This window comes from Muntiacus reevesi, chromosome 6 (assembly GCF_963930625.1).
Source record: "Muntiacus reevesi chromosome 6, mMunRee1.1, whole genome shotgun sequence".
In the NCBI taxonomy this organism is placed as follows: domain Eukaryota; kingdom Metazoa; phylum Chordata; class Mammalia; order Artiodactyla; family Cervidae; genus Muntiacus; species Muntiacus reevesi.
In genome coordinates, this window is record NC_089254.1 from 101,223,298 (window position 1) to 101,295,386 (window position 72,089).

The 72,089-nt window shown below is 42.4% G+C and overlaps 1 protein-coding gene across 6 annotated transcripts; it reads right to left on the reverse strand.

Annotated features, from left to right (window-relative positions):
* Window positions 1-4,735: 4,735 nt before the first annotated feature.
* On the reverse strand, window positions 4,736-51,778 carry TCAF1 (TRPM8 channel associated factor 1). Of its 6 annotated transcripts, XR_010663685.1 has the most exons (11): window positions 38,913-38,975; window positions 38,826-38,859; window positions 27,624-28,257; window positions 16,755-17,749; window positions 16,391-16,488; window positions 14,299-14,512; window positions 13,748-13,987; window positions 11,948-12,285; window positions 9,932-10,182; window positions 5,953-7,438; window positions 4,736-5,918 (listed from the first exon to the last, which is right to left on the reverse strand). XR_010663685.1 is itself a non-coding variant. In XM_065939283.1 (9 exons), the coding sequence occupies exons 2-9, from the start codon at window positions 28,241-28,243 to the stop codon at window positions 7,429-7,431; spliced, it is 2,766 nt and encodes a 921-aa protein (XP_065795355.1). In that variant the 5' UTR covers window positions 28,244-28,257; window positions 36,713-36,839; the 3' UTR covers window positions 4,736-7,428. The 6 variants fall into 6 exon arrangements, 1 of the variants encoding a protein (XP_065795355.1); XR_010663683.1 differs by lacking the exons at window positions 38,826-38,859; window positions 38,913-38,975 and adding an exon at window positions 51,647-51,778; XR_010663684.1 differs by having other exon boundaries at window positions 38,826-39,008.
* Window positions 51,779-72,089: the final 20,311 nt, after the last annotated feature.

Below are 72,089 nucleotides of genomic sequence, written 5' to 3' on the forward strand. Positions count from 1 at the left end.
CACTGCAATGACATTTGTGTCATTTGTGGGTTATAAATAATATAATACTTCATTGTCTAGCATATGCAATAATCATACACAAGTCAGCATTGTCATTATTACTAGTGGCATATAAGTCCATTTCTGTCAAATGGAGGAAAAAATTTCTGCAGTAATTCCAGTTTCCCACATGAACCTGTATGCAGGTGAGGAAGCAACAGTTAGAACTGGACATGGAACAGACTGGTTCCAAATAGGAAAAGGAGTACGTCAAGGCTGTATATTGTCACCCTGCTTATTTAACTTCTTTGCAGAGTACATCATGAGAAATGCTGGACTGGAGGAAGCACAAGCTGGAATCAAGATTGCCAGAAGTTTCAATAACCTCAGATATGCAGATGACACCACCCTTATGGCAGAAAGTGAAGAAGAACTAAAGAGCCTCTTGATGAAAGTGAAAGAGGAGAGTGAAAAAGTTGGCTTAAAGCTCAACATTCAGAAAACTAAGATCATGGCATCTGGTCCCATCACTTCATGGCAAATAGATGGGGAAACAGTGGAAAGAGTGGCTGACTTTATTTTTTGGGCTCCAAAATCACTGCAGATGGTGATTGCAGCAATGAAATTAAAAGACGCTTACCCCTTGGAGGGGAAGTTATAGCCAACCTAGACAGCATATTAAAAAGCAGAGACATTACTTTGTCAACAGAGGTCCATCTAGTCAAGTCTATGGTTTTTCCAGTAGTCATGTATGGATGTGAGAGTTGGATTATAAAGAAAGCTGAGCACCAAAGAATTGATGATTTTGAACTGTGGTGTTGAAGACTCTTGAGAGTCCCTTGAACTACAAGGAGATCCAACCAGTCCATCCTAAAGGAAATCAGTCCTGGGTGTTTATTGGAAGGACTGATGCTGAAGCTGAAACTCCAATACTTTGGCCACCTGATGTGAATAGCTGACTCGTTGGAAAAGACCCTGATGCTGGGAAAGATTGAGGGCAGGAGGAGAAGGGGAAGACAGAGGATGAGATGGTTGGATGGCATCACCAACTCAATGGACATGGGTTTGGGTAAACTCTAGGAGTTGGTGATGGACAGGGAGGCCTGACGTGCTGCGGTTCATGGGGTTGCAGAGTCGGACACGACTGAGTGACTGAACTGAACTGAACACGTACTATCCAACTATGGGCTAGCATTAATAGTCACTGGCCTCTTGCTTCGATTATTTTCGGTTGTGAGTTAAACTTAATGTGGTCCCATGTATTCTTTCCCTAAAGGGCCTCAAGGATTTGGAAAGGATTAGGCATACTCTAATTTAGGAAGAAAGATGGATGAATCCACCTATGTGCATCTACTGGTATGAGTCACTGGGAAGGTTAATTAAGTCAATGAAATGATCCAGAACAGGTGTCTATGGCTGTTTTAAGAACAAGTGCTTTTATGGCCATGAAAACGCATGGCTCAGCTCTCCAACTGCAGGGAGCGGGTATGCAGTTGACAGACGGCCCCAGCTGATGTGTTCCAGAATCCTCGGCGCCAAGGTCACACTGCCCAGGAGCTTCTGCTGGCCAGTGATTTAATTAGGGTGGGGATACTAAGGAGAGGGGCTTCCCAGGTGGCTCAGATAAAAAATCTGCCTGATACAACTTAGCAACTGAGTGTGCACACTAAGGAGACGTGGGATGTATTTGGTGGGTGACTTTTGCTCAAGGACTCTCCAGGGGCCTTGACAAAACTTTCTGAGACCTGCACTGCAATGTAAGTCATTTCTTCTTTCACGCTCTCCTTCACTGAGGTTGCAATGACATCACAGTCTGATGGCCCTTCCAGTCTCCTCTGGCTCCCTATTTTCTCTCACAAGTGTTTCCATGAATAAACCTTAATAAACCTCCAGCATACCTGACCTTATCTGGCTTCTGCCTCTTGGAGGACCCAGGCTAATAGAAGTGGTTGTATCTCCTAACATTAAAATGCTCAAATGTATTTATTAAAATTGTGTTGTATTCTGAGTAAAGGGCAAAGTCATTAGCTTGAGGGTATTTATGAAAGACTCATCCACATTTTTCTTTCTTTAGTTCATGTAGGATAACTTCTATTCAAATTACAGGGCTTCCCTGGTGGCTCAAAGGTAAAGAATCTGCCTGTCAATGCAGGAGACTCACATTCAATCTGTGGGTCGAGAAGATCTCCTAGAGGAGGAAATGGCTACCCACTCTGATATTCTTGCTTGGAAAATCCCATGGACAGAGGAGCTTGGTGGGTTATAGTTCATAGGGTTGCTCAGACTGAGCGACTTAAGTATGCACGCATTTAAATTATAGCATGGTCTATTTCCAAGGGCAAGTTTCTTCCTGCATATTTATTTAAAGCAATGAAACTGGAGTTTGCTGGCCATCTTGACAGGTGGCCAGCCTGACCTCAAGAGTTATAAAGGTTTTCATATCCTCTTTTGGTCTACTTGTGAAATTAATATGGGCTTATATTGGCTTCTGTTTAAATCACAGAGACTTCACAGATAACAGGAGTGGGCATAGGTACAGGCTGCTATATTGTTGATGAGGAGAGGAGGGTCTTCTCCCTATTTCTTTGGGTCCTCTTCTTAACTTGAATGTTTTTATACTGCAACCTTGATCATTTTGCCTTCCTTCCCACCCTGTCAGCACTGTCTCAGTTCTCAAATTATTCTAAATGATTTTGGAAATCTGTGAAAGTGTATCTTATGTCCAAATTTAGGCAGTTCATGCAAGGAAATGTTTAATACCTTTAAGAACAGATTTCTTAAATAATTATATGAGTTCCTATATAGTGCAGATGAATGGACTTAACTTTCTGATGGCCCTCAGGTGTATATTCTTGTATTAACACAATCCTTGACTGCTGACACTGTCATCACTGGTCAATGCATACCTTATTTGTATTTCACTCATTTATTTATTTCTGATATAATGAGACCTATGAAGCCAACCACCTAACATGACATTAGAACACTGGAAATAACTTATACTGCCTAAGCTTTCCTTTCAAAGAAATGCTTCTCTTTATGGCATTTAAATCACAAGAATCCAAATAAGTGACATTTCTATAACTCTCTGGAATTAGAAGTGGAATTGTGTTTGTGTAGCTAGATGTCTGAGAAGTTGAGGATCAGCCCACCCCTTCTCAACAGCACTTGGAAGACCAACTCCAATCATGTGGGTCAGTGAAAGAAATCTGTTTCAAAATGGAAGCTAAGCAGGGGTCCAAAACCTTTGGAGGAGTACAGAACAGAGGCATGAACGAGTCCTGAAGGTGTTACTTTTGTCAGCAAGGTGGCGCTACTGGTAAAGAACCCATCTGTCAAGGCAGGAGATGTAAGATTCGATCCCTGGGTCTAGGAGATTCCCTGGAGGAGGCATGGAAACCCACGCCGGTATTCTTTCCTGGAGAATTCCGTGGACAGAGGAGCCTGGCGGGCTATATAGTCCACAGGGTCGCAAAGAGTCAGACACGGCTGAAGGGACAGCACGCACTCACGGCAGTGTTTGATTACTTACTGTCCTGTTAAGTATGTACATTAGGGAGGTTGTGACCTTGAGTGGGGTTTAGGGACTAGGTAAATCAGAGAGTGATAGTATTAAGAGGAAATATGAAGAAGGATTTCCAATACATGCAGCTGCTGAAGACTGGCAGTAAGGTCAGTACTCTAATTAGAGTGCTCCAGTTGGCCTCGGAAGGTGGACGGTAGAAGAAAGTAAATGATGTAGAAGGAAGAACCACCAGGAGACTAGGCATAGCAGTAGACAGAAACCTGGGAGCCCGAAGATGTCCACTGGATGGTTGACTGTTTCTCTCAATGCAGGGATCCAGTCGTCATGTGTGGATATAATAGTTGGACCATAAAGCAAGCCGAATGCTTTTGAACTGTGGTGTTGGAGAAGACTCTTGAGAGTCCCTTGGACTGCAAGGAGATCTAACCAGTCCATCCTAAAGGAGATCAGTCCTGGGTATTCATTGGAAGGACTAATGCTGATGCTGAAAGCTCCAATACTTTGGCCACCTGATGCAAAGAGCTGACTCATTTGAAAAGACCCTGATGCTGGGAAAGATTGAAGGTGGGAGGACAAGGGGACAAAAGAGGATGAAATGGTTGGATGGTATCACCAACTCAATGGAACTGAGTTTGAGTAAACTCTGGGAGTTGGTGATGGACAGGGAAGCCTGGCGTGCTGCAGTCCATGGGAGCAACTGAACTGAACTGAACAGGGAAAAATCAGCTGAAAGTCAATTGTAATGTTGAGGCAACAAGGCAAAGAACATGCCAAAGAGACTGACAGATGCATAGAAATCCTCTGATATCATCTGGTCTCATATACAACTAAAACTTATCAAAACTATCAAACGATAGCTCAGGAAAGCTTACATCGTGGTCTTGAAACGCTCCTAGATTAAGAGACAAACATCATGTACCTTCTTGGGAAAGAACACTTGTTGGCGATTCTCATGAACACCCTGTTAAACATTCATTCACTTAACAGATACTTAAGCAGCAGACTCTGGTGAGTCAGAGACAAACTTTGTTTTCTGTGGAACACCTGTAGAAACAGGGAAGGGGAAGTGTGTCTGAATAGTTGGAGGGTATTTAGTGTGGTTAGAACTAGAGAGTGATGGGCAGATATGATAAGCCTGGACACCTTGGGTGGATCCAGGTACTTGAGGGCCTTATAAGCCATTTTAAGGGTTTTGATTGGATTCTATCTTAGTTAATATGTAGCCATGGAAGGATTTTTATTTGAGTTTATTACAAATTTCTCAGAGTAATACATGCACAAGGTAAAAAATTAAATAGTACAGAAGGACTTAAAATGAAAAACACAGTTTCCCACTCCACCCTTTTAATACTAGTCCCATACCCTATAGGTGATGCATTTAACAATTTCTATTTTTAGATATTCTGTTAACTAACTTCCTAACATTAAATAATATGTTTGAACAATAATTTCTTGACTTATTAACTTTAGACAATCTTTAATAATTCCCCATTACAAAAGATAAGGATTTAACTTACACTATTCCCACTTTTCATCTGCCTATCCTTTCCCAATTTTTTGATAGATGTCACTTTTAATGCTTCTATTGGTTTAATTTATAATTTTGAACAGTAACTAATCCTTTAGTCCTTGTCCCAGTAACTGTAGACTTCTCACCCCCATTTTGAATAGACAAGTAATTCTACTCTTCTCTCCACCACTCTTCCCTCAATGAATTCTCAACTTCTTTCTGCTTTCTTTTTCCTTTTATAAGATAGGTTACTTTCAGTTTCATTTCTGGATAAAAGATTAGGCCTCTCATGTTTTGTTTATAGGCTGATCAGAGCACTGAATACCAATAAACAGTATTTACATTATTTTGGCTTTGTAAATACTGTTTACTGAGAGTTGGTGGCTCAGCAGTAAAGAATCTGCCTGCCAATGGAGGAGACCTGGGTTTGATCCCAGGGTTGGGAAGATCCCCTGGAGAAGGAAATGGAAACCCTCTCCAATATTCTTGCCTGGGAAATCCCATGGACAGAGGGGCCTGGTGGGCTACAGTCCATGGGGTCACAAAGAGTTGGCCATGACTTATGGACTAAACAACAAAGTAGAAGCTATGATATTTTCTTCCAAACATATTCAATGTCATGATTCCTATGTCACTTGAAATGAAATATACCTACCGCCAATGACAAATCCAGTCTCTTCTTACATTCCGTGAGTAATTTTTGTTATCATTATCTCATAACTGGACTTGAATTAGACATATTTTTGCTTTGTTTTCCTTTGTGTTTATTAAAGACTGCATCTCCTCCATTTCTCAAACATTCCAACTTCTCAAGGATAATGTCTATGGCACAGAATCAGAGTCTGAGACCAGGTACTCTCATCTGAAATGGGTCTCCTGGATAATGGTCACTCTGGAGTGAGCCTTCCTGTTGGATAATGGTCACTCTGGAGTGAGCCTTCCTGTTGGATAATGGTCACTCTGGAGTGAGACATCTTGGGTGAGGTTCACTGTCTTCTGGCTTCCATTTCTTCCTCTTTCCCGATTTTCATCTTCATTTTGCTGCAGAATTTCCTTAGCAGGTGAGAGAGAACTTCCTTTCCAAGTGCAAAGAAGGTAGATGTTCTGAAAACTTGCATGTCAGAAAACTTCGTTTGGCTTGCTGTGGAATTTTGGGTACAGAGATTTTCCATGTGTGAAGACATTCCTCTATTGGTCTATATCATTGTGTTGCTGGTGAAAAATCTCCCAATCTAGTTCTCATCCCTTTTTAGTTGAGCTAATCATGATGACCTAACTTTAACTTTTCTCTTGGCACCTCTAATATCTTTGCTTCATCCTTAATATTCCAAAATTTCAGAAGATTGTGTCCAGATGTAGGTTGTATGGGGGTCTTCTCAATTTGGCGATTTAAGTTATTTCTGTTCAACTGTTTTTCTTTTTCTTCACAACATTTTCTATGTTCTCTCTTCTAGAAACTCCTAACAGATACTGATTGTCTATCTCTCCCCCCTGCCCTTTATATTTCCTATTTCTTTTTGCTCCACATCTGGGAAGATTCCCTCAATCTTGTCTTAGAGTCTGTCTACTAAATATTTTTGGCAGTCTTATCTCAGTTTAAGGGTTCTTATTTTCAAGGTTTTCCCTTTCTTTGTAGCATCCTGTTTTTAATCTTACAGATGCACCTCACATCTCTCCAAAGATACAGATATTTTAAGTCATTTTTCCCATGCTAACTCTGTTTCCCCCAGAATTTGTTATATTTTTCAAATCTCTTGAATCCATGCTGCTTTCCTGGTCCCTTCCCCAACCACTCCCCCTAAGGCTCAATGTCTTGGGAATTCTGAGCCGATCATTTTCACTGAAGAATCAATATGAGTTTTTTATATAGTTGCTTGGGCTCCCTGTGGTCTGTCTGCTTCTGCAGGATGTCTTTCTGTGACTGAAAGCACTTGGTTACTTGAGTAAGGATCTTGGCTGTCAGTAGAGAATTAGCTAATAGGTTAGGGGCTAGTTTATTTCCATAAAAGAGAAATTTACTTTGGAGCACCAATTCCTACCTCTCCTCAAGCAGTTTATCTGATTCCTTTACACAAACACCATCAACAGAACAACCACAATAACAACAGACTTGAAACCAGTGGTAGGTTGCCTGTGTTCTGTGCACAGAGGTTGGGGTAGAATGGGGGGGGAATCAATTTCACAACTGACATAATTCTTTAGTCAATAGACTTTTCAGGTACCCAAGTCTCTTGGGGTTTTGTGTCCAGATCAGCTTATATTCTGCCTGCAAGGAGCTGTACTCTTTCATTATTGTGTCTTCCACTTTCTCTCTTTCAGGAATGTGTTGAGATCTTCTTCACTTACAATCAAATTCCTTCAGTTTTCTTTGCTGAGATGAGTCAATTCTCTTTCATGTTTCTTGACTTCAGTTTCAGTGGGGCCTGGGGAGGGAGGGAAGTAAACTTACATGTTCAGTGCATCATCTTAAATTCAAAGTCCCGCCGGAAGCTTTTAGACGGGGCGGTGACATGGACAACGTGACATTTGTAAAAGGTCCCCAGGGCTATACCGCTGAGACTGGATTAAAGAGGGTAAGAATCAACATAAAAATAATTCTAAATGACTGAGCATCTAATTTTCTTTCTGAGAACATAGCAAGGTCTGGGACACTTGGGAGTCAAGATGCCTTCCCACAATAGCCTGTTGATGAAAATCCAATAAGCTAGCAGAACACTTTCATGGTGCCCTAGGGAGGACCGAAACCCGACGACCCCAGAACCCAGATGACTGGGCTGATACTAAAGGGATCGTGCCAGCACTGTCCACTGGGAAGCACTCCACTGGGAGCCGACCTCAGTCTTCCCTTGGACTGGCATTTGGGGCTTATGGGGGGTAAGTACAGGCACCCAAAGTGCTGGCAAGTGAGGACATAAAGGTCCTTCTATTTGCTGCTTCATTTCTTCATTTACTCATTTCTGTGCTGTTCAAAGCACTGTAGTTACTAACCCTCATTCTGTAATCAGAATGCCTGGGTTCAAATCCCAAATCTATCACTTAACTCGCAATAAAGGCTTAGGCAATTTACTCAATCTCCATGAGGTTCAGTTCACTCATTTGTAAAAGGGGGGTTGTGAGTTTCCATTCCATAAGACTACTGTGAGGATTAAATGAAGCCACCTGTCCTTGGCACATAAACAACAGCCCACTATTTAATAGCAGTTATTTTAACTGCTGAATGAATATTCAGCATCTATGTTTGAAGAACCTACATGATAGATATTTGAGAAGTAAGGGAAAACAATTCTGGCATTGAGAAATGACACAATGAAAGAATCCAAAGAAAAACACTGTCTACATCAAATCCTATTGTCTATGCCTCCACCCAAATCCTAATAAAGCAAATAAAACAGTGTCTTAAAGCAACTAAATCAAAAGACATAGGAAGGAAAACTGGCTGGAAGCACACAGCTTTTATCCTGGAGCCCCAGTTCTACCTGAAACTACAAAGAATTTGGAGGTTCTCCATAAAGATTGGAAGAAAAGTTAAGACAATCTCTGAATGCACTTAACTAAATAAAATCTGGGTCAGCCACATCCAGTTATCTTGTTCCAGAGTAAAGATTTCTATTTGTGCACAGACTTTGTCGAGCAAACAGCGACAGGAATCTGTGTCACTACAGAAACACAAATACCACCACTCAGCCGGCTGCTCCTTGTTTGCTAAGCACAAACATCCTCATGGTCTCGTTCTGGCTTTTCAAGTGATTTCCACGCTTAATCAAAGAAGGGATTGTACCGGAGAGATGGAATGGAAGGAGACCGAACCCTAAGCAGCTTCGAAAAACCCCACCGTGAATACAGAGGCCTGCCTTTAGAGTACAGGGCAGTGTACCAGAATCCTTTTGGAGTCTGCGTAGAGGGCAGGGTGGGACAGGATTAATTCACTGCATTGTAAATATGCCACTGCAAAGTGCAGCCCTGGTCTAAACTGATGGGAGTTAATTCGATACGAACAGTGGCCACTCGCATGGTCTCAGCACCTACTAACTGCCAAGTATTGTCACTTTCAGAGGTACTAAAATTTAATCCTCACAATAGTCCTATGAAATAGATCCCACTTTGTAGAAGAGGACACTGAGTCATAGAGAAGTTGAGGAGCTTGCCCAAAGTCACATAACTGACTGGTCAAAGTCCCAGGACTTGGTGCAGGGGGTCAACTAGGAGAGACGATGACCCTAACTCTTGGGCTGCGGGCAGAGGGCGGGCCAGCACGAAAGAAGAGCGCCCCTCAGGGCATGCCTGGGGTCCACGCCCCTAAGAATTACCAGTCTAGGTCTTCACGCAACCCCGTGAGGCAGGGATCTTTACCCTCACCCCACACACAACGAAACGGGAGTTCAGAGACAAAACGACTTTCCCAAGAGCTAAGCCTTGTTAGATGGGCTCTTCAAATGGCACTAGATGGCTTTTCAAAGCTTTTGGAAAACTACCCAAGACACAAAATATGAGTTCTCAGGGAGCTGTCTGAATATCATGATCAATTAGTGTTTCCATTGAGTTCTATGGTCAGGTTTGGGGGAAAATGATAAAAAAAAAATCAAGCCCCAGGGAGTCCTCAGCGTGAATACCTATAGCCGGTGATAGTGACCCGTAGGAGCAGAGGCCAAATCTCTCAGCACTGGCCAAGCACAGTGTCAGGAGGGACTCTGATAGCCAAGAGCAGAGGAACGAGCTCATAAATGGAAGGCCATGCTCCTGAGGATTTCTGATTCCACTTTATGTTCTTAACCCACCCTGGAGATGCTACTAGGGTCCAGGGGCAATGAGCTGAGAGGGCAAGGCTAGAACTAAGAGACAGAGGTCGAGGAGTGAATCCCCATCTCTGCCTACCTCCCCAAACCTCTCTACCTGCCACCTCGCTGGGCACTCCTTACATCTGTGTGAGGAGGTACAATTTCATTATATTTTCCTTCCATTCAGGCAGATAGGCCAGGCTGGTTGCCACTTCCTTCTGGATCGGCCAGGCCCAGGCCTCAAAGAACGGAGCCAGATTCTTCTGCACTTGGTGGGAGAACATTTTCACCCACAGATTCATCTTGTCGACATTGTCTGTGGGCAAGTTGGTCTGGTTCCTGTACTCGGAGAAGAGACGGATGAACGGCTCCCACCCAAAGGCCTCCTGGAGCTGGAAAGACAAGGAGCAAGCAGGTTGAGACATCTGATGGGCAAAAGACCCATCGAACACTCAATGAATGAATGAATGCATTTAACCCCTTAAATCTCAGCTTCATATCTATCACTGGCCCTCTCCTCTTTTACCTGGTCGCCTCGTGGGCTACTTTCATATTCTGATGATGAGAAGGGCCTCTGAGCCAGTACAGGGCCCAACAACAAAGCAGACCCTCAATGAATGACGGTCCAGTGGTCAAAACTGCACTGATTAATATCAGGGTTTACTACCAATATCATTATTCAGCTGTCTCATTAGACTATGACAGCACTAATAGGATATTACATGAAGATTTAAAATTGGCTGAAGTGCAAAAATCCATTGTCTCTCACGGTTGTAAAGCTAACCCCCCACAACCTGGGAACTGCCACCTCGACCCTGACATAATCTGCACTAGCAGGAGGTCTCTATCAATTTGCAAGGTGACCAAAATGGTCTTTAGGAAAAAAAGGGAGTCCAGAAAAAGCAAGGACAATATATAGTCTGTGTGTGCCCTGTGATCAGTCGTGTCTGACTTTGTGACCCCAGGGACTGTAGCCTGCCACGCTCCTCTGTCCATGGGATTTCCCAGGCAAGAATACTTGGAGTGGGTTTCCATTTCCTCCTCCAGGGGATCTTCCCCACTCAAGGAGCAAACCCACATTTCCTGTGTCTCCTGCCCTGCAGGTGGATCCTTTACCTGCTGGGCCATCTATTGTCTAGGTGGCCAGAGTTAAGAGTAAGGCAGAATTTTAGGAAAAGACAGCCATCTTGGTGCCATTGGAAACAGCCCGCAGTAGGTTGGGTTAAAGAGCTCGGGAACTCAGAGGGACATTAGCAGTTCCAACCTCAACTCGACTTCACCGAGGAGGAAGTTCTGTCCCAACACAGGGTTACAGCAGTCTCTTGGCAGTCTCCCTGTCGTTTTTGTGGTGGAGGGAATCAACAGTGAGAACTCGAGCAGGTGGAGGGACCAGAAGAGGGTGTGGTTGGCCTGAGGCTGAGTTCCAGGTGATAAAACCCTCCACAGTGAGCTGGGAACGGATCCAGGGGCTGGGGGGCTGGAACTGGGTGCTGGGTGATAACCGAAAGGCAGGGGCCGCCCCCACGTCCAGTCCAGTGAGGAATCATGGCTTGCTTATAACATGGAAACTGAGGCACAGACAAGCCATAATGAGAAGACAGTTTACTCACCTAGGGGAAAAAAACAGCTCCTATCCTACACACTGTGTCTGTGTGTGTGTGCGCGCATGGAAGTGTAACTGGCTTTAGGGAGCTGCTTAGACAGCAGTTTGGTTTCGGTCTCAGGTATGCCTGGGTTTAAAGCCATGACAGTAGCTATACTCGTAGTATTACCTTTGCCTCTACCACTTTTAACCTTTCTTACTGCTTTCTGATTTTGTTCAGTCTGACTCTTTGCGACCCCATGGACTGCAGCACGCCAGGCTTCCCTGCCCTTCACTATCTCCCAGAGCTTTCTATCTACTCTCATAAATCTCTTCAAAATCCCAGGGTGAATGGCGGGGCTGATGCAATTACATCTGCTTTCGGGTGCTGCAAAGGGATGCCGAGGGTTATCATCCACTAGGACCTTCACCCCTGGACTTTGTCAGAGCCTCCTGCAGCCCAGGGTGAGATGCAGATTAGTGAGAGGTGACCCCCGGCCACCACGATACTGTCTGCCCAGGGTCCCCCGCAGTGGGGCTCCCGTCGAAACCCCCCCTCCACGCTGGCCCATTACCTGTAAGTACGTCTCCAGGGCCGTCCAGGCATTCCAATTTTTCACATTGGGACCCTTGCTCAGGTAAATGCGGACTCTCTTCTCCCGAACTGGGGGCCACAGAGCAATGTTGGCTCGTCCTCGAGGGATGCCCAGGACCGTCTCGTGCACGTAGACACACCACAGGTTGCAAGTGGCCTCGGTGGTGTGCGGGGGGAACTCCCACTCCTGCCGCTGCTGGTTGCGGCCCAGCTCGTGCACGGGGCCCCAGAGGCCCTTGGTTCTGATGAGTTTCTCACTGATGAGCTCCTGCACCGACTCCAGGTGGCACATGATGGGGTAGCCTGCGTGCATCCAGCCTGGGAAAGGCAGGAGCGGCAGAGAGGGTTAGGGCGCTCCCCACCCGCCTAATTCTTCTCTCTGCTGTATCTCCCCAAACACCCAGAATGTTCAGAAAGGCAAACCCAGGCCCTTCCAGGCTTTTCTCCTTATCTTCTCATTCTGTAAGAATGACTTCATCCTCACTCTGACCGGCTATAGGTACTGAGGCAGGTTTTGCATCACTGTCTACATTACTATTCAATTTTTTTTCTGTTTCTCTGGGAGTGCTCTATCCACGTGGACCCGTCATTATACTCTTTTCCTCAAAATTGAGAACCTGTGGTCCACTCCTCATTATGGAGCTGTCCACGCTGGTACTTCTTTACGGTGATCACCTGAGTACGCCAAGGACAACAGGGTCCAGAGGGGATTTCTATGGTTCTTTAATTTTCACACACTCTTCATTTTTCAGGCTTCCTGACCCACTGGCAACTAGCCCTTTATTCAGTGCTTTCTCCCAACCCCTGTGACCCAGGAAGAGGCCCTCTGCTATCTTTCCCCATTCCCTAAAGTCCCCTGACAAATGTCTGTGAAAGCCAGCCCTTACTGTCTGCACCACTTCCACTACTGGATAATATCTCCTGACATGCTGACTAAAACTGTTACATATTTTAACATGCTGTGTACATATAGTTTTTTGCTGTTCAGTCACTCAGTCATGTCTGACTCTTTGCAATCTCATGGACTGCAGCACACCAGGCTTCCCTGTCCTTCACCATCTCCCGGAGTTTGCTCAAACTCATGTACTTATGGTTCTAGGGCCATATAACGCTTCCCTGGTGGCTTAGATGCTAAAGGATCCGCCTGCAACACGGGAGACCTGGGTTTGATCCCTGGGTTGGGAAGATCCCCTGGAGAATGGAAAGATTACCCACTCCAGTATTCTTGCCTGGAGAATCCCATGGACACAGGAGCCTGGTAGGCTACAGACCACAGAGTCACAAAGAGTTGAATACAACTGAGCAACTTTCACTAATTAATCTCATCATATTTTCCTATGCCATCAAAATATCTCTTTAAATGTCTTCCTAACATCCATTGAAAGTACATTAATTAACCATCCTGTAACTGTTGGACACTTAGGTAGTTTCTGATGTTTTGCTGGGGGAGACAGCCAAGTCTCCTTTTTAACGTAATTTTTCCCTTTCCACTTAAATGGCAAGGATTACATTGCATGTGCTAAGTCACTTCCACTGTGTCCGACTCTGCGACCCCATAGACTGTAGCCCACCAGGCTCTTCCGTCCATGGAGTTTTCCAGGCAAGAATACTGGAGTAGATTGCCTTTTCCTCCTCCAGGGGAATCTTCCCAACACAGGGTTCAAACCCGCGTCTCTTGCGTCTCCAGCATTGGCAGGCTGGTTCTTTCCCACTAGTGCCATCTGATAAAGCAAGGCCCTGAGGGGTGCAACATGCACAGAGGTTTGCCCTGGGCACCCACCGACTGAGATCTGCACGTCGGCAACGATCCTCTGAGGCAGACGCAGCGGGAAGGGCTCGGCCCCCAGCCGGGCCACGGCCTGCATCACCTCGTCCCAGAGGCGAAGCAGCGGCTCGGGGTTCTCCAGGGTGCGGAGGTTCGCGGTCGGCACCGTCAGGATGATGTTGTCCGTGGCCAGCTCTCCCCAGGGACCTGGGTTCTCCTGGATCTGCCGCTTCCACTCCTCCTGGGTTGTCTTCCCTGGAAGACAGGCCACAGGACTTGAAACTCACTTTCCCAAGTCCCTCCCATTAATACATACCACCTGAACCCCCCCAGTAGAACACCAAGACCATCAATAACCACATACCCCTCTAACCTTCTTCTACAAAGGTCCCAGGGATGTGATATGGTTTGGTCTTTATCTCCTTGGCCTCAAATCTAAGGAAGCAGACCTCCCTTCCCTCTGCCGGTCTGAACCTCTCTCTCTTCCTACACCAGGCAGCCCCAGAGGGCCTCCTCACCGCCCGCTCTCCATGTGCCTCGGGGTTTGCTCCAAGGCGTCCACTCACCGAGCTTGTAGTAGGGAGCATGCACAGCTCCCTTAACCGTGACGGGCACGGTGCCCAGCTTGCTGCTCTGAGGCACGATGATGTACAGGAGGCCCCCCCAGAGGCACGTGATGGACTTGGTGGGCTTGTCCAGGCAGCAGCGGTTAATCACCAGGGGGCCTCGGAACAGCTTGCTGGCCCTGGTCAGGTCATCAGTGTGGCAGCCAATCTGTATCTGGAGCAGAGAGATCCCCGAGCAGTGTGACCCTGGGGCACGTGTGAGCAGAAGGGGACAGTGCCCGGGACAGGGGGCAGGAAGGGTCATGGGTCCAGGAACCCCAGGTAAGTCCAGGCATCCCACCACTTGTAAGCCCTGTGTTCGAAACCCATGGAAGTGTACGCTCCCTCAAGGTCGTATGGAACAGACCCTGTAAATCTACTCTCACGGGGTCAAACAGCTCTACGGAGGGTCCTGCTGAGACGCAGGCCGGAGGGCACCAGGTGTGACGCAGACGCTAATTCCGGGCAGAGCCACTTCCACCCAGAGTCCCTGGGTGTCTCTGTAGCAGAGAATCCCAGGCTGCCTGTTCCAGGGTGGTGAATCTGGCTTTGGGAAGTTCCAGACAGAGGGCATCCTGCCTTCTGACCAGAGAGAAGGCCCAGGAGGAAGCAGTGTGACCGGCTGATGCAGGGAAGGACTGACTCAGTCCTTCCTGTTCCCCAAGGCCCCTGTTCCTGGGCCAGTGGAGTGACCCCTGTCCTCAGCGGTGTCCTGGGACTGTTTTCCGGGGTTTATGGCTAAACAAGTTCCAGAACAGATACAGGCACAAAAAAACAAAATAGATGCTAACCATCACAATGACCCTCAAGGGGGAGAGAGCAGGACGGTATCTGAATTTTGCAAACAGGGTGTGTGTGTGTGTGTGTGTGTGTGTGTGTGTGTGTGTGAAAGTGACAGGGTGTGTGTGTGTGTGTGTGTGTGTGTGTGAAAGTGACAGGGTGTGTGTGTGTGTGTGTGTGTGTGTGTGTGAAAGTGACAGGGTGTGTGTGTGTGTGTGTGTGTGTGTGTGTGCAAACAGGGTGTGTGTGTGTGTGTGTGTGTGTGTGTGAAAGTGACAGTGTGTGTGTGTGTGTGTGTGTGTGTGTGAAAGTGACAGGGTGTGTGTGTGTGTGTGTGTGTGTGTGCAAACAGGGTGTGTGTGTGTGTGTGTGTGTGTGTGTGTGTGTGTGTGTGTGAAAGTGACAGGGTGTGTGTGTGTGTGTGTGTGTGTGTGTGTGTGAAAGTGACAGGGTGTGTGTGTGTGTGTGTGTGTGTGTGTGCAAACAGGGTGTGTGTGTGTGTGTGTGTGTGTGTGTGTGTGTGTGAAAGTGACAGGGTGTGTGTGTGTGTGTGTGTGTGTGTGTGTGTGTGAAAGTGACAGGGTGTGTGTGTGTGTGTGTGTGTGTGTGTGTGTGAAAGTGACAGAGCCGGAGTGGACTGGGCAAGTGTGTGACATCATAGGGAAGAAGTGTGTGTGTGTGTGTGTGTGTGTGTGTGTGAAAGTGACAGAGCCAGAGTGGACTGGGCAAGTGTGTGACATCATAGGGAAGAAGCCTGAATGTGTAGCACCTCATGCTTCTGTGTGAGATGTACATGGGATGAAACGTGAACTGAGATTTACTGGATGCCACTGTATTCTAGGGCACCAGCCATCTGGTATCTTTCTGCTCCCCCCCCATGACATTTAAGCTAAAAGCACAACACTTCAGCCAGAAGTTGGTCAGGGTTGAGCCCTGGGGCTCTGAAATGTATCAAATCCACACATTTCAGTCAATCAGTTAGATGTTCTGCCCCTTAGCTGTTTCATCCTAAGCAACTAAAGGGCAGAAATACATGCCCTGTGTTGCCAACTGGAGAGGAAAATGCAACCCACTCCAGTCATCTTTCCTGGAAAATTCCATGGACAGAGGCGCCTGGTGGGCTACAGTCCATGGGGCCGCAAAGAGTCGGACACGACTGAGACTTAACAACAACCTTGCCAGTAGGGTGTGTAGGAGGATTGACTAAGATGCCGACTATGAAAGCAGGAGCATCTGGCTTCTGAGTTATGCAGGGAGATGGGGCATGCCTTACCTTCAGGTCAGCAGAGGCGGCGGCTTCAGGCAGGGAGACCTCAATAATTTGCCTTCCTGGTATGTAGAGCCCGGTACTCATCCAGCAGTACCTGGTGCCTGCCAAGAGTCAGGGAAGAGCAGGCGTTATCCTCCCACACAATTCCATCTGCACCCAGCTTCCAAAGACCCGACAGGAGCTCTGCCTCCCTGCCGCCCTGGCTCTCATCTTCCAAGCATTCCCTACAACCCCAACCTCCACCTCATTGAGATTGCACGGCAGAGGTTGGAGATGGCCCCGGAGGTGACCAGACCTCAGTTGAGCTGCAGAAGTCAACCCCCCACATTCCTACCCGCCGGGCTCCCATCCACCCATCCTTCCTCACCCGGATTGTCGCAGTTGACCTCCACGGTGATGGGCGATTCCGAGGGGCGCAGATAGGGGCTGCTGTACATGTCTTCAATTTCGGGGACCAACAGAGAGAGGTCGCTTCCGGAGTGAGCGAGCCCCGTTGCCAGGGACAGCATGGCACCCCGGCAGCAGTCGTTGATGACGGGGTTCTCACGGGTCGCCACTGGGAGCCGATAGCGACTCAGCAGCTTCCTCAGGAGCCGGTGCACCGACATGTAGGCGGGGATCTCCTCGGCGGGGATTTGCAGAAAAGCCGCGCCGTCGGGGCCCAGCTTGGCCAACCAGCCCTTCTCCACGTTCCCTCTCTTCCTGCCCATGATAACCTGGAACTCAGCCAGGGTGGAACGGAAGTGGTAGGTCCTTATCCCCGCCTTGGGGGTACGAAAGGGCCCCGGGTTGAGGCTTTGGCTGGTGATGCTAATGCCAAAGGGGTTGAGGAGGAGGTTTCCTGGGAACCGCGCCAAAGGGGACACGCCTGGGTTCTTGAAGGCCCACCACCAGGCCTGGGCTCCGACAAACAGGCCCCCGCCCTCGGCGACAAACTCCTGCAGCTCCTTGACTCCGACATCGCTCACGGGCTCAAAGCAATAGACGCTGGCATCGCTGGTCAGATTGGGCTCAACGCTGGTGTCTATGCCCCCCACGGCGAGCAGCCCACTCAGAGTCCTCAGTTCTGTCTGCACCACGATCTTGCCTCTGCGGCCCGCGTCCAGCCAGCGGACGGCATTGAGCAAGAAGGGGCCCAGCTTACTCACGGTGAATAGGGCCCGGTGGCCGGTCACGACCACCCGGCCCCGGCCGTAGCGGGCAGCCGCCGTGACACAGCCGTGGTAGGAGTCCAGCCCCAGGGGGAAGGCTAAGGCCCCGTGCACTAGCAGCTGGGACGGGAAACAGTCCGAATTGGTGATGTCCAGCTCGGAAACCCCGTGCAGGAGCTCATCTCTGTCCTCAGAGAGATCATCCTCACAGCTGCAAAAGACACACGTGTCCTCTGTTACAAAATGCTCAGCACAGCGCCCAGCACGCAGCAAGCGTCCGATTTACGAATCTCAAGTTTAGCTCTTACCAGAGAATTAGGAGGACAGACCTGAGCTCGCTGGGGAGGGGGGGGGAGTACTCGTTGGAGGGAAGACACAGAGTCTCGACATTGATTCTGCTCTATCATTCTCTGTATTAACCCTCCAAAGGAAATCTTGAAAGAAGTCCTGCTGGGCTTACTCAATACTGTATCTTAAACAGGCTGGATTTAAGTGTCTGTTCAGCCTTTTAAGCCCTATATAAAGAATTGAAGGAGAAATCATGGTTTCATTCTGCTAAGGGGGCTTGTTTATAATTTCATGCCACCAACTTTCTGCAAATAAAGCCGACACAGAGCCGAGTGAGTTAGTGGCTCGAGTGAAGAACCACTATTATCTCAAAAAGTGGGGCAGGGAGCTGGGCCTCAACTCTTGTGAGACCCTCCTGTTACTTGAACCCAAGAGGACTGAGTGTCTACACCCAGATTTCCATACATTCACTTTTGGCCCAACAGGAGTGATATATATCCATGCTATAAGGCTTTTCTCATCACAACTATTTCTGTCTCTGTGTGTGTGCATGCGCAGTCGTGTTTGACTCTTCACAACCCTTTGGATGGAGCCCACCAGGCTCCTCTGTCCATGGGATTCTCCAGGCAAGAATACTGAAGTGGGTTGCCGTTTCTTCCTCCAGAGGATGTTTCTGACCCAGGGATCGAACCTGCATCTCCTGCACTGCAGGCAGATTCTTTACCTGCTGAGCTATCGGGGAAACTCAAGTGGTCCTTCTAAGGGTAACAAACTCCTATAAGGCTTCAGGACACCTATAACCCCAAAATGGGGGTTCAGCCCCAGACAGTGGGATTATGAAGGGAATGAGGTAGAGTGATCTCTCTCTCTAAGCTTGAGATCCCAGAGCTGGTTAAGCCCTTCTCATTAACTGTGAGTGACTGTATGGTCAGAGGGAGCTGTAAGGAAACACTGAAAAATGGGGGTCAGGTAGCAGCATGTTTGTAGTATTTGTGTTGCACCCTCTGTGGTTGGCAGAGCTGTAATTAACTGATGGGGAAACTTCAGTCCTCCTAGCAGGCCCAAATCTTTCCTGAAGATAAAGGCATCACCCTATAAGATGGCTCTCCAGCTCCGTGAAGCACTAGCATTAAAACCACTCATCCAGCTGTTTTTGCTCTGATTCCAAAATCACCAGACAACCTTGTGATTACAACATTGCTTCCAGTGATCATTTGCCTAAAGAAAGAAGTCATTCTTTCTTTATAGAGCAGCCAGAGTGTTCTATTTTTTGTGACATTTATATTTCTCCAGCAACATCTTAGTATATCTTTAATTTGCTGATTTTATTATATATATATTAATAATTATATCATTACTGTATATAAATAATTATATTGTATATAATATATATTTGTCTATATAATACAATATACAAAATACAATATATCATATATAATACAATGCATAACTGTATTATATTGTATATAATATTGTATATTAATAAATAAAACTATTATTATATATAATTAATAATAATGTGTGCTTAGTTTCCCAGTTGTGTCTGACTCTTTGTGACCCCATGGACTGTAGCCCACCAGGCTCCTCTGTCCATGCGGATTCTCCAGGCAAGGATACTGGAGTGGGTTGCCATGCCCTCCTCCAGGGGATCTTCCCAACCCAGGGATTGAGTTGAGCCAGGTCTCCCACATTGCAGGCAGATTCTTTACCATCTGAGCCACCAGGGAAGCCCAATCAATATTAATATATATATTAAAAATCAGCAAATTAAACATACACAAAGATTATGTATACAAAATTAAATAAAAAATGTTTTAGTTCTTATAATGAGTTCTGTTCATAAATTTCATGCAATTGTCTTACAAGTGCAGTCAGTAAAGAGGTGATCTACCTTGGCATTAAGGTTTACACACTAGCCTGTTACAACAAATGAGAAACACTGAATGTGTCAAGTCGAGACCCAGCCACTGTGTCAACAGTAGGGCTTCATCAGCAGGACCCTAGGTGAGGTCCTGCTCACCGATGAGGCTGGGACGTCATCAGAGTTTTGTCTGTTATTTCCAACAGCCACAGCTTATGTGCAGGGGAAGACAAATGACTGTTTCATTAAAAAACCTCAAGTGGATTTTTACTTTTCCTGTCCCTCTCTGTTCTGAAATGAAACAAAAAGTTACACAAAAAAGAATAAAACCATGATAGTACTAGATTTCAAGAAGAGTGCAGTCAGCAAACAGGGACAGGAGGAATTAATAGGAAATATAAACCAAATCGATCAGAAAACCATGAGAAAAGAAGAATCTGGAACTGCACATAAGTGAAAGAGAAGATCAAGAAAACAAAAACAACAGGGGTTATCATTTGTCCTGAGAAAATGTACTTCAGTAACCAATAATGACCAATCTAGAAATTCAGTGCCATTTAACCCTTGAACAGAAATCAAAAATAATGAAAATTAATAGCATGAAATATAAGCAACTAAACTAAATATAAGCAACAAACTAAACAAAGGGAAAATCAACTCCCTCCAAAATAAGTGTTACCTGGAGAAAGTCCTAAGTAAATATTGTATATCATTGGAGAGGTTTTAGATATATTATCTCTCTGCAGGAAAAAAAAAAAAAGAGACAGGCTACTATAAAAAGTTAATAATCAGAATAAAAATATAACTGCCAAATAGATAATCCTATTTAATACAAGGGCAGAAAAATAAGTATTGATGTAGCTGAAGACTATGAATAAACCAACAGACAGGTTGAGTGAAGTGATTCATTAAGAGAAAATGAAGGATAGATAAGAAGACTAACGGCTATCAAGAAGTTCTAAAAGCAAAGAACAAAGAAGAAATAAACATTTAATTTGATGAAAATTTCTTTGTGCTGAAAAAAAAGATCTGAGTTTTTAGAATGAAATGACATTACTGACTCGATGGACATGAGTTTGAGAAGGCTCTGAGAGTTGGTGATGGACAGGGAAGCCTGGCGTGCTGCAGTCCATGGGGTTGCAAAGAGTTGGACAAGACTGAGCAACTGAACTGAACTGACTGTCTGAATGCAAACCAGTATAAGTGAAATAGAGAAGGTCTGGTCAATTCATAGCAAGTTTATGAGCTTCAGAGTACAAAGAAAAGCAAAAACCAAATTACTTACAATGAAAAAAGTGAAATCAGTGCCCTAAAAATAGTATTTCAGTGCAATGAAAATATTTCTGTATGACACATAGCTTCAATAAGACTCTTCACTGCATAGAGAATACTGAAAGTGTCAAAAGGACTTATGAAATTCACCACTCAATAAAGTTTTTCAGAGGTTACTTGAGGTTACACTGTAGGTCTAGAAAAACAAAAATAAATACAATATAGGAACAGATTGTCTACATGAAGCAGTGGTGGGCAAAAGTGCCAGTGTGTTGTATAACTAATGCTGAAAAACTGCTGGTAAAGTTCTTGTGACATTTGATGTGATTGGCAAGAAATCATTCTGAATTAATATGAGCCACAGTGTTAAAAACAAAGTGAACAAAGAAACAAAGCTAAGGTAAAACCAAATTACAACCAGAAAACCAGATGATTTCAAAACAACTTGGGCAGTAAGGAGTGAGCACAGAAAACTGCAAGGATGGAAGAAATGGAATTCTTGTTTTGAGTGAAAAGGTAGATTATAAAAACAAGTTAATTCTCAACTCAGATAGAAAAATGTACATTTGTTAAAAAATTAAAGGCAACACGGTGAACATGGGTATTAGTGTATAATAAAAGGTGGCATTTTATGTTACTGGGAAAAAATGAACTGGACCCATACGTCGCACAAATACACAGAAAAATTTTCAACTGAATCAGAGAGATAAATTTTAAAAATGAAACCACACATGCACTGGAAGAAACTAAGAGTGAACTCTTTCATTATTTTTGCTGTTCGTTGTTCAGTCGCTCAGTCGTGTCCAACTCTTTGCAACCCCATGGACTGCAGCACACCGGGCTTCCCTGTCCTTTTACTATCTAGGTGTGATGAAAACATTCTAATTATGATGTTGAATCAGGGGTGATAATAGAAAAGATTGACAACTATTATACAGTGTCTTGATCACTTCAGCTTTCTTGTAAGTTTGGAAATTTCGTTAGTTTCATTTGCATCTAAATTTAGAACCAGTTTGAACTTTGGTTGGGATTGCACTGAATGTAGAGATAATTTGGGGAAAAACTGACATCTTAAAAATATTGAGTGTCCTGATCCATCAACATAGTGTATTTCACTATTTCTTTAGGTTTTATTTAATTTCTCACAGTGATGTTTTGTGGTTTTCAGCATACATGTTGTGTGACACATTTTATTAAATTTATTTGCTAGTATTTCATGATTTGGGGCCCTGTCTTAACAGATATTGTATTTTTAATTTCAATGACCAATTACTAGTATATAAAAATATAATTTATTTTTGTATATTGACTTTGTATCCTGAAATCTTGCTAAACCAATTGTTACAGGAACTTTTTTTGCAGTTTTAAGAATATTTTATATAGATAATTATGTTTTCTGCAAACAAACATAGGTGTGTTTCTTAATTTTAATCTCTATGCCTTCTTACTTGCCTTACTGCACTGGCTAGAAACTTAAGTACAATGTTAAATAAAAATATCCTTCCTGGCCTTGTTCTCAATCTTAAGGTATTTCACCAGAAAATATATTCTTGGCTATTGGATTTTTCAAAGAGAACTCATCACACTGAGAAGTTCCTTTTTATTTCTGGTTTGTGGAAATTTCATTATGATCTGATATTCAATTTTGTCAGTTTTTTTTTCTGTGTGCATCTATTGAACTATATGTTTCTCATTTATTTTGTATTAAGAAAATAATTAAAATGTTACTTAATTTGATATCTGAATGTTAAACCAGCCAAGCATTCCTAGAATAAGCCTTATTTGTCATGATATATTATCCTTTTTACATATCATATTTACAATATTTTATTAAGAATTTTTGCATCTATGTTCATGAGGGACATTGTTTTGAGTTTTCTTATCTTGCAATGTCTTTCTTTGGTTTTAGTATCAGAGAAATACTGGTTTAATAAATCAAGTTACAAAAACTTTCCTATCCTCTTATTTCTGAAAGAATTCATATAGAGTTAGTATCAAAAAAGACACAGTGCAAACTGTAGGTAGTGATTACCTCTGGGCAGAAGAAGAATTCGTAAGAGGCAGAGGTGGGGGACGAAGGTCATTCACTTTTTACTCTGCATCCTTTGGGACTATTTCCCTTTTTCCCAGTAAGCATATATTTTGAAATTGAAGAAGGGAAAATGTTTATAAAAAGGAAAAGAAAACTGAATTGTGATTTAGCAATTTCTCTTCTAAAGTGGCACATCTTCCCGCTTGAATTCACTCTCTAAAAACTTCTAGTTTATTTTGTGAGAACCAGTTAATACAATTTTATTATATATGGCTAGGAATGTAGTAAGAAGCGCAGGGTTTGGTAGGTATGTACGTTCACCCACCTCACTGGGTCACGACCCTGACTTAACATCGGCAGTTGGCATTCTATCCATCCTGGCAATGACTTCCAAGGACTTCTGGATCCTTGTTACAAATAAGTTTATTAATATCTGTTCAGATATTGTATCTGCCTGCAATGCAGGAGACCTGAGTTCAGTTGTTTTCAGAACTACCTGGGAAGTCATATTCATGTTATCTTCAGTAATTTGGCAGGTTTCTTGTTTCATTTGTATTACTTATTTCACATAATCAATTTTCAAAACTCTGAAATCTTCATAATCTAGAATTCAAAAGACTGTTTTATATATAATATCCCCTGACTATCTTTCAAAATGAAGTGGAGATTATCTATTTATATATGACATCAATTTCTAATGTCTGCCAATTCAGGTTTCACAGGAGTGTTTTCAAGCCAAGGAATTTGGAGCATGTGGACATTTCAAAGCATGACTGTTGTTCTACATTCTTTTCTCTGCATCTTTGATGCTTGTGAATACACACAGATCCCTGAAGACTGAAAACCAGCCTCAATGGAGTCATAGCTGAAATGAGGGTAAGGACCTTCTACTATACTCAAGCACTTTCCATTTAAAGGTGGAAAGACAGTGGAAAGCACACGCTGTCACGGTGTGCAGTTGCTAGCCGCAACCTCAGGTTTCTGAGTTCTGCTGAGCCTAGATATCACAGCCCTCTTCCTACAACAGGTACTTCTACTTTTGTATTTCCTTCAAGCCTGGTTATTGGAGATGTTTCTGCACTGCTGATTGTCAGATCTTTGGAAATCATTTCCTTGAAGTAAGAAATAATGCCTGAGATTATAGCAGATGCTCAACAAAAACGCTGCCTTAAATGAATGGATGAATGAACAAACACAGAACAAGAACTCTAACAGAAGCCTGAGATTTGTGTTAGAATGGGACAAGGGCCTTCTTATTAAAAAAAGAGCAAACTACTGTGGTTGAGTCTCCTGAAACCTCCCTTAGACTGATTACCTAACGATATGTTTAATCAGTGTCAAGCCACGTTATTGGTAAAGCCAATCCCGTGTCTAGTCCTTGCTTGGTTAAAAGCATAAAGAGGATAAAACAAGGCAGCTGGTCCTGCTGCTGCTGCCTCAGTTTGATGGAGGAAATAGGAAAAGTATCAGTTAAGATATCAATAGCTTATACAACTGGAGCAGAACACATGACTTGGGGCAAAGCAGCGTAACGATGGATGCCAGGTACATCTCAATGGTTGGAAACGATATTCATGACCTCATATGCTTATATGCCATAACATGAAGGCTGACGTCAAAACAATTAGAGTGTTTTAGGTACTTTGAACATGTTTCTTCATTCACTGAAATCTTACAACCACCCTTAAAGGCAGTCATTATTAATCCTACTTTAAAGACGAGGCTTATCTGTAGTTCTAGGTTTTAGAGCAAGCAACAGACATTATTTAGGAACTTATTAAGGTTGGCCTCCACTAAAATGGTGCTTTTCCCAGTATCCTGAGTCTTGAAATGAGCATGTGTTTATGACAGTGGATCCAGTATTTGTTCGAATGAATACATAATAGAAAGAAGGTGGTTCTGCACACAAATACAACAGCCATTGCCCTCAGAGTGGGAGGTACAGCGGAGGCCAGTGAGGATAAGCCGAAGGAAGAGTAGACATTGTTCGGGGAACAGAGCACGGGTGGTGTGGTCACATAGACAACACGGTGGCTTCAGCTCAGCTCAGTCGCTCAGTCGTGTCCGACTCTTTGCAACCCCACGGACTGCAGCACCCAGGCTTCCCTGTCCATCACCAACTCCCAGAGCTTGCTCAAACTCATGCCCGTCGAGCTGGTGATGCCATCCAGCCATCCCATCCTCTGTCGTCCCCTTCTCTTCCCGCCATGTAGTGGGTAGTGCTCTACAAGAAGACCATGGAGCTTTCCAGGCAGGAAGGAAGGGCGGTGACTCTGAGGCTTGTGCCCTGACATCTGTGGGTGTTCTTACCAGGCTCAAAGTGGATCATCTGGTTTTGTCACTTAGGGTTTTATTTTTATGATCATAAAAGTAGTAATTTCTTCTGATGAAAATTTGATTCATTTTGATAAGACCTGTGGACAGTTTATTCTTAGAAAGTTTATCCCAAGATCTTATTTAGAATGTAATTTAGTAAGAAATGCACAAGTAACAAAGTCAAAGCTATCTTAATTCACACTTGCATGTTCAAATGTGGGTGTAAAAACAAAAACAAGACATTTGGGCAGAGTAACTAAACCCACAGGGACTTTCAATGTGAACTTGAACTTGCCAGTGATGGAAATAACCTCTGTTCTTCAATTCTAATAGAAGCATGTTGGTGTCTAGTGTTGCCTGATACTTCTAAAATGAACTGATGATATGTAATACAGTATTATATAATTACAAGATGGTTGAAGAAAGATTCAAATCTTCAATAGAAAGAAAATGATTAAACAAATGAGGTATGTATTAGCATTCACATAAATGCCAATTTTAAAGATTACACAGAATGTAATAATATATAATTATTTTTATATTTTTAAAGATTACATAAAATGTAATCTTTCTATTTTATAATTTTAATAATTTTAAAGATCACACAGAATGAAAAATGTGTATGAGCAGAATTCAAAACAGCCTGTATATTAAGACGACAAGGGTGTAAAATTATGAATGAATAGGAAAGATAATGTACAGAGATGAAAAGAGTTACATTGCGGGGTTATGATTTAATAATTTTAAAATAAAAATTAGAAAGCAAGGGATCCAGCAATATTGAAAAAGTATTTTAAAAGAGCATGCCATGAAGAATAATCATAATTCAAAAATATAGCTGGCCTTTGAACAACATAGGTTTGAAATGTGCGGATCCACTTCTATGCACACACATGCATGATTTAACCATAAAGAAAAAAAATTCAGATTCAGAGAGATATAGGCATAACCAAAGAAAAAACAGGTATGATTTTGATAGAGAAAAACATCTCTTAAGGAAATGAACTCAACTAAAGGGGATTATGCTGTTAATAGAATTCGGCTCAGGTTTTACCTTGTAGTTCCTTAGAGTGGAGATCTTTCTAAGCAGAAGTTTGATCAACCCTGTGTCTCTGAACAACTCTTTCCTCACTGCACATGTGCGTATGGAGCTGTGGGGTGTTCCAGGAGTGCCATGCCAAGGACAGGCCACAGCTCTTCCCCGAAGTCTCTACACTAACCCTGGTGTGCCCGCCTCACCCAGTCCAACCTCACCTGGCTCTGCTCCCATCGGTCAGAAATACCTACGCTTTTTGCTCCAAGCATGCTGAGAGTCTTCATGTACAATACAGGGCATGGCCTGGTGTGATTTTTCTACTGCTAGGACTATTCCAGCTCCTCATCTCTTTCTTCATCCATCCAACACATGTTTACTGAGCACCTGCTAACCATGTCCAACACTGGATGAGGTGCTGGAGGACAGTGTGAATGGAACAGGTTGGGTGATGCCCTCAAAGAACTTTCCATGGAGCCTGTCCCTGCAGCCATCACCTGCCTCCTTCATTCTCCATCATCATGTCTTTTGCTCCCAGAGATAAAATCGTCTCTGAGATTTAAGATTAGCATATATGACTTGTGCCACCTTTCTGGTATCTCAGCTTTTGAATTCTCTAGCTCTTACTTCCATCCTAATCCCATCTGGCTGGATGTTTCAAAACCTTTCCCACAGCTCTCTAGACTTTGTCTGTTTTCCTTTTCCTTACATTTCATTTGCAAGCAACCTTGACCTATGACGTTCCTGGATCAGTCATGCCAACCCTGAGATTCAGCAATATATACATTTTATTAGGTCTTCCCTGGTGGCTCAAATGGTAAAGAATCTGCCTGCAACGCAGGGGACCCGGGTTCAATCCCAGGGTCAGGAAGATCCTCTGGAGAAGGGAATGGCAATCCACTCCAGTATTCTTGCCTGGAGAATCCCATGGACAGAGGAGCCTGGCGGGCTACAGCCTGTGGGATCGCAGAGAGTCGGACACGACTGAGCGACTAACACTACTCCACTACACTATACATTTTACTAAGCTAGATGCCGGGGGACAGAATGGTTACTAAGAAGTTTCTCCCATCCAAGCGCTAAGTCACCTGGTCTGAAAAGGTAGCAGCAACAAGGGACCCTGCCCTTCCTGTGTCTCAGGGTATTTTAACACTCTGGTTGACTTATGATGAATCTATGCTTGAATGCCAAATTCTCTTGTTAGCCTGGGAGTAGCCTGAAGACAGGAGCCACTGTCTGCTTTCTAACCTGGGACCAGCATCCCACTGGGCTAATGCACTCACCTCACCAAGACTGGGATCTTGGGCATCTTCTTAGAGACTTTAAAGAAACTCGTGTCCCCTTTGTTGTCGGTGAAGTACACACCGGCCACGCTGGTCACGAGGTTCCCCGGGAACGTGAACAGAACCCTCTCATCATCGCCCTGGTTGGCCCAATCCCAGGCCTGGCCTCCAATGAGCAAGCCTCCTCCACGCTTCATGAACTTGACCAGCTTCTCAGTCATGGTTTCATTGTAGGCATCAATGCAGTAAACCCCCAGGGAGTCCTTCACTTCTGGCTCAACCTTTGCCTCCACTCCAGAGCCCTCCAGGATTTTGGCCAGAGGTGCCAGGGAGGGGTGTACACCCACCGGCGCCCCGGGGGAAGAGCAAAGCCAACCCACTGCATTGAGGAGAAAGGGAGTGAGCTGGGCCTCCACCAAGTAGTCCTCGTGGGATGCCACCACCAGGCGGCCTCGGCCATAGGAGGAGGCCGCAATGAGGACCTGGCCCATGTCATTCACCATCACCGGAAAGGAGGCTTCTCCAATGAGGAGCAGTTCACACGGGACGGCGTCTTCGGGGACATCCCAGCTCGTCACTCCATTCATAAGGGCCTCGAAGGCAGCGGACGGAGTCGCCATGGCTGGACCGGCTTCTGCAGAGAGGAAAGCAAAGACAGCCTGCTGAAGAATGGGTGAACAGACAAACAAGCCAAGCGGTTCACTCATCCCTAGCTGGGGCAGCGCTTCCCACTGAGCAGATGAGGCCGATGCTGTGAACAGACTCGAGCACTCACCGGGGCTGTCGGTGTCTCCAACCCAGGAGACCCTCTTGGGCCCGTTAACACTCTTACTGTCAAACTACACGAGCTCCACGCTTTTCCGTCACAGAAGGAAACAAACAGAAGTGAAGAACAAAAGCAGAACTGTGTCTCCAAAGACATACGTTCAAGAACTAACTCCCAGTACCTGAATGACCTTATTTGGAAACAGAGTCTTCGCAGATGTAACCATGTTACGGTGTGGCCATAGTGGGTTGGAGTCTAATCTAATGACTGGGCTTCCCTGATGTCTCAGCAGGCAAAGAATTCACATGCAAAGCAGGAGATAGGAGATGCTGGTTCAATCCCTGAGTCGTGAAAATACCCTGGAGAAGGAAATGGTGACCCACTCTGGTATTTGTGCCTGAAAAGTCTCATGAGAAATCCGTGGTGGGCTACAGTCCAAAGGGTCGCAAAGAGTCAAACACAACTAAGTGACTAGGCACAGAATTTAATGACTGGAGCCTTTAAAAGAAGAGGAAATTGGGACACAGGTGCCCAGGGGAGAGACACACAGGCTATGAGAACATGAAGGCAGGCATCAGGGTCTCTGTGGTGTCTCTATGAGCCAAGGAATGCCAAAGATTGCTGGCGAACGCCAGAGGTAGGCGAGACGCGTGAAACAGACTCTCCTTCAGAACTTCCAGAAAGAACCACACCTGTCAACACTTGGGTGTCAAACATCTAAGCCTCCAGAACTGCTACAGAGTACATTCCTGGTGTTTTAAGCTACTCAGTTTGTGGTACTTTATTGTAGCAAACACACGAAACCCACACAGTGGTGCAGCAGGCTGTCTCCCCACCCTGCTCCATCCCACTCGGCACTCACAGTGATCCTATTAATCTCAGCGTGGGGCCAGAAAACCAAAAGCAGAAAGTAACACATTATGAATTTATAGCAGATTATTACTCACACCGGGACATAGCAGAAAAAGGTGTATATGTCGATGGATGTGCAATCACAAAAACCCTCTGCTTCTTCACCTTGAGCCCCCTGTTTAAAGTCACTCTGCAGTCTGACCTCCTCTATGTGCTCTTTACTGAAGCACTGCCCTCATGGACAGACGTGTTTAACAGTCAGGACAGTCAGCCCTCACCATCCTCACTGACCACTCGGTGGCTCTGGACAATGCCGTTCCCTGGTCCCCGAGGCTCTGACCACCTCTAACCTTACAGCCAACCTCATTGTCTGCAACCTCTCCAGCCGCTTCCTTCCTGGCCTCCCCTTTCCTCCTCTGAAGATGCAGAGATTCCTTAGGTGTTTATCTCTGGCCTTTACACTTTTTCCTTGTGAGAGACTATGCCCACTCAAGGTGTTACGGCAAAGCAATCATTAATGCAGCTTAGGCTCCGAGTTAGGCTGCCTGGGTGTGAATCTCAGCTCTGCTATCTACTGGGATCAGGCGACCTTGCTCAGGCTGGGCTTCCTCATTCATTAAGTGGGAAAAATAGCATCTACCACACAGGATGGTTTTGAAGATGAAAGGAATAGCATTGGTTAAGTGCCCTCCCATTATTTATTTTATACATATATACATTACCTAAAATTACTTGATCTAGAGTACATTTTATATATATATATACACACACACAGATATATGTGTATATATATCTTTGCTTAAAATTACTAGATTAGGAATAATTTTATACACACAGACACACACACCCACACACACTGTGTGGGCTACATTCCATTGGGGTGCAAAACAGTCGGACGTAACTTAGCGAATAAACAACAAACTATATATATATATAAATAAATATATATAAAATGCATACAAATGCATGTGTGTGTGTGTGCTTAGTCACCCAGACTCTTTGCGACCCCATGGATAGTAGCTTCCCCAGCTCCTCTGTCCATGAGATTCTCCAGGCCAGAATACTGGAGTGGGTAGCCATTCCCTTCTCCAGGGGATCTTCCCAACCCAGGGATCAAACCTACATCTCCTGCATTGCAGGCAGATTCTTTACGGTCTGAGCCACCAGGGAAGCCCATACATATGTGTATATATATATATATAAATTATTTATTATACATACATATATGTGTGTGTGTATATATATATACACAAGTACATATATGTATGTACATATATATATTTTTTGCTTAAAATTACTTGAGTAAGCTATTTAAGTATGCATATAATAGGGATTCTTATAAAGTTAAAAATATCTAATCTAATGTCAGATTTTTACCAACACTGGATTAAGTGTTTATCGACTCTTGATTTTTACAGGTTTTATATTTTAGAGCCAATACTAATGATTATATTTAGTGAAGTATTTCAATGGGTTCTTGAAAAAATCCTTGGCATAGCCCTTGTCTGTACCTTCCCCAAGCCACAGATTCAAAGGCCCTGGTCCTGACATAACTAATAAATACAAGACCCCTACTGAAAGCACATTCTGCCATTTGTAACTTCTCTAAAACTACAAAGTCTTAACTTTCTCCCCTCCAAATTAGCTCCTCTTGGGAGCTAATAAGCTCCAGGTCCCTAGTTGTTAAAGAGTAATCTGCACCCCACAGAGAAGATACAATCAGCAGAGGTTAATAAGGGCTTGTCCTGCTCCTGCTCCTCCTGGGGTCCAGAAATAGCTGGGACAGCAAACTGCAAGGAGTCACGGTTGTGTCTCCTCTCCCTCCTGCTCCACATCCAGCTGGCCACAGCGTTGTCCGTCATGGTTTCCAACACACACTGCCGCTAACCTAGTTTAGGTCCTCAGTAATTCATTCCTGGACAAAACGGATCCGGCTTCTACGTCATCAGTATCTGTCCTCACCTTTATCCTTCTACAGTCACGGATTGTATTATTTCCCAGAAAAGAAGACCCAGAGCTTCATCTCTGCCCACAGGGGGGAATCTGAGCTTCCTCCTGGGGTTTAAGGCCTCCAGGGCTGGTTGCTCCTTACTTTCCAGCATGTCTCCAGCAGCTTCCGGGATACTTGGCCTTCCTGGGCCTGCCCTGCTTTAACTTGAGATTCTCTTTCCATTCTCTTTCTTCCTGTTCCTGCTCCCACATCTTTCAAGCCACCGAAATCCTCCCCTTCTAAGAAAAGCTGGTCACAGAAGAGGAATCTTAAATAGCCAAGTAATCTATGGAAATATGTTCAATCTCACAGGAAATTGCTTATATGAAAAGAAGTGGGGTAGGGGGCAAAGAAGAAGGAGGAAGAGGAGGAGGAGAAGATGAAGATAACTGACATCCCATGTCAGAGGCTTTGGAAACACTAGCACTGTGTGAAAGGCCTGAGCATCTGAAAGCAGTCTGACAGGGGCCACTCAGTTTCAAAGGTGAGCCCATCCTGAGACCAGCAAACCTAATAGCCTTTCTTACAAAAATCAGAGCAGCATACTAAAGACATATGCACAAGGCTGCTCACCACTACACAAAACTACAAATGGAGATGGATACATGAAAATCCTAGACAGGGAGATAGACAGATGACAAGGAAGGTTTCCCAGAACCATTTCTGACTCCCAAGGGTGCAGGATCGCTGATCCAACTTCCCCGTATCCCCCAGATAGGCCATGGTGCCCACCGTGAGACCCTGGGGTGTAGCCCCCCACCCACCACCCATTCACACTCTGCAACAGCTGCCATACTGTCGGTAGTGTGGATACTCCGAACTCACCTAGAGCAGGAGACTCATAATTTTCTCTCTCCAGCTGGCTTCCCTTGTGGCTCAGCTGGTAAAGAATCCGCTTGCAATACCGGAGACCCAGGTTCGATCCCTGGGTTGGGAAGATCCCCTGGAGAAGGGAAAGGCTACCCACTCCAGTATTCTGGCCTGGAGAATTCCATGGAATAGTCCGTGGGGTCGCAAAGAGTCAGACACAACTGAACGACTTTCACTTTCACTGAGCTGGCTCATGGGAGAAGAAGTATCTGTGGAGAAGTGACAAAGGGGATGGACAGGTGGCCTGGAGATTTGAAAAGGAGGGAACAAGGGAGAAGAAGGGTGATTTCCTGCTGAGTTGGTTCCTGGGCTAGAGGGGTGGAGGCCTGAGGGGAGTGGGGTTTGGGTAGAAACACCGGAGCACCCCTTCTCCGTCACTTTTCCCCTTCCCTGCACTGTTTGTGAGGCTATCGTATCAGACCTGATCTGACAGCAATGCTGTGAATGTGGCAAGACAAGTTCTGAGAGGGAGAAATGTTCGAGCAAAGTATGACAATCTGTATTACAAAGCTATTACAAAGAATAGAGCTAAATCTAGTTTTCATCTACCTAGAAGAATGTCCTAGATACATCTGAAGTGAAATTTCAAATCACTGCACTATGTAGGACACAAACCCAGTTCTGAATGGATAAAGATACTAATAATAGTAATACTAGTAATTTTAGTAGTAGTAACGACACAGTGCTTACCAGGGTCCAAGCAGCATTATAAATGCTTTATATACATTACTTAATTCTGACAATAAACCACTGAGGTATGTGCTATCACTATTCTAATTTTTAAAATAGCCAAAACCAAACAACAAAGAAAACAAAAAACTTGATGGCCAGAGGATTTGTTACTTGCTTAAGTCACAAAGGTGGTCAGAGATCGATTTTTCATTGAAACCCAGGAAGTCTAGTACTGCAGTCCATGTTCTTAAGTACCAGAAACACACAAGTCTGTTACTAGGATTTTATTGCGGTTGCACAGTTGCTCAGTCATGTCTGACTCTTTGAGAGCCCATGGACTGCAGCTCACCAGGCTTCCCTGTCCTTCACTGTATTCTGAGTTGCTTAAACTTGTGTCCATTGAGTCGATGATGCCATCCAACTTATACAAGTCCGTTGTTGTTCAGTCACTAAGCTGTGCTTGACTCTTTGCGACCCCATGGACTGTAGCACACTAGGCTCCTCTGTCCTCCACTATCTGCTGGAGTTTTTCTTAATTAACTTATTTATTTTAATTGGAAGATAATTACTTTACAATGTTGTGGTGATTTTGGCCATACCTCAACCAATCAGCCATGGGTACACTTGTCCCTCCCCATTCCTGAACCCCTCTCCCACATCCCTCCCTACCCCATCCCTCTGGGTTGTCCCAGAGCACCGGCTTTGTATCTCCTGGAGTTTACTCAGACTCATGTCCATTGAGTCAGTGATGCCATATAACCATTTCATCCTCTGCCGCCCCCTTCTTTTGCCTTCAATCTTTCTCAGCATCAGGGTCTTTTCCAGTGAGTCAGTTCTTTGCATCAGGTGGCCAAAGTATTGGAGCTTCAGCATCAGTCCTTCCAATGAATATTGATTTCCTTTAGAATTGACTGGTTTGATCTCCTTGCTGTGCAAGGGACTATCAAGAGTCCTCTCCAGCCCCACAATTTGAAAGCATCAATTCTTTACCACTCAGCCTTCTTTACGGTCCAGTTCTTACATCCATACTTGATTACTGGAAAAACGATAGCTTTGACTATATGGACCTTTGTCAACAAAGTGATGTCTCTGCTTTTTTAATACACTGTCTACGTTTGTCATAGCTTTTCTTCCAAGAAGCAAGCATCTACCTCCTTTGAATTTTTGTATATATTACTATTATAATTAAAAATAGAATGTACATGCATGCTAAGTCAGTTCAGTCGTGCCCAGCTCTTTGCAACACTATGGACCACAGCCCACCAGGCTCCTCCGTCCATGGCATTCTCCAGGCAAGACTACTGGAGTGGGTTGCCATGTGCTCCTCCAGGGGATCTTCAAACTCAGGGATCAAATCTGAGTCTCGTTATGTTTCCTGCATTGGCAGGCAGGTTCTTTACCACTAGTGCCACCTGGAAAGCCCCCAAATAGCACAGATAATATAAATTCAATCAAGTAAACCCATTAAACAATTGAATATATAAGTGATTAGATTCATCAACTGATTCTATTTCACTCATCCTAAAACATCTTTCTTCATCTCCCAACAAGTTATGCATGTGTCCACCAATAAATCTGATTTCCTCCTCTGTGGAGGTTCCTTGAACTCTGCAGCTGATTCTATCCCCACTTTAACCAGTTAACAGTGACCCCAACACTTGATTTTTAAGCCAAATGTTTCTTCCTTGTGTTTGAATCCCTGTTTGCCCTCCTAGCTTGCTGAGCACAGATGGACACAGCCTGGGGAAATCCTTATTTCTCCCCTTAAGTTCTTCATCTTTGGTTCTCCTTATGGATCCTGCTTTCTCTGCTTTCTCCAGGCCCACTAGCTAATGAAACCCAAGGCACTTCTAAAGCAGAAGGCACCTCAGGCACAACTTGCAACTCAGCGGAAAGAGCTTTATAAGTCCCTTGCCCCTACCACAAAGAGGCCCCAGGGTACCTGCACAGGGTCTCCTTTTAAGAGCTGTTTCTGTAAGGGAGAGAAGGTAGAGGGCTTGCTTTGGATACTGTACCACACCTGCATTGTAGCTTGATTTCAAATCCCTAAAGTAGAGTAACTATGTGAGGTCAGGGGACATATTTTATATATTTGGATTCCCCCCAGGAATGAACAGGCACTCCACGGATAAATGACTGAATGATGGATGTGGGTATTAAGGGCAAACCTGGGATCACTTCTACAGCATATAGCTACTCTGGCCTTGAAAAATGATTCATATCACAGACACCAACTCTACAGGTCTTGGTCCATTTTTACCATCAAACTCTTGTTCCTTTTTCTTTATATGTCTAATATCTTTCCCAGTGTCCACCATCTTCTGCTAATAGTAGCCTAGTAGCCATAATCAGGGTGGGTTCAACACCTTTCACATTCTGTTTTAGATATTACCAGCTCAATCTATTGATTTGATTTTCACTTAAAATGGCTTAATCCATACATTTAAAGGAATATGTAATGCACATAGAGGGCTTCCCAGATGGCATTAGTGGTACAGAATCTGCTTGCCACAGCAGGATATGCAGGAGACATGGGTTTGATCACTGAGTCAGGAAGATCCGCTGGAGAAGGAAATAGCAACCCATTCCAATATTCTTGCCTGAAAACCCCACGGACAGAGAAGCCTGGTGGGCTACCATTAGAAGGGTTGCAAAGAGTCTGACACCACTGAACACACAGACACTAATGCACATGGAAGAATATGGATGTTAAAATTCACATAAAACAATACACAAACTTCCATATACCAATCACCTAGCCTAAAAGACAGACCATTACTAATATCTTTCAAGCACTCTTGTGGCCTTCCAGAATCAGTTCCTTCCCCATCTCCATAGATGTGGGCATTCAAGACTTTACTTTTTCTGCTCCCCCAGTTCAACTTTAATGCACTCTCTTCTAAATTCCCAAGTTCCCTCCGGCGGCTCTCTGTCTTTCTCTCATTCATATTTGCTCACTTTTCTCACTCGGTCATTCCCAGGAAAATCGAGTAATGGAGGAGTATGGGCCCAGGAATGAGACCTGAGTTTTTTGTTTTTTAAATCTACCAGCCGCTTCCTACTGTTGACCAGCCTGCTTTCCAGGGTGTCTATCACATGGACAGTGTGGGAGAGGGCAGTCAGCTCTGCGGCTGTCGGCGCTAAGTTCTGGTATGGGATCCCCCTCCCACCTTCCCCTTCCAGGCTCTAGGTCGGCCAGATTTTCTTCCCCAGGCCCGGAGCCAATCTGCAAAGAGTCTGTCGGTGACGTCAGAGGAGTGGAGAGGGGGCTGAGATGGGGGAAGCAGGAGGCAGAGGGGTGAGGGGAGGGGAGACCGCGGAAAAGCTCGAGTGCATTGCCATGGAATTCTCCTGGCCTGCTGGCAGGGAGCTCAGGGTGGGTTGGAGGGACACAGATCATCCGCTCCTGTTAGATAAACAGACAGACAGACACACACCCCAACCAGTCTCGGGGGGGAGGAGGCAATGGGAGTGGGCGAGGGATCTCAGACCCAGAGATGGTGTTTGCAAAGATCAAAGGGCAGGAGGACAGAAGTGATGTTCCATCCCCAGCTCTCGGTGTGTTCCTGAGCAAGCCCGGCCACCACCCAGGGGCTACGGCAGGCTCAGCGATAAAGCCGCGGAGGAGAGGCTGTTTCTCCAAGGCCAGGCCTGCACGTAACTCGACCACACAAAGCAATTAAACAAACATCAGATGTCAGAACCCGGAGAGGAGAAGCAATGCGGCAGGAGGGACGCAGAGCCGGAGAGCCGAGCTCACTCACAGGAAGGCGGACGCAACAGCGAGGGGTTCCGCCCCTCTTTTTAGGCACCCGCAACCTCTTCCCCTGCCCTGCCCGCGCCCCTCGGCCTCCGGCGCCTGCCTCCCCCTACCCGATCTCAGCGCACGGCCACTCGCCCCTGGTCCGGCCTGCGGGACGTTAGGAGAGGGCCACTCACCAGGTCGCCCCTGCAGCTTCCACGGAGGCAGCTGGAGGAAGCAGGGCTGCGTGCGCAGAGGGGCCGTGGGTTCTGCGGGGAAGGGGCGTCCTCGCAAACAGCTCTAGGCCAGCGAGCTGGGCGGAGCCCGAGGGGGAGGAGGGGAGGGGCTCCCGACCAGTCTCCTCCCGCCCCCCCCCTTCCTCTGGGCGGGGCCGCGAGCCGAGGGGCGACGCTTGGCAGGGGACAGCACTTCTTTGTGTCGCCGGCCCAGTGGGCTGGGCATTGCGGTGGCCCCCATCCGGACAGTGGGGGTGGCCGTTTTAATAAAGACATATACTTCTCTGACTATTCATTAGTAAAGGAAAAGGCTGAACAAACCATAGGATACAGTCTACAGAATTATTATTCAATTCTTATGAAGAGCTTAGATCTCCAGTTCGTAGGAGGAATGTACTGGACATATTGCCTAGGGAAAAATAAAAATGGTATAAATTGTTGAAGAGGCTCTCGTTTTTATAATAAAAAGCAATCGCGTATATTTGTTATTATGGTGCAAGAAAGGACAGATTCATCTCTCCCTGCTAATATTGTTTAATCTGAGGAATATTGAAGGGCAACTTTTACATACTTATGCATCATATGCACGGTTATGTGTTACTTTTGTAAATTAAAAATAAGAATATATTATATGTCAAGCTACCAAAATTGGCTGAAATTTATTCTGTGTACTTTTCAAATCCTCTTTCTTTCTTGAAGTCCTTTCTGATGACCAGCTGACAGTTGCTTTTCCCTTCTCAGAACTGCAAGTTCCTACTTTGTGTGGTGACTTCGCTGAGCTCAGGTGTTACTACACAATGGTTAGGACCTCAGATTGTCACCAGATGATCTGGAATCCATCTTAGTGCTATAGTTTATGGGCTAGGTGACTTTGCACAAGTTACTTAATTCTCTGTGCCTCAGGGTCATGACCTATAAAATGGGGATGATAAAATTGGCACCTATGTCACAATCCAAGGCTTAAATCTCTGAGTGAATACCTACAAAGTTCTTAGATCAATGTCTGGCAAACAGTAAGACTATGTATGCTTGTTAAATAAAATAAATATTCTGGTCATCCTAACATTTAATAGCATACAATGTTTCAGGAAAATGCATACCTTTTAACCTGAGTAAGATTTTGGTCCAAATCCAAGTCATTTTTTCTCTCCCCTTCTCCCTTCAACACCCTTTTCCTAAATTGAATTGTATGAACAATATTCAATAGGAGTATGTGTGTAGGTGAGCTCACTGGCAGGATCTACATAGCGGTAACACCAGGAACAGAAGTCAAGGGATCCCAAGTTCAGGATCCTGCTCAGTGGAGGAGTGATGGCAAGGAAGTCTTTTATTTTCTCCAGGGGCCAAGGTTCTTACCTAAACAGGGAGGGCTGTTTGGCTGACTTGTTTGCTAAGACCCTTTTGGGTCTGAAATACCAAGATTAGTAGCACCTAAGATAAAATCCCCAAACACCGAGTTTCATGAAAAATTTAAAATTCAAAACAAGAATGCATATATTGCTTACATACAAATTAATAATATAAGGACAAAACTATACATGGGAGGGATACAACCTAACTTACCTCTGAGGATGGCAGTGTGACAGTTGGTGGGGAAAAGGCTTAAACGTCAGATTGTTTCTTAAGAAGACATACAGGGAGGGAGCGAGGGAGTGACGTTGGGAGGGAAAGAGGGAGCTGAAGGAAAGGTGATCTGATAAATCTGTTGTGTTGTTTTCTGTGCTTATCTGTCATTTTGAAAGATTCTATTATGAAAAACGTTTGGAAAGGGCAAGAATGCATTAGACTCTTGATGGCTACCTTTCTGGACGAGAAATACAGCACTAAAGAAATAAGAGCCAGAGTGGTAGGAAAAGAAAAAAAAAAAGCAGAGCCAGAAACAGACATGGAGAAACCTCAGGGAATCCTCTTTGAAAGATGTCTGGCTTTTTAGGCCCAAGTGGTCTCAGGCCGAAAACCCGATCGCTTTCTCAGTCCCGCTGGACTCACTCCCCCCGCGACCCCGGCCCAGCCCAGCCGCAGGGGACCTCCGTCTGTGCTCCGTGCCCAGAAGCCTTATCTGTACAAGACTCACCCGTTGTCCAGCAATATCCACACCCGCTACTTCAGAGGGGGAAGGGGCTCCTCTGCAGAGGTGTGACACGGAGAAGCGGCACCCAGTCCGGATTTGATAACTAGGGGAGACGGTGGTGGAACCTGCGGGTGAAGGTGGGCCGCGGTGGGATGGGGAGGGAGGAGGAGGCCGTCCCGGTAGCTGATTGGCGGATGCAACGGTGGGGGCGGAGCCTGGCCGACTTCCCCGCCCAAACCGCCGAGGCCCCGCTTCGTGTCTGCGTCTGCGCGAAGGTGCCCCCGCAGGTCCAGGATGGAGACCCTTGCCCCAGCCCTGGCAGGGAAGCAGGGCAGTTTGTCGAAAAAGAAACTCATGAGACTGTTTACCAGCCAGCGAGTTGGTTAATAAATAATGATAGATCTTTATATTAAATAATACAGCTGTTTCAGTGAAACATTAATGATCCTACTTTTGTATGTTTCTGTTTTTCTAACAGGAAAAATAAGGATATATTTGGCTACCTTAGGAAGTGGGAAGGGTTGACAGGTAGTTTCTTTTCTCTAGAAATTTTGTATTTTTTAAACGTTAAAAAAATACTTTGAAGTAAAAAAAATAAGACTGTTTAGTAAAACCACCCTTAACCTATATACCCAGCAGAAATGCATAGGTATGTCACCAAAAGACATGCACTAGAATGTTCAAAGTAGCACCACCCTTAATAGTCTGGAAGCTACCCAAAACCTACCCTCACTGCCTTCTCATCCCTATCGCAACTCTGTCACTATCTTCTATTTTAAGAGCCTTAAATATGTTTTCAGACCAACAAATATTGAGAATTTATCATCAAAAGGTCTGCTTTAAAAGAAATTCTAAAGGATATATCTCAAGAAGTAATAAAATAATCTTAGATAAATAATCTGAGATGTAAGACAAAATGGTGAGAGACTTTCAGTTCTATCATTGAGAAAATTCCTTGTTTGGAACAACCTTTCCATGAAAAACAGCAATAAAAGTTGGGTAAAACACAGGAAACAAGGGAAGACTTTGAAGAGCAAACAATATAAACAGAGCTTGAGAAGCTACAATCCTGAAGGAAGGAAAACACAGGATATGAACTGTACATTCTCTGTGGCTTTTTCTTTTAGAGCATTTTCCAGTTTACAATGCAAGATAATTGAGGACAAGCAGGAAATGTCAGTCTTACTGGTTCAAGATTACCAAATGAACTGGAACTTAAAGAGTGAAATTTCAGACAAGAAGAAACCTCAGAGAAGTGAATCTAAAAATCTATGTACAAATTTCCCTCAAGTCACTGACTGATTTCTAAGCTGTGCATGCACAGGGAGAGACCCAAAAAAACTTGTGGAAAATAGTGGCTAAAATGTCAGTCAACTGAGCAGTTCATTTCAGTAGTTCTAGACTTATGGAAATATGGCGGTCAAGCCCCACCAAAGTAAGTGATTCTTACCAACACTTTCTTTCAGTTGAGACATGAGAAAAACCATGGCATATGAATAAAACAATGCATAAGATGTAAGGTCTATGCTCTTGGGTAGAAGAAAAATCTGCAATGGATCTGTTCTAAGAAAGTATAAAGCTAACCTTTGATACTATCAAAGTAATCTTCTGTTACTTTATCTGTCTCCCACCTCAAAAAAAAATCCTCTTTGGAAAAAAATAACATCAACTACAACTTCCTGATTTTTCATTCATGATGTCTCTGTCTAATCCAAAATTTAGAAGCAGGCTAAAAATAAGGACGAATTGTGAAGAATTCAAGAGAAACAACGAAACATAGAAACATAGTTACAAGGGGTTCAGACATTGAGTTCTTAAACAGGAACTGACTTTAAAATAACTGTGATTAATGTAATGTCTTCAAAAATAAGAGAAACAGGCTGGAGAATTCCAGTATAGAATTAAAACTCATAAAATGTTAAAATAGAAATTTTAGAATTAAAAATAATCATTGAAATCAGGAATTCAATAGTTAGCTGTAATAGCATATTAAATACACGTGACCAAAGAATTGGTGGATTGCAACAGGAATCAGTAGAAACTATTCAAAAATAACACACAGTAAGAAAAGATGATGCATAAGGAGATGAAAAGATATAGAAAGAATATAATAAGAATTATGATACAAAGTAAAAGGCAATGATGTGTAATTAGGCTCCCAGAAGAAAAGGAGAAAGAATGAAACAGAAGCAATATACTGATAATTAATGGCAGAAAGTTCCCCAAAGGGCTGAAAAACATCAAAACTCAGATTAAAAAAACTCTCCTCATTCCATAAGCAGAATAAATAAAAAGAAGACTACATCTAGGCAGATTATAATCAAATGTTAAAAACCAACCTTAGAGAGAAATCTGTAAGTTAGTGAGAAATAAAGGATGTTTTCCATTTAGAGCAACAATAATGCATATGGCTCCTCAAATGAAATGATAGAAACCAGAACACAGTGGTATTGCTTAAAAAAAAAAAAGAAGAAGGTGATCTGCCAACCTAAAACTCTACGCATAGCAAGAATATTCCTCAAAAAGTGAAGGCAAAATAAAGATAATTTTACATAAACAAAAGCTGAGAGAATTTGCTAGCAATACAATATAAAAAGTAGTTCTTCAAGATTAAGAAAAATGACCCCAGATGGAAGTACATAACAATAGGAAGGAATCAAGAATCCTGGAAAGAGTAAATACATGGGCAAATATAAGTCAATATTAACTATTTAAATAAACAAAAGCATTTTATGGGATATAAAAGCATAAAAATATATAATAACAATAGCGCAACTGCAAGATAAACTGTTTGGAAGTTATTGCATTGAGCCTTACACATACCTTGATACCAAAGTCAGACAAGAGACTACAAGAAAGCAATATTATAGGCCAACATCCTTGATGAATATAGATGCAAAAATCCTCAATAAAACATTACCATAGTGAATCCAACAGTACATTAAAAAAATCATACACCATAAAAAGTTGGGATTTAGTACAGTGATGCAAAGATGTTTCAACCTCTGGAAATCAACTTCATTTCAGCTAACAAAATGAAGTATAAAATCACCTCAGCAGATGAAGAAAGAGCATTTGACTTTGTCACCCAGGCAGAGGGCGACAGTCCTCCTTGACAAAAATTGTGAAAAAACTGGATATAGAAGGAATATACACCGACATAATAAAGGCCATATATAACAAGCCTATAGTTATCATACTCAAGAGTAAAAGATTGAAAGTTTCTCCTCCAGGATCAGGGACAAGATAAGAGGTCCCTCTCTCATTTTTTCCCCAATATAGCACTCAAAGTTCTAGCCAGAGCAACAAGGTAAGAAAAACATATGCCATCCAAAATGGAAAGAAATTATTTTTGTCTATAGATATTCCTGTTTGCAGATGACTAAATTCATTTATTAAGCTTTTCTATATATAAATTTGCAATCAGAGACAATTCAGCATTATTAATTCTTCCAATCCATAAACAGAATATCTTTTTATCTGTGTCTTCAATTACTTTCATCAGCATTTTATGGTTTTCAGTGTATAGATCTTTTACCTTCTTGGTTAAAGTTGTTGTTGCTGGGTGTGTGCTCAACCATGTCTGACTGTGAGACCCCCATGGACTGTAGCCCACCAGGCTCCTCTATCCATGGAATTTTCCAAGCAAGAGTACTGAAGTGGGTTGTCATTTCCTACTCCAGGGGATCTTCCCTACCCAGGGATTGAACTTGTGTCTCCTGCATCCCCTGCATTGGCAGGCAGATTCTTTATCACTGAGCCACCTACTTGCCTTTGGTTAAACTGGTTCCCAAATATTTACTGATTTGATGCTATTGTAAATGGGATTCTTTTTAAAATTTCCCTTTCAGGAAATTGCTCAATCGCTGTTAGTGAAGAGAAACACAATCACTTTTTGTAAGTTGATTTTGTATCCTGTAACCATACAGTAAACTGACCTTCAACAAATGTGCAAAGCACACATGATGTGGAAAAGATAGTCTCTGCAATAAATGGTGTTGGAATAATGGGATATTCACATGCAGAAAAACAAAGTTGAATGCTTCCCTCACACCAAATACAAAAAGCAACTCAAAATACATTACAGACTCAAACACAAGATCCCAAACTGTAAAGTTACTAGGAAAAAACATAGGAAAAAGCTTAACAATGGGCTGCACAGTAAATTTTTGGATATGACTCCAAAAGCACAGGCAATAAAAGCAAAAATAAACAAGTGGGACTATGTCAAGCCAAAAAGTGTCTGTACAGGGTAGGACCCAACAGTGTAGAGGGAAAACCAACAGAATAGGAGAAAATATTTACAAACCACATATCCAATAAGGAGTTAATAATATCCAAAACACATAAGGAATTCAAACAGTTAAATGGCAGGAAAACAAGTAGCTCAATTAAAAATAAATGAAGGACCTGCATAGACATTTCTCAAAAGAAGATATACAAATGGCCAGCAGATATATGGAAAAGTACTCAAATCCACTAATCATCATGGAGGTATAAATCTAGAACCATATATATCACTTCACACCTGTTAGAAGCATTACTATCAAGAAGACAAGAGATGACAAGGGTCGGTGTGGATGAGGAGGAAAGAGAAAGCTTGTACATTGTTGATGTGAATGTAATTGGTTCAGTAATTGTGGAAAACAGTATAGAGACTTGTCAAAAAATGAAAAACAGAACTACCATATCATCTAACAATCCTAGTTCTGGGTGTATATTCAAAGGAAAATAAAACCAGTATCTGGAAATAATATCTGTACTGCCACATTCATTATAGCTTTATTTACAGTAGCCAAGATATGGAAACAACTTTATTCATTAATCCATCTGATAAGTGTCTATCAAATGGATTAATGAATAGAGAAACTGTGGTATATATACACAATGGAATTTATTTAGCTATTTAAAAAAAGGAAATCTTGCTATCTGTGACAACATGGATGAACCTTGAAGGCATTATGCTAAATTTTGAAATAATGTAGACACAGAAAGACAAATACTGTACCAACTTCATTTATAAGTGGAATATAAAACAGTTGAACTTACAGAAGCAGAGAGTAGCATAGTGGTTACTAGGAGCTGGGGAGAGGTTGGAAATGAGGCAATATTGATTAAAGATTGCAAAATTTCAGATATTCAGGTTGAGTAAGTTCTGGAGATCAAATGTATAGCACAATGACTATTAGTTAACAATATTGTATTACATACTTGAAATTTGCTAAGATGGTAGATCTTAATTGTTCTCACCAAAAGAAAATGGTAAACTATACAAGGTGGTCGATATGCTAATTAGCTTGATTGCTGCAATCATTTCACAATGTATACGCATATGTAAACATCACACTGTACACCTTAATATGTGTGTGTGTATGAGTGTGTGCTAATTCGCTCCAGTTGTGTCTGACTCTTTGCGACTGCATGGACTGTAACCCTTCAGACTTCTCTGTCCATGGGATTGTCCAGGCTAGAATACTGGAGTGGGCTGCAGTGCCCTCCCCCAGGAGAGCTTCCTAACCCACGAATCAAACCCATGTCTCTTGTGTCTGCTGCATTGGCAGGCAATTTCTTTACCACTAGTGCTACCTGGGAAGCCCTCCCAAAACCTTAACATATGCAAGTTTTATTTGTCAACTATACTTCAATAAACGTCATGAGTTAAGTATGCTATACAATTAGAGTTACTACTAAAACATTTGACCTAAAACTTTAGAACATGTAACTTAAAAATAAGAGGAGTAAAATAGTGGGAAATAAAGGAGGATAAAAGAAAGAATGGTAAGAAAATAAACCAGAAAAAATTTTAAAAAATAATAAGATGGTAAAAATAAGCCTAATTCTATTACTAATTACAATAAATATAATTGGATTAAATTATTCAATGTTAAATTATAAATTGTCAAACATTTTAAAAACCTAGGCTTAAAAAATACACATATGTTTATGATATATATACTTTTTAATGTATTGGTATCTCATTATGGTTTTTATTTTTTTATTTTTACTTACTTGTTTAAATTTTACTTTATATTTGACTATAGTTGATGTACAATGGCATATTAGTTTCAGGTCTACAGCAAAGTGATTCAGTTATACATATACACATATCTATTATTTTTCAAATTCTTTTCCCATTTGGGAAATATTACACAATACTGCATACAGTTTCCTGTACTATACAGTAGATCCTTGTTGGTTATCTATTTTAAATATAGTAGTGTGTATACGTCAATCCAAAACTCCCAATTTATCTCTCCTTTCTACATTTCCCCTTTGGTAACCAGGTTTGTTTTCTAAGTCTGTGAGTCTAATTCTGTTTTGTAAATAAGTTCATTTGCATCATTTTTTTTAGATTCCACATATAAGTGATATCATATGATATTAGTATTTCTATCTGACTTACTTAGTGTGATAATCTTGAGATCTTCATGATGCTGCCAGTGGCATTGTTTCGTTCTTTTTAATGGCTGAGTAATATTCCATTGTACATGTGTATCACATCTTCATACATTCATCTGTCAATGGACATTTAGTTTGCTTCTATTCCTTGATTGTAAAAAGCACTGCAATGAACACTGGGGTGCCTTTATCCTCTCAAACCATGGTTTTCTCTGGATATATGCCCAGCAGTGTGATTGCTGGATCGTATGGTACCTCTATTTTTAGCTTTTTTAAGGAACCACCATACTGTTCTCAATAGTGGCTATACCAATTTACATTCCCACCAACAGTGTAGAAGGGTTCCATTTTCTCCACACCTTTTCCATCATTTATTGTTTGTGGACTTTTTGATTATGGCCATTCTGACTGGTGTTAGGTGGGATCTCATTGTATCTTTGATTTGCATTTCTCTAATAATTAGTGATGTTGAGCTTCTTTTCATGTGCCTGTTGGTCACCTGTATGTCTTCTTTGGAGAAACATCTATTTAGCTCTTCTATCCATTTTTTGATTAGATTGTTTTTTTTGTATTAAGCTGAATGAGCTGTTTGTATATTTTGGAAAGCAATCCCTTGTTGGTAGCATGTTTTGCAAATATTTTCTCTCATTCTGTGGGTTTGTTTTTCATTCTATTTATGGCTTCCTATGCTGTGCAAGAACTTTTGATAAACAGATCTACAATGAGAAATTTTAAAATCCACCATAGCAGTGAAAGATTTTAACGTATCTATTTTTGCAGTTGAAAATTCAGGCAGATAAAAAATTGGTGAAGGTATGGCACTTATGGATTGTATAATTAACACTTATTTTAAAGGAATATGTAGGACATTATATAATTAAAGATCACACATTATTTTCAAGCAAATAAAACTGACAATTTGCTAGGTTATAAAGCTAACTTCAATAGTCCAAAGGAATTGGTATCATAATTCTCTGAATTAATTATAAATTAGCTAGACAACATTACTAGAAGATGATGAAATATTCTTTATGAAGAGACTGTAAATTAAATACACATTTTAAAAAATTCATGGGTCAAACAAGAAACCATAATGGAAATGATAGATATTTAAAGCATGATAGCAAAATATTCATATCAAATCTTGTGAGATATAGCTAAAGAGCAGTGACACAAATTTATAGCCTGAAGAGCTTATGTAAGAGCAACTGCTCAAAATTAACGAGCTAAGCATACACCTTAAAAGCTCAGAAAAGAAATAACAGAGAAATTCAAAGAAAGCAAGAAGAAGTAATAAAATAAATAACAATGAAGAGAACAGCCAGGGTTTTTTTTTGTATGTGTATGTGAACAGATGTATGTGTATGTGAACAAAGTACTCCAAGTTCTGGCAAAATTAATCAAACCAAAAAGAGAAAGGAAATCTATAAACACTAGTAATGAAAAGGCAGTCATAAAAATAGAAATATTTAAGTAGATAATGAGAGAAAATGTGAACAAACCTGGTGCATTAATTTTGGTTAAATATTTTGGAAAATACAACTCATGAAAACTGACTCCATAAGAAAACCTAAATAGTCTTATAAATCCTTCAAGTAATTGGACCAACAAGTTTAATGTTCTCTGACAAACTAAATTCCAAACCTTGAGTGTTTCACTGGTGATTTGAAGCAATATTTGGCCAGATAATTCCAATCTTGCACAAATTCTCCCAGAGAACAGCAACCATGAGAATACTACTCATCTTATTTTATGAAAAGATATTGACAACAGGTAAGGTTAGTACCATAAAGAAAATTTACAGGCTAATCTCAATTCACACATATAGATGCAAATATCTAATGTTTACCATTATATCTATATATAATAGTTGTCACAGATTTATCATAGTTTATTGCAGGAATGTAAAGTTGATTTAATATTAAAAATTGAATACTGAACCTCACTAAAATAACATACTTAAAGAAAAAGTCATAAGAGAAAATCAATAGCCATAGTAAAAGCATTCAACGAAACATTTACTCACAATAAAAGTGCTTACCAAAAGAAGAATTGAACTTTCCTATCATTGGACAAAGCATTTATGAAATAACCATCCTGAATGCAATATTTAAAGCTGATATAGTGACATATTTTACTTTATTATCTTAAGTATAAAACAAGATGCCCCTCCCTTCTTTTATTTAACATTACACTGGCGGTCCTAGCCAATGTAATAGGACAGGAAAAAGAAACTGAAAATATAAGGATTAGAAAAGAAGAAACAAAACTGTTATTATTTTCAGAAGATATGACTGCCTTTGTAGTAAATGTGATGCTATAGGTAAATTTAGAGTTATTAATGCAGGTTATCATGTTTGATACATAAACACTATATAAAAGGCAACTGGATTTCTACACACCAGTAACAAACAATGAGCTACAAGACTTAATCTTTATAAAACAAAACATTTATAATAGCACTGAGAATATAATGTACTTAGAAATAAAGCTAACAGAAGTGAGCAAAAGGGAACAATGAAAAATATTACAAAATATTATAAAACACTAAAAAAACTAGTGGTAAGCTAGTTTGGCATTTTATACATATATGTATGTAATGGCATTATATACCAAGTTCATAGATGGAAAACTTCACCTTGAAGAGGCCATTTCTCTCCAAATTGATACATAGGATTAATGCAATATCAATAAAAATTCCAACAAGTTTGTTTCCTTGCTTGTTTGTTTCCTGTTTTGAAGAACATGACAAGTTTGTTTAAATATTTACATGGAAGGTCAAAGCTCCAATAACTTATTTTTAAAAAATTCTTGAACCAGAAGAAGGATGTAGGAGAATATTTCCTACCAGATTTAAAGATTTATTATAAAACTACTGCAGTTAAAAGCAATTTTGTATTGGTAGAGTTATACAAATAGATAAAGAAAGAAAGTAGGCAGTTTAAAAGAAACTCATGCATATATGAAAAACGTGATTCATACAGATCACTGGTGCCGGGACAGTTGACTGTTCATATGGAGTAAATAGTAATATAAGAAACTTCCAGGTGGATTATGACATTACCAAATTCAAAACTTTAAAAGTTTTTAGAGAAAAATAAACGAAAATTGAAATTAAAATTCAAACTTAATTCACTGGCAGAGACAGAAAGACACAGAAAGAAAAGCTAAGCACCAACTAAAAGCAGATATTTGCAGCATATACAGTTAACTAGGTATTGATTAGCATCCAGATTGTATAAAGAAAGCGTTCCAATAAGACAATAAGAAAAAGACAAGCAACCCTATATAAAAATGAATAAAAGGCAGGAGGCAGAATTTCCCAGAGAGAAAGCACAACAGTTCATCATTATATGAAAATATGGTCAGTTTCATTAGTTATCAGAGAAATGCTCATTAAAATCAAAATAGAACGCTATTTCATGCCTACTAGACTGGCTTAAAATGAAATTTGATAATGCCAAATTGTGACAAGTATGGGTAAACAGAGAAACTCTCTTCTGTTGCTGGAGAGTGCAATCTGGCCTAACACTTTGGAAAGAGTTTATCAATCACCTAATAAAGTTGAATATAAAGAAATCTTATAACCCAGTAGTATAACCTAGGTGTACACCCTAGGGAACAAGAGTGAACCAGAAGGCACATACAAGATAGTTGCTGCTGCTGCTAAGTCACTTCAGTCGTGCCCAACTCTGTGTGACCCCATAGACGGCAGCCCACCAGGCTCCCCCATCCCTGGGATTCTCCAGGCAAGAACACCAGAGTGAGTTGCCACTGCCTTCTCCAATGCATGAGAGTGAAAAGTGAAAGTGAAGTCGCTCAGTCGTGTCCGACTCTTAGCGACCCCATGGACTGCAGCCTACCATGCTCCTCCGTCCATGGGATTTTCCAGGCAAGAGTACTGGAGTGGGGTGCCATTGCCTTCTCCAGTGTGTATATGCTAGTTGCTCAGTTGTGTCCGACTCTTTGCGACCCCATGGACAGTAGCCCACCAGGCTCTTCTGTCCACAGGGTTTCCCAGGTAAGAATACTAGAATGGATTGCCATTTCCTTCTCTAGGGATCTTCTCGACCCAGGGATTGAGCCCCAATCTCCTGCACTGAAAGTAGATGCTTTACTCTCTGAGCCACCATGGAAAATGGGCCCCAACAATCCCTGCCTCCAGATATTCATGGTCTTGTGTAATCCTCTCATTTTGAGTTTGGGCTGGAACTAGTGACTCACTTCTGATGAAAAGCTGATAAAAATGATGAGATGTCACTTTTGAATTTAGATTACAAAAAGACTCTGTCTTTTGTCTTTGTCTCTGGAAGCCTTCATACTGGTGGAAGCAAGCTGCCATGGTATGACTAGGTCTTATGCAGAGACCCATGTGGCAAAGGACCAATGTGTCCAACCAAAGCCAGTGAGGCCAAGAGTTCTGCCAACACTCATATTAGGTGAGCTTGAAAGGGATTTCCTTCAGTCAACTTTGAGATGACTATAGCCCCAGCCAATACCTTGCTTATAGCCAGTGAGAGACAGTGAGTCAGACTCCTAGCAAAGCTCCTCCTGAATTCTTGACCCATTGAAACTGTGAGATATAACCTTTCTGTTTATTTGTTTTGCTGTTTTAAGCTGCTAAGTGTTGGTGTAATTTGTTACATAGCAATAGATAGCATATTAATAATACAAATCCCAAATGAGCAACAACCAATAAACGGAGAATGGATAAATTAAAGTATGTTGTTGTTCATTTGCCAAGTTGTGTTCAACTCTTTGCAACCCCGTGGACTGTAGCATGCCAGGCTTCCCTGTCCTTCACTATCTCCCAGAGTTTGCACAAATTCATGTCCATTGAGCTGGTGATGCTACTCAAACTATAAGCAGTGAAAATGAAGAAATTATCCCCAGGGGTGAATCTCAAAAACCCAAGAATACATATAGTATAATGCCATTAATATGAAAGTAAAAAATAGGGAAAGCCAACACACACACATATATATATATATATCGTTTTGGAATATATTAGACACTTCCCTTGTGGCTCAGCAGTAAAGATCTGCCAGTCAATGCAGGAGATGTGGGTTTGATCCTTGAGTTGGGAAGATCCCATGGGGAAGGAAATGGCAACCCACTCCAGTCTTCTTGTCTAGGAAATCCCAAGAACAGAAGAGCCTGGTGGGGTACAGTCCATGAGAAAAAGAGTCGGACACAACTTAAGCGACTAAAAAACAATAAAGGAAAGCAAGGACATGATTAATACAAAAGTCAGGATAGATATTATATCTCAGGGAGGAGAGAAGGATGGGCATGACCGAGGATACAGGAGTTCTATTTCTTGACCTAGGAGAAGGTCAGGCATTCACTTTGTATGTTTTATATACTTTTTATTTGGAGAAGGAAATGGCAACCCACTCCAGTATTCTTGGCTGGAGAATCCCATGGACAGAGGGACTTGAAGGGCTACAGTCCACGGGGTCGCAAAGAGTTGGGCATGACTGAAGCGACTTAGCAAGCAAGCACAGCTTTTATTAATGTTTAAAAAAACCAAGCTGATGAAAAAAAGAAAGCAAAGTATTGAACTTAAGTCAATTCACAAAGAAATATTTTGAGGAATGGAAGGATGGATGGGTGGATGGTCAGCTAGACGGATTCATTCTGCTCTTTTTTGTCTAGTTGGACTGGCACATCTTCCAAGAAGTTTCCAAGATCATTGGATTCATGAATCTTTTTCTCCCATACGAAAGGCCTCTCCATTGCAGGATGAGCCAACTCAGTGGCCAGCTGGGGGATGTTTACCTGGGAACCGTTGAATTCAGCACTGACTGCCTCAGGCCCAACGCATTGCAGGCTAAGCTGTCCACCCAGTGCCCCGCACCCACTCTCTCGCACCTCGCCCTTTCCTCTGCCGCAGACACACTCAGCGCCGGATGGCGCCTAGAGCACTTGGCGGGGGAGAGGACTTTCACCTAGGGTTTCTGCAGAAGCCAGCTACCCCCCCCCCCCCCCCCCCCGCCCAAAGAATTCAAGAGCAAGTCCCCAGGGGGTGAAATGCATCGCCTCCAAGGTTCCTTTCGGTTCAGATTTCCATGGCTCCCTGCGGGAGCTCAAAAAATGCACACGAAAAACAGGGGTCCCTCATCTCCAGACAAGCAAGGGTGAATAACAATGCAGCAAGAAGGGAACTGAGATGGAGCCTTTAGGATTCACCATGGAACCGGCCGAGAAGTAAACAGCAAGCAACCCCCGGCGGACTTGTCCGCTGCCCTCCCCTCGGAGACCGCAGGGGCCCCGTGGCGGTCCCCACGCCTCCCGGACCCCACACAAACGCACGTCCCGAGCATCCCCCACGTCGCCCCGTCGCCCCGCGCGGCCACCCGCGCTGTGGCCCGTGTCACCGCCAGGCCTCTCTCGTCCAGAACCCATCGCGGGCCCACACTCACCCTGAGCCCCGCTATTCCCTGCAGCGCGGGTTGGGGGCAGAGGGCCAGGCTAGGAGGGGGCGGCCGCAGTTCCCAGGGGGCAAGAGCGCCTCAGGCGAAAAGGGACTGGGCGGCTGACCGAGTTCAGGGACGTGGAACGGACAGGGCGGGACGAAAAGGAGGCCGTTCCGGGAGCTGATTGGCGGCCGCGCTGGCGGGGGCGGAGCCTGGCCTGCCGCCCGAAATCGCAGAGGTCCGGCTTTGTGTCAGTTTCTGCAGGAAGACGCAGCCTCACGTCCAGGATGGAGACCCCAGCCCCGCCCTGGGAGTGCAGCAGGGCAATTTGCTGTAAATCCGTTAGACTATGAACTAGTGAGCGGTTGAAAATGATAATGTATTTTCATAGAGTATAATGCACAATTATTTCCAAGGACAAGTTAAGTCTTTGAGTCCTAGGCATATTTTTAATTAAAAGAATAAAGTTGCATTAAAATGGAGGGTATAGTTACACTGTTCCATAAATAGAAATCAAATCTCACGTTGTTTTCATGGAGAGAAGGGATAAGAATGAGGAAGTTGCCTATTGATACTTATCTTCATAACCACTGAATTGTTTTTAAAATATCACGTGTTGTCTTATAAAGGCAATGAAAGGGAAGATATGAAACATTTTTGCTAACCAACGGATAGGTGACAGATGCTGGGCGTGAGGGAAAGAAAGAAAGACTTGGTTGTTGAAAACCTGGACTCTGAAATGCCTGCCTCATCTTCTACTAGCCGGGCGCGCATTCCATCCCTATGGATGCCCTAACAAGTCCCCACAAACTCAGTGCCTTGAAACAACACGTTTGTTATCTTGCAGCTCTGTAGGTCAGAAGCCCAGAGAGTGAGCGAGCGTCTCGCTGCGTACATCAAGGTGTAGGCAGGGCTCATTGTTCCTTCCAGAGCTTCTAGCGGACTATCCATTTCCTTGCCTTTTCCAGCTTTGAGAGGCTGCCCAAATTCTTTGGCTTGGGGCCCCTTGCTCCATCAGCCAACAATCTCATCCCTTGGATCTCTGTTTCTGTCGTCACATCCCCTTCTCTGCTTCTCCTCTTCTATTTATTTCTGAGCAAGTTTGACCTGTTAGTTCCTTTGTGCCCTGGATCTAATAGGCCTCCCTCAGTTCTGAATTCTACTGCCTTTTTTATGCTCATTTCCCTTCAGTCTTTCTGTTCATCTCCTCCTTTTTGCATTGTTCATCTTTGTCCTCCAGGTAAATTTTTTTTTTTTTTAATGTAGGAAGTGTTGTTGTTAGAACACGTTATCAAAACACTTGCCTTGTTCTCTTACTTCCACTCAAAAGTCTGCTGCTACTCGGAGCTCAGAGTTGTTGACATACATGTGACATTTGTGAGAAAGGACGTCCTAAACTCCTAGGGGCAGTGAGTATAAGATCCCAGTCTGCCCGAGCTCCCCTGCCCTCCTTTCCTCCCCAGGCCCAGAGCCAGTCAGCAAAGAGCATGCTGGTGCCGTCAGAGGAGGAGGGGTGAGGGGCCCGGGATGAGGGGCAGCCGCAGGGGGAGGAGAGGAGTGGAGCAGAATAGCCGGGTCCCCATTGGCCAGGAATTTGCTGGCTGAAGTCTGCTAGTCTGCTTGTGTTTGCAGGCTGGAGGAGGTTCCCAGGCTGCCCTGGCCTTGTTTCCTGCTAGTCCCCAAAACACACACACACGCAGGCACGAACGCACCCTAAAGCCTGGAGGGCCAGTGATCCTGTCCTCAGGGATTTTATACTGAAACCCTGTGGTCATACTCCGTAGTCCCCACCCGTGCTCACCCTTTCTGCTGCCTGTGTCTCAGTATTCCTTTTTTTTTTTTTTTAATAAAGGTGGAAATTGGATGATATATTTTAGCTCTGAAACTCTGTGACCAATCGCACAGCAAAAACAACCCCAACTGAAAGTGGTGGGCTCTGTAGGTGTGTCTGGGGAGAGTCCGGGTGAGCAGACATGTTGCCTGTGTGCTGCCCATTTTTGAGAGGAGGGGGGATATGGCAAGAGAGAAATGCAGCTGTCTTGGCAGAGAGAAGGAGAGAGAAAACTCAAGGCCAAGTCTGCAATCTCTCAACACCCATCTGCATCCACCAGGTCCCCCAGCAGCCCTGCCTCCCAGCTGCACATACCTGCCCAGACATTCGCTTTTCCTTTTACCCTCAAAGGACTCTGTGGTCAGAAACTACCTCTTTGGGTCTGGCTGGCAGGTTGCTCACTTCTGGAACCCTCTGAGAAGTCATCCCCCCTTGTCTGCCTTTCAATGCCAGAGCAGACTTCAGCAGGGAAGTGCCAAAGTCTTGCCTGTTTTCAGTAAAAGAGGCAAAGGGGAAGGGAGCAGAGGTTGTGAATGCAAACACAAAGGTTGACCTTGCCCTGAGTCAGGGGAATTCTTCCTGCCTTCAAACTGGGATGTGTGGCTTTTTGTCCTGCCTGTAAACTCCAGTTGAAACGTGGGCTCTTCCTGAGTGTTGTGCCTGTTGACTTTCAAACTGGAATTAACCATTAACTCTCCTGGCCTCCAGCATCCAGACTCACCCGGCAGATTTTTAGGCTTGCCAGCCTCCATAATTGTGGGAGCAATTCCTAACATTAAATAAATCTTCATCTATGTATCTATGTGTCTATCTATCCACCCATCCATCTGTGTATCCTGTTGATTCTGTTCCTCTGGAGACCCCACCCTCCCCTGAGCTACTCATCTGGAACTTGCTGTTCAGTATTATGTACCCTCCTCAACTGCTTCCAGCCTCCACATGGCTCTGTTGCTGGAACTCCTGAATGCAAGCCCCTCACAGGGGCTTCTCTTTATATAAATAAGAGTGAACTCAAGACAGGTCTTACTCCCTGTGTATCCTTGTGCTGTTTTCCCTTTCACCACCCTCAGAGATCTATGTTGTATAGCAGAAGGGGAGATTTCAGTACAGTGATTGTAACTCTTCACTCTAGTCGGGGATAAAACTCATAAATAAGTCGACTCCTGCAGAGTCTTTATGGTTGCTTCCTTCTCTCCCCATTTCCTTCCTTATCTGCTCATGTGACCTTCCCTATGAACTTTCATAGGGACTGAAATAGATGTTTAAAATGGAATTATTACAAACACCAGTGAAGAAAAACCAGTAAAAGTTTATGCTCGGGATGTTTTGTGGTTTGAAATCAGGTTTTCTCAGTCTTAAGTAAGAATTTCACTGAGAAATAAATGTAATTAAATTAGGAACAGTGGGAGGATGGGAGAAAACTGGAAGATGACTGATTAAACTGGAGAATTATTTTTTAAAAAAGAAATATTAAGTACCATCTCTTTTTTAGGATAATGACTTCCTTATTTTTATGAAAGCAATGCATTGCATGAAGAGATGGGCATAAAGGAAAAATAATAAAGAGGATCATATTGTACACTGTAATTTTAACATAAAAGGTATTGGTCTTAGATTGGGCTGCTATAACAAGGATGGACTGGGTGAATCAAACAAGATATTTATTTCTGGGAAAGACCTAAGGCAAAAGGAGAAGAGGGTAGCAGAGGACGAGGTGGTTAGATAGCATCACCAAGTCAATGGACATGAATCTGAGCAAACTCTGGGAGACAGTGAAGGACAGGGAAGCCTGAAGTGCTGCAGCCCACCAGTTTGCAAAGAGGTGGACACGATTTGCCAACAGAATGACAATGTCTCATAGTTCCGGAGGCTGGGCAATCTGAGATCAAGGTGCCAGTAGGTTTGGTGTCTGGTGATAACCCTCATCCTGGTTCACAGCCAGTGTCTTCTTGATGTCCTCACACGGCAGAGAAAGCTCAGATTTCTTCATCCCCTTCCTAGGGCAATAATCCCATTCTTGAGGGCTCCAGCCTCATGATCTAATGACCTCCCAAAGGTCCCACCTCCTAATACCTACACATTAGGGTTTAAGATTTCAACATATGAATTCTGGGGGACACAAACATTCATTCCCTAACGGTGTTACTTTTAAGCTAAACTGAATTCAACAGAGAAGCTGAAGAACTGCTCAGGTAAACGTTTCACCACAACAAGAACATCTGAATATCGCTAAGTGATCTGGACCAGGATTTCCTCCCCTGGGTTCAGCATGTCCTCTCCTCAGAGCATGACACGCTTGAACCCTGGAAGGCCTTGAGTGCTACAAGTTTCCTTGTTCTTTGCCAAGACCATGGTGGAGGTAGAGAGAAGTTTCCACCTCTCAGAGTGTACTCTGACTTTTTCCCATGCTACTCTCATGTCATCGCACAGACTCAGAACTAGATAATATCAGTGAGAATACTTAGCCTTTGGTACAATCACCTTCTTTCCTTAGTACAATTTCTCAGTGATGGGGTTGTTGGAAATGTGAGTGAGAGCAGTGTTTAAGCATCATTCCAGAATGAGTCAGAATATAATTTTTTGTAGAGGCAGGATCTAGAACCTGGCTTCAAATACCCATTTTTATGTAAGACGTGACTTGAAGAGAGCCTGGTATATAACAAGGGCCATGCATTTATTATTAAATTATGTTCACTTTCAGATGTTTATGAAATGAGGTTGTGACCCTTTCCTTCTTTGCTGTATGTTAAGAAATATTTCTTTTGTGCTCTTACACTTTTTCTTAAGTTAATTTCATTAGATATTGATGGAGGGGAATTTGGGGACCTGGCCTGCTTCTGCTATTTTTACTTGGGAATTCCTCCAGTTACCATCTAACAGAAGTGAGCATTTATGTGAACCAGCACATTTCTGGAAAACATGTTTTCTTTTATAAAATTCTCAAGTGATCACACTTTTTACTTTAACTTTAAAAAGTCTTATGAGTCATTTTTCTCCTAGTCACTCAAATACATAGTCTGCAGTCTCTTTTCTCTTGCTGTCTCTCTCTCTCTCTCTAAATCCCATTTGGAAATTCAAGTAAAGTGGTTTGGAGAAAGAAATAATGACCTAGCATCCTTCTAAGGGAAGAAAAGTGACCCATTTTAAAGCAGGATCAAAAAAAAAGTTGACACTCTTTTGGTCAAAGTTCAGGCTGGGACACTCCTGGAGAGCCACTCTTGGACATTTCCTGGCTTATAGAAGTTATTGATGATGGTACTACCAGAGGCTGGGAGTGTGGGAACCTCCAGATTCACTCAGTCTCTTCTAGCTAGCTTTCTGCCAGGTATCGATTCCCTCAGATTCAAGGTCTAGATTTCAGGCAAGTAACCCTTGGCAAGGACTAATGCTAAAGCTAAAGCTCCAGCACTTTGGCCACCAGATGCGAAGAGCCAACTCTTTGGAAAAGACCCTGATGCTGGGAAAGATTGAAGCAAAGGAGAAGGGGGCGGCAAGGGGATGAGATGGTTAGAATCTGTCACTGATTCAACGGACATGAGTTTGAGCAAACTCCAGGAGATAGTGAAGGACAGAGGAGCCTAGCGTGCTGCAGCTCATGGGGTTACAGAGTCAGATACGACTTAGTGACTGAACAGAAACAACAAATACTAAAATATGTAAAATCTGGAATGAATGAGGCATGTTATTCAATTTCTTCTGTTTTTTCTAATTGATCCAGTAGATTTCCAGATTTTTAACTTCTTACGTTTGTGGAATATATGTCCTTTGTTATAGCAAATTCTATTTTCAATAAGCTGTTATACATTTGTTAAGCTGTTTATATTTATTTAAAAATGAAACTTTTATTTCTGGTATACCTATTAAAATGTGTGGGACAGAGTTCTGTGGAATAATAATTGAGGACAAATTGGTCTATGGATTGCTTTTCTTGTTTTAAGTTTGCCAGGTTTAGTACGAGAGCTGTGTTAACTTTCTAGAATCTGGACATGAATAAAACTTTGTCAGTATTTTGGTTTATTATATTAATATATGTTTCATGATTATAAAAGTATCCTGTTCATTACAGAAAATTGGAAAATATAAAAAATCAGAGAACAAAAATATTTAAGTCAGCTAAATATATTCCCAGTACTAAAGATAACTGTGGTTAACATTCACTTTTAATTTATCTATATCTGTGTAGGTATCTTTCTTGGATTTATATATGTTCAGATACTTATGAAACAAATTATTATGTGTGTTGTATGCAGTTCTATGTTGTATTCTTTTCACCACGATTTCCCCATGACATTAAAGGTTCTTTAAATATATTTTTGATAACTGTATAACAGTTCCGTTCACTGAAATTATACTTAGTTATTTTCCATTTTGAAATTAGGTTACTCCAGAAATTTGCTAGTCAAAATAATCTTGTTAAAAGCATCTGTTTTACTTACATCTTGATCTGCATTTCTGATTATAGGATGGATTCCTTGAAGTAGAAGTAAGGAGCCAAAAGACTCCTTTAGAAGATTTTTGATACATAGTGCCAATTTATCCTCTAGAAATATACTTTCAACAGCCCAATGTAAATGTATTCTTCTGGATTTCCAGTGGACTACCTTATTTTCTAAACCTTATATAAGCTTTCCACATATTACCTGAGACCCCTTTTGGTACAGATAGAACCATGTGTGGCCTAATGGGCTTTCCTTTCCTTTCTTCTGTGTCCAACACACATAGAGCCTAAAATGAGAGAAAGGCATATTTTCTAGTATAAACCAGGTTATGGGGCGGTTATGAAGATTTACTAGCTTAAAATCAGATTTGCACTTCATGTATTAGGTTAGCCAAAAATTTCGCTGGGTTTTAAGTAGAAATAAAAGACACATTTTTCATTTTAACAAAGACCATTACTGAACAAGTATTCCCTAACTGAACGAACTTTTTGGCCAACCCAATACCTGCTGCATAAGGCTCCAGAAGGCAGTGCCGGGGAGGGGCAGTGCGGGGGGGGGGGGCGGGCAGTGCCGGGGGGAGGGGACAGTGCCGGGGGAGGCAGTGCCGGGGAAGGCAGTGCCTGCACACGGTCCCTGGCGCCATCTTGGACGGCAGTGCTGTGAGCGGCCTCTTTGCACACGGTCCCCAGCTGCCTTCTTGGATTGCGTGCCGTGTGAAGTGCTTTCGCACGCTGCCACAGAGCTGAGCTGATGGCGGCAGCCATTCCACACTAGCAACTCTGGTCTGAAGAACCGAGTATAACACCTCTACATGTGGCCCCCTGTGAGCATGTGAAACTGGACTGAGCACAAAAGGAAAAAAAAGGTTAGGCTTTATTCTATTACCCAAATTCTATTTTTCTGCCTGATATTGTTAATGGGCTGCACCAGGGACCCTTGCGGGGCAGAACTCTGGTTAAAAATGGCCCAGCTACTTCAAGGGGGTGTTTGTGAGGCCGTGCAGTGAGCTGTGGGGAGGGCTGCAGCCGCCGCCTCTGTCTCCCCAGAGACGCTCTGTGGAAGCAAAGTCGTCTTACGGGGCTTTGGATTTGGACCTCAGTTTTCTCAGAGGAGAGGGTGGCGAGGGCAGGTCCCCGGGAGCAGATCTGCCTCTTGTTTGCTCTGCTGCCAGGATCCTGGTGGGAGAATGAAGTGAATGGAGATTGCAACCACACACTGGTATTAATATTTTCTGTGTCTAATGTGTCCTGTTCCTGCTTCTGCTCTGTTCTGCTGTGAGATCTTGACTTTGTGTCTCCCAGCCCTCCAGCTGCGTTGAAAATGAAGGTCACTCTTCCTCATTCCCTTGCCCTCCAGCTTGCCCCTTTGGGATGGGTTCAATGCAATGGAAGTGACCAAATGTCCTAATTTTATTGGATTAATTCTAACTTCCTTCTGCCCTTGATCCCCCCTGCCCCGAAACTTTATTCTGAGACTCTAGGTAGGTCTCTTGAGTTCTCTTGGCTTCTAGTGGGGATAATGAGATCTTACCTGAAGTCAGGGGCAGGACCATGGTCTCTGAAGGCCCCTCAGTACTGAGATCTACAATTCTATGAATACTTTTTAAATTCCCAGAAACAAAGTCACAATCCAACAGAATTTCAGTATTCCCACTCTTCACCGAAGTGTTCTGAGATAAGGAATGCCAAAGAAATGAGATGGTATATAAGTCAGAATACAGATCTCTAAAATAAGAAGGACTGAGAAATTGTATATGCAGATTTCTGACTATCAGTGAATGGGCAAAAAATTTTAATTATGAAATGAAATTATACCGAATCTTCTGTAAGGCAATCATAAAGGCCATAAAAATGTAACCTGATTCAGCCAAGGCACAGACAGGAGGCATTTAGAGTCAAACACAACTGAATAACTTGCTGGCATAACCAGCCTGGAAGCCATTTGGGGTTCTTTTTGCTAATGCATAATTGAAGTGAAAGAGGAGGAAGCCAAAGCCAGGGAGAAATATGAGACTCAGGATAGAATGGCTGAGGCTGCATCTTGGACCCAAGGCGAAGTTTCAGAGTTTGATGTCAGTCTGTCTGAAGCTGACAGACTGACAGCTTGAACTGATGGTGGCTCTTTGCTTCTAAAGGCAGAGAGGACTGAGACAGCAAGACACATCACTTGGGCCAGGAGAGGATGCAGGTAGAGAGGACATCTCAACTTTTATTATTCATGAAAGCTGGATGGGCATGAGATCATAGACTTTACTCTCCTGGGCAGAACTCACAGGAAGTTAAACAAAGGGTCTTAATAGTCCATTGGATGATTTTGCTAAATAAAATTTGTTGTTGTTCAGTTGCTAAGTTTTCTCCAACTCTTTATGAGCCCCTGGATTGTAGCACACCAGGTGTACCTCTCCTTCATTGTCTCCTGGAGTTAGCTCAAACTCATGTCTCTTGAGTCGGTGATACCAACCACCTCATCCTCTGTTGCTCCCTTCTCCTGACTTCAATCTTTCCCACCATCAGGGTCTTTTCCACTGAGTCAGCTCTTTGCCTCAGTTAACCAGAGTGTTGGAGCTTCAGCTTCAGCATCAGTTCTTTCAATGAATATTCAGGGTTAATTTCCTTTAGGATTTACTGGTTTGATCTCCTTACTGTCCAAGGGACTCTCAAGAGCCATTCTCTTCTCCAGGGAATCTTCCCAACTCAGGGATTGAAATTGAGTCTCCTGCATTGCAGGCAGATTCTTTGTTGTCTGAGCCACCAGGGAAGCCCAAATAGAGGTTGGGCATTTGAATGAGAGTCCTGCCCAATTCATTATTGATCAGCCAACCTTCCTGACCCTTGGGGATTCCATTATCTCCTCTGAAGGATTTGGCAGTACTTTGTTTTGTTTTTTTTTATTTTTTTTATTTTTATTTATTTATTTATTTTAAAAAAATTTATTTAGTTATTTTTTTTTCAGTACTTTGTTTTTAAAGTGAGATTACCTGGAATATGTGGCTAGAAATGGTTTTGCATGCATCTTGATGACAAAATGAAATGCGTCTCTATCTCTCTGTGTAAATCGACGTGTATTAGCTTCTATAAAGCACTTGGCTGTTGCTTTACAAGAAAATATGGGGAGTTTCTGATTTTTTCTTGTTATGAACACTTGCTTCACTTATGATCAATTTATTCTCCACACCGTCACTTAAATTTTATTCTATATAAACAAAAACTTCGTTTCAATTACAATTTTTACTGAAAGTTAAATTTCAGGGCAATATCTCTGAAGAAAAATGTGACTACAATTAGACTTCTAAATTAAATTTAAAATTCAACTTCTCATGTTACTATATATGTGAAAAACTCAACAAAGATGTTAAGGTGATTAAGGCCTATATTTCAGGTGGGTAAATTTACACTCCTCTGCTTAGAAGATGGTAGTTTCTTTTGATATTGGATCCTTTAAATTGTGGAAAAAAACACCTCATTTTGTTAGAAATATAAAGGAATATATAAAATGGTACCCGGCATTGCTTTTAATTGTCATTATCCCTTTAGTCTTCTTCAGTCTAGAAGAATTCTTCAGTCTCTCACATTATGACCTTGAAACTTTTGAAGACTTTACCAAGAATTTTATATATCTTCAATTTGCTTTTCTCTGCTATTTCTTTTTATTTTATTTTATTTTTTTTTCAGTGGGTTTTGTCATACATTGATGTGAATCAGCCATAGAGTTACACGAATTCCCCATCCCGGTCTCCCAACCCACCTCCCTCTCCACCCGATTCCTCTGGGTCCTCCCAGTGCACCAGGCCCGAGCACTTGACTCATGCCTCCCACCTGGGCTGGTGGTCTGTTTCACCACAGATAATATACATGCTGTTCTTTCGAAACATCCCACCCTCCCCTTCTCCCACAGAGTTCAATAGTTTCAGGTGATGCATTTTGGCAAGAGTATCACAGCCAAAATGCATCACCTGAAACTATCACAAAGAAATAGCAGAGAAAAGCAAATTGAAGATATATAAAATTCTTCTTCTATTGGATATTCCATGCTTTCAATTTTTCCTTTTACTAATGATGTTTATGTTCATTACTTGATTAAGGTGATGCCTGCTAAGCAGTTGAGAGGTTGTTTCTTTAGCAAAAATCCATTTGGTTCTCTTACAACACCATCCTCCAATGCTATTTTAATTTAGTGCACTGCATCTTATATGGTGGCAATGACATATCTAAGGTTGCTGACCTAGCTCTAATTGTATTTACACAGTTTTGAGGTCCTGTTAGCTTTCTTTATTTGATTATTTAGAACACTTTTCTCTCCATTTTTTCTTGGTATACAGTATCACTTCTCTTTAACTTATATGTAGGAACATTGTACATTGGTTTCCAATATCTCACTTTGAACATACACATTAATGAACAGAAAGTATATTTCTTCAAGTTTACACAGCCCATTATAGGGAAGACTAATTAGAAAAATCCTTTTAGTCTTTATAAAAACAAAATAGAATTTATGTATTAGAACTATTTGTCTAAAATAGGTTGCTGGGAAATTGTATATAAAATGCAATTTTAATTCTCAGAAGAGATGAAGAAGTTCATGGGAGAGCAGGAAGAAAGTGGGATGGCCAAAGTAGACAAGGGGGGCAAGCTGTGTCCACATCTGCCATCATGAGTGGAGGCTGAGCCTGGATCTGGATGCCACGGGTATGAGTGCTGGGTGCTGACCACCATCTCCAGTCCCTCCAACAGGTATAAACAGGGGGTGAGAGTACTCAGCTCCAGAGGTTGTGAAGTAGAAAGAACAGATAGAAGGTAGCGACCTTGGGAACTCCTGCCTGTGCTCTATCCTTAATACCTATGTGGTGCTGTCTGTTTTCTTTTCTTGACCTCAGTTTTCATGCTGTGGAGAAAAAAGGGACTATTTCAGGACTGGGAAATTCTGAGATGAGAAATAAGGCACAAGAGTAACACAAAGGGAGTAAAACAGAAACAGATAATCAAGAAAACTTTTGCCTGCTTTGGGCTCAGAGTCTTTAAACCATGGACACACATTCCTGCGTCCCACGCGTTCACAAAGATCTGAGATTCCAACCACAGCAGTGCTTTGTCTGCCTTCCTTCCTGCCCTCAACCCAAAGAGCTGTCCATCTGTCCTCTCATTCTTGACATCTGTTAAACTTGCTGTGTTCCTGAAACTCTTCGAGGTAAACGTTTCAGCCTATGCTTCTGTTCCTGCTCAGAATGTGCTTAGAAGGAGATTCATTGTCAGAGAAGCAATGAGGAGACAGATAATAAGCATGGGGCTTAAGAAGTAGGAAAAGAGTCAAAAAGGAGAATTATTGCCATAGAAACCTCTTTCATTCCTGCCTGGCTTCACTGAGGCCTGAGGAGCTGGCACTTTGCTGTGGAGACACTTCTGATTCAAGAAGATTTATAGACGCAGCTCATGAGGCCCTTATGCTTTAAAAACTCAGAGCTGGGTGAAAAGAAATTACAGAACTATTAAAAAACATTTTAGTCTTGTTAAAATGTATTTTTTTTTAAAAAGGATCAAGTCTGACATAGCTTTCTCACTGAGGTACTATAAGAGACAGTCTGCACAGTTGGAGGTGATGAGTTGTTGGTTTTTTTTTTTTTTTTTCTGTGAAACAGACTTTATTCTCAAGTGTGATTTTTCCCAGAGGTACAAGATACAGGTGCTTAGAAAAATGGACTTTGCTTTAGGGACTTCCCTGGTACAAGATACAGGTGCTTAAAAAAATGGACTTTGCCTTAGGGACTTCCCTGGTGGTCCACTGGTTAAGAATCTGCCTTCTAGTGCAGGGAATGCAGGTTCGATCCCTGGTCGGGGAACTAAGATCCCACATGCCAGAGTAACTAAGCCTACACACCACAGCTACTGAATCTGTGGTGATGAGTTTTAACAGGCTTTTGAAAATTATCACAAGGGGCTTTCAGGTAGAGGAGCATACAGGAGAAGGAAGAGGTTGTTTTGCACTAAAATACGTAAATAAAGTACAATTTAAAAATTGAGCTGCCTTCTAAGAATGGAAAGACTTAGTCAGGGGCATGGGCTTCCCAATGGCATTAGGAACACCATGCACCTACCTGCCCACAGAACTCTGTTTCAGCGGGTGGGGCAAGGAGAAAATATTTCCTTTAGGCATACTAACACAAAATCAAACCTGTTCTTGCAATGAGCTTCAAATGCCAGTAAGATAATTTGATGACTGCAGTGGCAGAAGGCAGGAAAGCTGTTGGAAAAAGGCTGTCTAAAGAGACTATAATTAGCAGTTTCCCTAATTATCCACATGGTTCACCATGCTCCATGGATGGGCTCTCAGGTTAGTGCAGTTTGGGGCTCAGCTTAGGGCTGGGGGTGAGGGAGGGTTGTTATCTTTAAATTTCAAACATTATTAAAGGCTTCCTTCTGTGGCAGGAAACTCAAAGTCTATCTAAAGGAAAAATACAGTATGAACCCAAAATTAGAGCCCAAAGTGAAATATTTCCATTAAAAGTTTAACCAGATAGGTAGAAGGATAAAAAGAAATCTTCCCTCATTATGAAATCCAAAGAAAACTACTCTTAACATTAAAATTTTTATTCCTTCTCCCCTTCTTAAAAACATATTTGCAAATTGCACATAGTTAATCAATTATTAAAAATAAGTTTTGGAAATAATTGTAGATTCACAGGAAGTTGTAAAAAAATTTACAGAGAGTTTCTGTGTATTCTTCACCTAGTTTTCCCTAATGGTAACATCTTATGTAACTATAGTACAATATTACAGCCAGGAAACAGACATTGGTACAATCCACAGAGCTTATTCCAACTTCACCAGTTCTGTATTCACTCATTTGTGTGTATGTATATATAATTCTGTGCTGTTTTTATCACAGGTGTATATTTATGTAACCACCACAATCAAGATACAGAACTGCTCCATCACCACAAAGCTTCCACATGCTACCCCTTTATAGTCACATATACCCTAGCAACATACAATTTTAATTTTTGCATTCTTTCACTGTTATGACCCTAGGAAAATATTACTGAACAAGCAAAAATCCCTGCTCTATTGAGAAAATACAAAGATTTTCACAATGAATACAGGTGTATCTTGGGGATATTGCATGTTCAGTTTCAGACCACCACAATAAAGTGAATCTTCAAATAAAAAATAAGCAACACATGAATTTTTTGGTTTCCCAGTATACGTAAAAGTTATGTTTACCTTATACTATGGTCTATTAAGTGTGCAATAGCATTATGTCTTTAAAAAAATTGTGTGTGTGTATGTGTGCATGCGCATGTACTCAATTGTATCCAACTCTTTGAGACACCATAGACTATAGCCCACCAGGCTCCTATGTCCATGGAATTTTTCAGGCAGGAATACTGGAGTGGGTTTCCATTTCCTACTTCAGGGGATCTTCCTAACTCCAGGATTGAACCTGCGTCTCCTGTACTGGCAGGAGCATTCTTTACCACTGAATCACTTGGGAAGACCAAGAAGAAAGGCTTTCCCACCCTTGATTAAAAAATTTTATTGCTTAAAAGATGTTAACCACCATCTGAGTTTTCAGGGACTCATAATCTTTTTGCAGTAGTAACATCAAAGAGCACTGATCACAGATTCCCATAATAAACATAATAATAATGAAAATTTTGAAATATTGCAAAGACTAGCGAAATGTGACACAGAGACACAACATGAGCAATTGCTGTTGGAAAAATGGTGCCAATAGATTTGCTTGATGCAAGGTTGCCACAAAACTTAAATTTATTTAAAAAATGCATATCTGGGAAGCTCAGTAAAATGAAATATTTCTGTAGAAAAAAAAATAAGAGGACAGGGAAGCCTGGTGTGCTGCAGTTCATGGGATTGCAGAGAGTCAGACATGACTGAATGAACAACAGCTGGAAAGAACTACTCACGGGTGTTTTTGTGATTTTAGGAAAGGCATGTCTCTACAAATCTAAGAAGCTATCTTCTGGGTTTCAGGCAGATGGGACAAAAAGACTGAGGAGATTGAGGGTGAGAAATACTAAAGATTTTTTCAGATAATAAAGGCAGATAGAAAAGCAAACCAAATAGCAAACCAAAACCAATTCCACTTAGCTGTTGGTGCTTAAGCTAGGAAATTGACTCTGGTAGGGACAGAAGGCAGGTGTTGAAAAATATCAGAGAGGCAACTGCTGACAGATAGCTTGAAGTACTTTTCCTGATTATCTGTGTGAGTCATCCTTTTATAGGTCAAAGTTATGCTCATGTTGGTGCCTTCAGGTCAGGGCAGGACAGTGACCTGAGACTGAAGCTTTGAAGTTCCATGGGTTAATCTTTTTTACGTTCTTTGAGGGTCTCCTCTCTGTGGTTATAGCCTGGGCACAAGCTTTTTAAAGAAAAATCAAATAGAAAAGGAAATTCATTTTTTTTCTTTCTTTCTTCTCTTATAGCATTTTAACAGAAAACTGGAAAGAAGAAAAAATCCAGTCATTATAGCACCCCTGTTGTTTACCAAGTTTCCACATATCATACTCATCCAGTATTGATAGTTGAAATTGTGTGTGTGCTTAGTCACTCAATCGTGTCTGACTCTTTGCAACCCCATGGACTGTAGCCCACCAGGCTCCTCTGTTCATGGGATTTTTCAGGCAAGAATATGGGAGTGGGGTGCCATTTCCTTCTCCAGGGAAATCTTCTTGACCTAGGGATCTGATCTGCATCTCCCATGTCTCCTGCATTGCAGGCAGATGATTTCCTGCTGAGCCATAGGGGAGGCCAAGCAATAGATGGAAACTTCAGCTAATTAAAGCTGAAGATGCATCTATTAAGGGGTACAAAATAGCTCATTGAGTCTCTGAGAATCAGGCTTGGAGTTGAGCCGTGTCATGCAGAAGGGTCAAAACTCATTCTGCAGAACTGGTCTGTTGAGGACACCACACCAAAGTCTTCCCTGAGCCTTGACGGTGTATTGTGTGTTGCAGATACCCCTAGGGCAGTGCCATCACTACTGATTCTAGAAACTGGACTTGCTACGGCTTCTAGTGCCAGCCTTTGTTGTTGTTGTTCAGTCCCTAAGGTGTGTCCAACGTGACCCCCATGGACTGCAGCACTCCAGGTTTCCTTGTTCTTCACTGTCTCTTGGAGCTTGCTCAAATTCATTTCCACTGAGTCAGTGATGCCATCCAACCATCTCATTCTCTGTCACCCCCTGTTCCTCCTGCCCTCAATCTTTCAACGTCAGGGTCTTTTCCATTAAATCAACTCTTCCCATCAGGTGGCCAAAAGTATTGGAGCTTCAGCTTCAGCATTTGTCCTTCCGATGAATATTGAGGGTTGATTTCCTTTAAGATCAATTGGTTTGATCTTGCAGTCCAAGGAGCCCTCAAGAGTCTTCTCCAATATCATAGTTCAAAAGCATCAATTCTTCAGCACTTAGCCTTCTTTATGGTCCATAGAGAAGTTTTGGACCATACCTTTGACTAGATGGATCTTTATCAGCAAATGATGTCTCTGCGTTTTTAACATGCTGTCTAGGTTTATCCTAGCTTTTCTTCAAAGGAGTGAGCATCTTTTAATTCTGTGGCTACAGTCACCATCTGCATTGATTTTGGAGCCTGGAAAATAATGTCTGTCATTTTCATTTTCCTTCCCATTTATTTGCCATGAAATGATGGGATTGGATGCCATGATCTTAGTTTTTTGAAAGTTGAGTTTTAAGCCAGCTTTTTCACTCTCCTCTTACACCTTCATCAAGAGGCTCTTTAGTTCCTCTTCACTTTCTGCCATTAGGGTGGTATCATCTACATATCTAAGGTTGTTAATATTTCTCCTGGCAATCTTAATTCCAGCTTGTGACTCATCCAGCCTGGCATTTTGTATGATGTACACTGTACGTAAGTTAAACAATCAGGGTGACGATATCTAGCCTTGACGTACTCCTTTTCCAATTTGGAACCAGTCCATTGTTCCATATCTGGTTCTGTTGCTTCTTGACCTGCATACAGATTTCTCAGGAGGTGGGTAAGATGGTCTGGTATTCCCATCTCTTTAATAATTTTCCACAATTTGTGATGATCCACTATAATCAAAGGCTTTAACCTAGTCAATGAAACAGAGGTAGATATTTTCCTGGAATTCTTTTGCTTTTTCTATGGTCCATTGGATGTTGCCAGTTTGATCTCTAGTTCTTCTGACTTTTCTAAATCCAGTTTGCACATCTGGAAGTTCTTGGTTCACATACTGTTGAAGTCTAGCTTGAAGGATTTTGAACATTATCTTGCTAACATTTGAAATGAGTGCAATTGTACAGTAGTTTGAACATTCTTTGGCATTGATCTTCTTTGGGATTGAAATGAAAACTGACTTTTTCCAGTCCTGTGGCCATTGCCGCGTTTTCCAAATTTGCTGACATATTTAGTGCAGCACTTTCACAACATCGTTTTTTAGGGTTTGAAATAGCTCAGCTGGAATTCCATCACCTCCACTAGCTTTCTTCATTGAATATACTCTATGATTTTATTTATGTATAATTCTTGAAATGCTAAAACTATAGATAGAACAGATGGTAATCACCAGATGTTAAGTAGAGGATAGAGGCTGGACAGAAATAGATGTGCCTATAAAAGGACAACATGAAGGATTCTGTGGTGATGGAAATGCTCTGTATCTTCACTATATAAGTGCCAATATGTTGTGATACTATATTATTACATTATCATATTAATCATATCACATGACTATAACTACATAATTACATTATGTATCATACTATCTTATGATATTGTACTGTAATGCAAGATATTACCATTGGAGGAAACTGGTCAAAGGGTATAAGAGGTAATTCTGTATTATTTCATATGATGCATTGATTCACTGTAAGTACAAGCTTTAATTAAAATAAAGTTTGAAGAGGCATAGAAGTTTCATTCTTCTCAGTCAAGAATTTTGGGTGACCTTATTGTTTTTCCATTTTTTTTAATTAATTGCTGATACTCTATCAGCTTTTTGTAGATTTAGATTTTAATATAATTTAATGGCTTAAATAGATGATTATCTTAATTTTTATACAATTTAAAGTTTACTTTCCATTTACAGTTGTTACAAAATATTGGCTATATCCCTCATGTTGTGCAGTATATCCTTAAACCTATCTTCAATTCAGTCGCTCAGTCATGTCCTTGCAAAGAAGACTCTTTGTGACCTCTAAGACTGCAGCATGTCAGGCTTCCCTGTTCATCACCAACTCCCGGAGCCTACTCAAATTCATGTCCATCGCATCAGTGATGCCATCCAACCGTCTCATCCCCTGTTATCCCCTTCTCCTCCCACTTCAATCTTTCCCAGCATCAGGGTCTTTTCCAGTGAGTCAGTTCTTCACATCAGGTGGCCAAAGTATTGGAGTTTCAACTTCAGTATCAGTGAAATGCCAGCAAATCTGGAAAACTCAGCAGTGGCCACAGGACTGGGAAAGGTCAGTTTTCATTCCAGTCCCAAAGAAAGGCAATGCCAAAGAATGTTCAAACTACTGCACAATTGCACTCATCTTACACACTAGCAAAATAATGCCCAAAATTCTCCAAGCCAGGCTTCAATAGTAAGTGAACCAAGAACTTCCAGATGTCCAAGCTGGATTTAGAAAAGGCAGAGGAACCAGAGATCAAGTTGCCAACATCCGCTGGATCATCAAAAAAGTAAGAGAGTTCCAGAAAAACATCTACTTTTGCTTTATTGTTTATGCCAAAGCCTTTGACTGTGTAGATCACAAACTGAGGAAAATTCTTCAAGAGATGGGAATACCAGACCACCTGATCTGCCTGCTGAATGCAGGTCAAGAAGCAACAGTTAAAACTGGACATGGAACAACAGACTGGTTCCAAATTGGGAAAGGCTGCATATTGTCACCTTGCTTATTTAGCTTATATGCAGAGTACATCATGAGAAACGTTGGGTTGGAGGAAGCACAAGCTTGAATCAAGATTGCTGGGAGAAATATCAGTAACCTCAGATATGCAGATGACACCACCCATATGGCAGAAAGTGAAGAGGAAACTAAAGAGCCTCTTGATGAAAGTGAAAGAGAAGAGGGAAAAAGTTGGCTTAAAACTCAACATTCAGAAAACTAAGATCATGGCATCCAGTCCCATCACTTCATGGCAAATAGATGGGGAAACATTGGAAACAGAACAGTGGCAGACTTTATTTTTGGGGGGTTCCAAAATCACTGCAGATGGTGACTGCAGCCATGAAATTAAAAGACTCTTGCTCCTTGGAAGAAGAGCTATGACCAACCTAGATAGCATATTAAAAAGCAGAGACATTACTTTGCCAACAAAAGTCTGTCTGGTCAAAGCTATGGTTTTTCCAGGAGTCATGTATGGATGTGAGAATTGGACTATAAAGAAAGCTGAGTGCCGAAGAATTGATGCTTTTGAGCTGTGGTATTGGAGAAGACTCTTGAGAGTCCCTTGGACTGCAAGGAGATCCAACCAATCCATCCTAAGGAAATCAGTCGTGGATATTCATTGGAAGGACTGATGCTGAAGCTGAAACTCCAATACTTTGGCCACCTGATGCGAAGAACCAACTCATTGGAAAAGCCTCCTTTTCTAATTTTGTACCTCCTTTTCTTATATCCCTATACTGCCACTCCCCACTTCTCCCCACTGTTAACCACTGGTCGTTCTCTATATCTGTGAGTCTGCATATTTTTTGGTATATTCGCTAGTTTATTGTAGTTTTTAGATTTCACATGTAAGTGACATGATGCAATATTTGTCCTTTGCTGTCTGATTTGACTTAGCATAATGCTTTTCAAGACCATCCATGTTGCTGCAATGGCAAAAAATTTTTTTTGTGGCTGAGTAGTATTCTCTTGTGTATATATACATATACACCACATTTTCTTTATCCATTCGTCTGTGGATGGACACTTAGATTCCTTCTGTGTCTTGGATTTTTAAATCTCCCTATGTGATGCTGCTGCTTTTGGAGCTTAAGTAGTATCATGAGACATGTACGAGAATGTCTGTCATACTGATCATGCTCACAGAACACACGAGACCATGTGTGCATACATCAGGGTACTGAAGCACATCATTCCTGTCTCTAGGAGAAGAAATAAGGGCATCTGGCACTCAATGGGGGAGAATTGGTATTTACATTAGATTTAGATGCAGCCCCTGTCAGTTCTTCCTAGATTGGGACACTGAAGGTTAAAGTTTGGTTTGGGTAACAGGAGAACATTCTAAAATCTTGTTGAGCTGGCTTCTGTGATTTTTTAGAATGACCTAGGGCTATAATGTAAATGTTGATGGTAGAAGGATGGAGAACAGCCTTCCACAGGGAGAATGGCAGCCTTCCACAGGGAGAATGGTCATTAAAAATGTCCCTGCCCTTTTAAATTGAGAGTCATAGGAGTCCCAGAAGAAGAAGACAAAAAGAAAGGCCATGAGAAAATACTCAAGGAGATAATAGCTGAAAACTTCCCTAAAATGGGGAAGGAAATAGCCACCCAAGTCCAAGAAACCCAGAGAGTCCCAAACAGGATAAACCCAAGGTGAAACACCCCAAGACACATATTAATCAAATTAACAAAGATCAAACACAAAGAACAAATACTAAAAGCAGCAAGGGAGAAACAACAAATAACACACAAGGGGATTCCCATAAGGATAACAGCTGATCTATCAATAGAAACCCTCCAGGCCAGAAGGGAATGGCAGGACATACTGAAAGTAATGAAAGAGAATAACATACAACCTAGATTACTGTACCCAGCAAGGATCTCATTCAGATACAAAGGAGAATTCAAAAGCTTTACAGACAAGCAAAAGCTGAGAGAATTCAGCACCACCAAACCAGCTCTTCAACAAATGCTAAAGGATCTTCTCTAGACAGGAAATGCAGAAAGGTTGTATAAACGTGAGCCCAAAACAACAAAGTAAATGGCAACGGGACCACACCTATCAATAATTACCTTAAATGTAAATGGGTTGAATGCCCCAACCAAAAGACAAAGATTGGCTGAATGGATACAAAAACAAGACTGCTATATATGCTGTCTACAAGAGACCCACCTCAAAACAAGAGACACATACAGACTAAAAGTGAAGGGCTGGAAAAACATATTTCACTCAAACGGAGACCAAAAGAAAGCAGGAGTCACAATACTCATATCAGATAAAATAGACTTT

Coding starts and splice junctions, on each gene's coding strand:
- TCAF1 (XM_065939283.1), bottom strand. CDS start 28,243: ATGGCGACTCCGTCCGCTGCCTTCGAGGCCCTTATGAATGGAGTGACG. Junction 16,489..16,754: donor GGTCAACTGCGACAATCCGG/GTGAGGAAGGAT, acceptor GACTCTTGGCAG/GCACCAGGTACTGCTGGATG. Junction 12,286..13,747: donor CGACGTGCAGATCTCAGTCG/GTGGGTGCCCAG, acceptor TGCCTTTCCCAG/GCTGGATGCACGCAGGCTAC.